The following is a 72,089-nucleotide window of genomic DNA, read 5'->3' as shown; positions in this document are numbered from 1 at the left end:
TGTGTGTATATTGTGGCCGAATGACCAAATGTGAAAGGTGTGTATTATTAGATATTTGATGAGGCAAATGAATTACAAATATAATAGTCGATGTGAATGTTGTAATATGTGATTAAATGTGCATGAAACTTGGAAATATATTCCGGGTAAGACCCGATGACTACGTGTGGAGATTATGTCCGGGTAAGACCCGATGACTACGTGTGGAGATTTTGTCCGGGTAAGACCCGATAACTACGCGTGGGGACTATTCGAGCTAAAGGTTTCGCTGAAGATTCGAGTAAAGCATAAGATTATACGACTTCACAGTAACAATTGGTAATAAATACGTTCAATGTGTTAAGCTGGTCAGGTATGTATTTTGAGATTATATTTAAGCTTGATTTGGACTAAATCACAAGGTCGTTATGTGATGCATATGTGAGTAAAGCAATAAGACTGTTCTATGAGTATTGTGTGTTTTGGTCAATGTGGAAAGTTAGGTGAAAATATGTAATTTACCCATGTTTATAAGAGATCGCTATCAAGTGAGAATTTATTTGCCTATTATATATGATGAGATGGGCATATTTGGTAAAGGGATGGTATACCCGAAGGAAGAGTGAAATAAAAAAATACGAACAAGTATGTTATAATTTGATTGTTATCTGTTGACACTGCTTAAAACTTACTAAGCATTGTAATGCTTATCTGCTTACTTTGCTTCCTTTGTTTTATAGATCTCATTTGGAAGCTACAGGGCTCGGGATCGTCAAAGAACTAGTCACACTATCACTATCCACCGCTTGTTCTTGTTATGTTTTGAATTATTTTATGGCATGTAAAGAATAGACCAATGGCCGAAGAATATTTTGGTTAATGTATATAAGCCATGCGAACATGGCATCTTTTGAAACTGTACTTATAGCAGTTAAATTGTATCCCTGACTGTCTTTAGTATTTAACTAAAGGAACGTTCTTTATAAAAAAATATATATATATATTCAAATTTTTACTGTTCGGATATGAGCTTCAAGTCCGGTAATGCCCCTTTACCTATTTCGGCGACGGATACGGGATAGGGGTGTTACAGACTGCTAGTGAGATCCCTTTCGATGTCCTACAATTGATTAGCACTGTTCTTATTTTCAAACCGTAATCACTAAACCCAAAACTTGCTCAACCAAAGTCGACCCATGTTCCTAAAAAGCCTTTGAACCCTTACCTTTTTGCCAAAATCGATAGCTAGCTCGGAATCTGATTGCTCCAATGATTCACGCTTTTGATCCAACGCTTAACAAAACTCTAATCACCGAAAGAAACATCAGTTACAACTCTTCAAGCCTTATGCTCAAATCGATAGCCTCCCTAATTTTTAGGGACTTCAGCTTTTCCTAACATCGTAAAATAAGAACAGATCTGAGATGATAAGTACTTACCCCTTACTCCTACTTGATTTCCACGCAATCCAGTGCAGTTTTATCCTTAGAACAATGGTAAAACCCGAATCCAGGGGTTGAAGAAGTTTCGGCTATAAACCCCTAAACCAATGGTACTTTTGACTTTTGGGTGGTGAAGGAGATGACGATATGAGGCTATGACCTTGAAGTATAATTGCCGTCAGGTATCTAGGATTAAGAAAAGATAATCGTAGATTAATAAAAACAAAAGAACATAGAAGGACCTGGCTTTGAAGAAAACGGCACAAGCAGTGATCACAGGATTTCGGCTTTTGCGACTTCGGTAAAGGTGCTGATGAATAGCAGGTTTGATGGACGGCTTTGAAGAAGAAAGTAGAGAAAGAAGAACAGGATAGGTGAAAGTTTCGGCTAGAGAGGAAAAGAGAGAAAAAGAAAAACCTTGTGATGTCAGAGCAGAAAAGAACAACACCACTCAATACCCTAGGTGCCGAAATACTAACCTCATAACCCTCTACCGATTTTTTCCCTTCAATTCCCAAAATTCGGCCAACTCCTAACCTCTCTCCTAATCTCTTAAATCTCTCCCCTTATCACTCCTTAATCCAAGCGTTCGGACTGATCCAAACTCTCTTTTAGCAGAATCCACCTGGACTCCAACACTTACCCCTCCTGCACTTAAAAATAAATGCATCTATTTGCCAACACAGGGAATCGATCCCATGCCTTCCCCAATGCTCCACACGCCACTTTTCTAGGAACCTAGTGGCGACACCCTTGCCACTTCAGCAGAGGCTCTTTTTGTGATGCAATTTACCCATCACCCCACTTAAGGGCCACTTAGCCAGAACCTCTAACCTTTTAAGTCCAAAAACTCAAAATTCAACCGGGTTTTGGCCAACACATGGGCCTTCTATAAGCCCATTTACCTACTCAAAATATTAATTTCACATCCAAATACGAAATTTTAAAAACTTTACAAAATATTGAAAACCGCGAATAAATCCGAAAATCAGGACGTTACAACTCTACCTTCCTTAAAGAAATTTCGACCTCGAAATTTTACCTTATTAGAACAGCTTGAGGGTATTGTTGACGATAGCCTCCTCGCCTCCCAAGTAGCTTCTTCTTTGCCATGGTTCCTCCAAAGTACTTTCACTAGTGGAACTGATTTCCTTCTCAACACCTTGACGTCACGATCAAGTATTTGCAGAGGTTCTTCTTCGAAAGTTAAATCTGACTGCACCTCGATCTCTGTAACTGGTATGATATGAGTTGGGTCAGATCGATACCGCCTCAGCATGGATACATGAAATATGTCGTGGATACGATGCAGTTCTGGTGGTAGCTCTAGCTGATAAGCCACTGGTCCAACCCACTTAACAATTCGGTAAGGCCCAATAAACCGTGGGCTCAACTAACCCTTCTTACCAAATCTCAAAATTTTCCTCCAAGGGGAAACCTTCAAGAAAACCATATCCCCAACAGCAAACTCAATCTCTTTGCGCTTCAGATCCGCATACGACTTTTGTCTATTAGATGCCTCCTTTAATCGATCCCTTATAATGTAACACCCCGAACCCGAGACCATCGCCGGTGTCGGACACGAGGGGTTAACAAGCCAAGATCACATGTTTTGCCCACCAATTTGACATTTCCAGTCAGGCTGGAAGACTGCGTCACCTTCGCCTTAAAAATCATATCTCGAGTTTCAAAACTCGGAAACTGGTTTTGTAAATTTTCCCTGAATTTAGACTCAAATATCCATCCATGGATTTATTTCTATAATTTTTTGTCGGGCCAATTGGTACAGTTTATTAGTTAAAGTCACCCATGTTACAGGGATCGACTGCTCTGACCTTCCCGCGGTTAACTTGAATATCTCTCTGTACAGGGCTTTAATGCTGGTGCCGTTTGCTTCTAATGAAACTAGACTCAAAATTGAATCTGTACATATAAGGTATGTCTCCTAATTCTTTCTGGATAAATTATAGTAAATTTTTAAAGTTGCGACAGGGGACCCAGAAACCGTTCTGGCCCTGTTTCACAATAGCTTCAATATCTCTTAACATGTAACTCCTATGACCATTTCGTTTCTTCCATATGAAAATAGACTCATCAAGGTTCATTTACATAGCTTATTCACTATTTAATACCATTCCTACGAATTTTGGTGATTTTTCACATTCACGTCACTGCAGCTGGCAGCATCTGTTTTAAGGTAGGTCTTACCTATTTGGTAGTCTCCATGAACCAACTAGTCTTGCCATACATAGGTTCATATATGATCATTTTAACCATGCCAATGGCTGATCATGTGACCAACATTCCCATTTCCAAACCATAGCCACATCATGACACCAAATATATACATACAAACCACAAATAGTCTCAATTCATGCTTCCTTTTTACGAGCCATTTTCGCATGGCCGTATACATATACATCACCACATTTCTAAACTAACAGGGGTAGTCCTATACATGCCATTTCAAAGTTCAAACAAAATTTATACCAAAATAGAGGCGTTGATAGTGTGGATGACTTCGACTTTATTGATCCCGAATCCGATTGCTATCGAGCGAAATCTATAAAACAGAGCCAAAGTAACGGGTAAGCATTTTTATGCTTAGTAAGTCTCAAGGAATATAATCAACTCTAATTACAGCAATACATTCACATAGCCAAATGCATCATTTCATTAATACACATTCTTACTTCACACTTCATCATTATATACTTTCACAAAGTATCAATCAAGTCAATAACTGAAATTCATTAGTCGATTGAGCGAATGTTGCTCAAACGTGTCGACTTTCCAATGCACATATAAACGTATTCTTATTCTTTGGGCTTTCCGGTGTACTAATTGAATTTATTACAGCAACCAACACTCACCTCCAGCCCAAGATTCTTCGAATATAACCGGGTATAACCATGTGCACAGATGCCTTGGTCTTAGCCCGGATAGAATGACTCATACGAATGCCTTCGGTCTTAGCCCGGATATAGCCACTTGCACAATTGCCTTGGTCTTAACCCGGATATAATTTCCAGCATAATTGTCTTGGCTTAGCCCGATATCATTCAATTTCTCATGTACACATACATCAATAATCATTGGACATACATATTTCATTTTCGTTACTAAGGCTCAAACGCAAATATAATCACAAGCATATTCGCCTTGGGACTTAGCCCGGTAGAATTCAAATGCTCATACACACATAATCAATAATCAATACACATCCATACTTTATTTCACATAATTCAAGTAGGGTCACTTCTTGAGGACTTACCTCGGATGTTGTCGAACGGCTTTTTCGCTATTCGATCACTTTCTCCTTCCCTTGTCCAATTGTGGCCCTCTAAGCTCTTGAGCTAATTCAAACAAATTCAATTTATTAAAACCTCATTGTGCTAGCTTATGGCGAATATGACAAGGAGTTTAAATGGTCATATGGCCACCCTTTAGCTTGAATACACAATGGTCATGCACATTTTATACTACATCAAGCAATTCAATACAATTTATTCGAGCATCAAGGAAATGCTAAGGCCTTCAATAGGCTACCCAAGGCGAATATTCATGTACATGTTGAGGCCAATTATGCACTTAATACCTCACAAAAACAGCATGCATTTTACTAGTTAATGCTTTGCATATTGTGGCTCAAAATTTATAATATAGCATCAAGCACTTATATGTGTGCTAGGCCGAATTGTGATTGCAATTTCACAATTATTCTTCAACATCTTCTTCTTTAAACAAACTTATTCATAACTTCCTTCATAACCAAAACATCATGTGCAAACATATATATACATATATGAGCATGGCGAATTTCAAGGTGTCCATAGCCATCCAAAACACAAATTTTAACTAACATGCAAGAAGCATGAACCATGCTCATGAATGCATCATGGCGAATATGACAATCATGCTCCTTTTCAACTTCAATCATGATAAAACAAAAGAAAGCTCAAAATCTTACTCAAGAGTAGACAATCCATCATTGCATGCATCATCATCAAGCTTCACACTTAGCATGCAATGGCTTTATCACCATAACAACTTTGGCCAAATACCATTTCCATGGCTTAACAAAGATTTGAGCCATGGCTAACATGCACATCAAGTTAGCAACCAAAACATGCATGAAACTCCTAACACAACCTCATACATACCTTAATCTTGATGCAAACTTAGCCAAATCTCCTTCTAGATCTCTTCCAACCCAAGCATGAAGCAAAAATCCTCCCCCTTTTTCCTTAGTATATTCGGCCAAGAAGTGAAAATAGATGAACAAATTTTTTTCTTTTCTTTCTTTTGGATATTCGCCAAGGCTATGGAGAAAGATGAACACTTTTTTTTTTGTTTCTCATCCTACTAACATTAATTTTTTTTCCATACTCTTATTTTATTGTTTCTAACATCATCCATTAGTAAAACATGTTGGGAACATGTTTCCCTTGCCCATAATTTGTCATGGCCGCCATCCACCTTAGGTAATGGGATAATTGACATGCAACTCCATTTATTTCACTTCATGCATTATTAGGCCAACTAAAATACACCTATCACATTTTCAAGTCCTAGCACATGGGTCCTTTCTTATAAATTTGCACCTAATTAATAAAAATCGAGACACGAAATATTTACGCATACAAATTCCACATACAATAAGCACGGAATATAGCACCTAATTATTCTTGTGACTTCGGTTTCGTGGTCCCGAAACCACTCTCCGACTAGGGTCACATTAGGGTGTCACAACTCTCCCCACTTAAGAGATTTTCGTCCCGAAAATCTTACCGTAAATAGGTTTGGATATCGCTCTCTCATAGAGTTCTCGGTCTCCCAAGTAGCTTCTTCAATCCCGTGCTTGAGCCATAACACTTTCACTCACGGAACCCGCTTGTTTCGCAACTCTTTCACTTCTCGTGATAGGATACGAATCGGTTCTTCCTCATAACTCATATTAGCTTGAATTTCAATTTCGATGGACTAATCACGTGTGATGGATCGGATCTATAGCGTCAAAGCATCGAAACGTGAAAGACATCGTGAACCTTTTGAGTTCAGGGCAAAATCAAACGATATGCCACCGGACCGACTCGCTCGGATATCTCATATGGCCCAATGAACCTCGGGCTCAACTTGCCCTTACGGTAGAATCGAGTATCTTTTTCCAAGGCGATACCTTGAGAAACACTTTATCACCCACCGATACTCGATATCCTTACGCTTGAGATCCGCGTGCGATTTACGACGATCGGAGGCTATCTTCGACTTTCATGGATTACTTTCACTTCTCAAAGCATCTCTAATCAAATCCACCCAAAATCTTGCTTTCACCAAGCTCACCAAAACAATGGTGTACGGCATTTACGAATCGTACAAAGCCTCGTAGGTGCCATCTTAATACTTGATTGAAAGTCGTTGTTATAAGCGAATTCAATCAACGGCAAATACCGTTCCCATGAACCACCAAACTCGAGGACGCAACATCTTAACATATCCTCAAGTATCTGAATTATCCGCTCGGATTGACCATCGGTTTGGGGGTGAAAGGCGGTCTGAAATGCAACTTGGTACCCAAAGCTTCTTGCAACTTTTTCCAAAATCGCGAGGTAAATCTCGGATCTCTATCCCACACGATGGAAATAGGCACCCGTGTAATCTCACAACTCGAGAAACGTACAATTCGGCTAGTTTGTCCATTGAAAAATCCGTGCGTCGACGGAATAAAGTGGGCCGACTTAGTCAATCTATCTACCACGACCCAAACCGCATCCTCTTACTTGCGACAATGGCGGTCCGGATACAAAGTCTATTGTGACTCGATCCCATTTCCACTCGGGTATCGTGATTGGTGAAGTAATCCTCAAGGCACTGATGTTCCGCTTTCACTTGTTGACATATTAAACATCTCAAACAAAGTCGGAGACGCCTCGCTTCATACCATGCCACCAAAACCGACGTTTCAAATCATTGTACATCTTCGTACTCCCGGGTGGATTGCCATTCGGCTACAATGGGCTTCATTCAGAATTATCGAAATGAGTTCAATTCTTTGGAACACACAGACGACTTTTGAACCTCAAACAATCGTCATCATCGATTTGAAATTCGAGTCCTTGTTCGCACACACTCAAATCGTTTTGCGCCAACTCGTCGTCGACTTTTCGAGCTTCTCGAATTTGATGTATCAACAGTGGTTTGGCTTTCAATTCAGCTACTAACACACTATCGGATTGGACGACAAGTGCACGTTCATCGCCGTAGCGAATAATGATTTACGACTCAAGGCATCCGCAACCACATTCGCCTTTCCCGTGATAGTCAATGATCAGCTCATAATCCTTTAACACTCGAGCCAACGTCTTTGTCGCAGATTTAAGTCTCTTTGGGTCATCAAATATTTGAGACTTTTGTGATCCGAGTACACATGGCACCTTTCACCAATTAAGTAATGTCGCCATATCTTTAAGGCGAACACGATGGCGGCCAATTCGAGATCATGAGTCGGATAATTTTTCTCATGTGGCTTTAATTGCCTCGACGCATAGGCCACAACTCGACCCTCTTGCATCAATACACAACCTAACCCAAGGAGGGAGGCGTCGCTATAGATGACAAATTCTTTGCCGGACTCGGGTTGCACTAGAATTGGGGCTTCATCGATAAGTTTTCATTGATCGAAACTTTTTGACATTTCTCCGTCCATTCGAACTTAACATCCTTTTGGAGTAGCCGTCATCGGCGTGGCTATCGTTGAGAATCCTTTACAAATCGTCGGTAATAACCGGCAAGCCCCAAAAAGCTCGAACCTCGAAATATTTCTGGAGGCTTCCAATTAAGTATGGCTGAAATTTTATTCGGTCGACTCGAATACCGATCAGATACCACATGACCCAAGAAGCTAACCTCTCTTAACGAACTCACACTTGCTGAACTTAGCATATAATTGCTTATCCCGTAAAATTTGTAGCACTAACCGCAGGTGTTCAGCATGTTCGGTCTCATTTCTTGAATAGACCAAGATGTCATCAATGAACACGACTATGAATTGATCCAAATATGGTCTGAAGATCTGATTCATTAAATCCATAAATACTGCAGGGGCATTAGTGAGCCCAAACGGCATCACTAGGAACTCATAGTGACCATATCATGTTCTGAAGGCAGTCTTGGGTACGTCCGAATCTCGGATTCGCAATTGATAATAGCCCGATCTCAAATCTATTTTCGAGAACACTGAGGCTCCCTTCAGTTGGTCGAACAGGTCATCGATACGTGGTAACGGATATTTGTTCTTTATCGTTGCTTTATTAAGCTGACGATAGTCGATGCACAGCCACATGGTTCCATCCTTCTTTTTCACGAACAACACCGGCGCACCCCAAGGCGAAAACTCAAGCGAGCAAAACCTCTATCCACCAATTCTTGCAATCGAGCTTTCAACTCCTTTAATTCCGTTGGTGCCATACGATCACGGAGCTATCGAAATTGGAGTGGTACCAGTACCAATTCGATGCCAAATTCTACTTCCGAACAGTGGTAAACCCGGCAATTCTTGGAAAACATCCGGTATTCACAAACCACGCACAGATTCGGGTTTCTTTTACGATTCCTTGTCATCGAAAGCGTGACGCAAGGTACGCTTCGCACCCTTTTCTTACATATTTACGGGCCAACATCGCGATATTACATGGCAACCCTTTAAGTCCGTAGACTCAACCCGAATTATTTCATTATTCGCGCACCTCAAATCGATAGTCTTGTTCTTGCAATTTACAACCGCATCGTGCATGGTCAACCAATCCAAACCAAGAATAACGTTGAACTCATCGAACGGCAAAAGCATCAAGTCCGCCGAAAACAAGAACCTCGGAACACTAGGGGACTTTTCTTGCACACTTTGTTGACAAGCACGTAATGACCCAAGGGTTTGACACCGAATTACAAACTCGAGACTCAACAGCAAAGTCTTCTTTGGATGCTAAGGTTTCACATATATATGAATGAGTAGAACCAGGTCAATCAAAGCAATCACATTTGTATTGAAAAGAGTGAAAGTACCGTAATGACATCCGGAGGCAAGATCCTCACGTGCGCCGATGGCATAAGTCCTTGCAGAGCACGAGCCTCGATCGATGGTAGCATCTATAGATCCTCTCGACCGCCAATCGACATTGCCCATATTTCTAGGTGTCCTACCTCGGCGGTGGTAGCATCCGGTTTCCACTCGACTCACATTCCGCTCAAGCATCCTCGGGCAATCCTTCATAAAGTGGTCGGCCGATCCACACTTATAGCAGAGCGATCACGAAACCAACAGCTCCCGAATGCCATTTGCCACAATGTGGACACTCGCCCTCTCTCGGTGATCATTTCCACCATCGGCGATCGAAGTGACTCGTGTGGTCACGGGGTCGATCGCGTCCTCGTCTAGAAAAGCCCAAACGCCTCTAGACCGGCTCGCATCATCTCGAAATCTCTTCGATGCTTGTTGAAGAGACTTTCCGAGGACCTCCTTCGAATTCTCCGGTTCCCACATCAGCTTTTGTTTCTCCTTTCTAAGCTCTTGACTTTACAAGCTCGCTCAACAAGTACTACGAACTCTCGATCTCGAGAATGCCAACAAACATCCTTATATCATCATTCAGCCCATCCTCGGCGTTTACACATAATAGCTTCGGACGAAATGCATTCTCGCGCAGACGCTAAGCCTCACAAACTTTCGTTCGTAGTCGATAACGGACATAGAACCTTGCTTAAGATCAAGAAATTCCCTCCGCTTTTGGTCGATGAATCTCGATGATATACTTTTTGAACTCGGTTTGAAAGAATTCCCAAGTCACTTGCTCTCTAGGCACCACAAGTCGAGTACTCCACCAATAGTAGGCGGACTCACGTAGCAAGGAGATGGTACACTTTAAGCACTCATCGGTGTACAGGATAGCTCATCGAGCACCGGATAGTGTTATCCAACCAAAATTCAGCTCGCTTCGGCATCATCATCATCCGTAGCCTTAAATTCAGTGGCCCCATGTTTTCGAATCCTATCGACTAGGGGCTTACTTGACCTTATTTGGTCAGATCACCGGAGGTATTGTAGGTCTTGGGGTTGCATTTGTCGGGAATGGAGGTTGTGGAACAGCCGTGTTAGTTCGAATGTATTGATTAAACCATTCGTTCATCACACTATAAAAGGCTTGCCTAGCCTCGTCATTCGGATTGCTGGCCATAGGTTGAGAGTCCGGCCGCTGTCCCTTGCGCGGAGCAGCGCCACACTCTCCACATCATCAGCTATCGCTTCGGTTGGGATCGGGATCCATTGCTATAAACAAACACAAAGTCAAATTGTCGAAATCACCACACTATCGATTCATCATTTAATGGCATGTATAGCTAGACCCCAAACACATCACGGTAGTCCTAGAATCGACTAAACCTGGCTCGATACCAATAAAATTGTAACACCCCGAACCCGAGACCATCGCGATTGTCGGACACGAGGGTTAACAAGCCAAGATCACATGTTTTGCCCACCAATTTGACATTTCCAGTCAGGCTGGAAGACTGCGTCACCTTCGCCTTAAAAATCATATCTCGAGTTTCAAAACTCAGAAACTGGTTTTGTAAATTTTCCCTGAATTTAGACTCATATATCCATCCATGGATTTATTTCTATAATTTTTGGTCGGGCCAATTGGTACAGTTTATTAGTTAAAGTCACCCATGTTACAGGGATCGACTGCTCTGACCTTCGCGCGGTATAACTTGAATATCTCTCTGTACAGGGCTTTAATGCTGGTGCCGTTTGCTTCTAATGAAACTAGACTCAAAATTGAATCTGTACATATAAGGTATGTCTCCTAATTCTTTCTGGATAATTTATAGTAAATTTTTAAAATTACGACAGGGGACCCAGAAACCATTCTGGCCCTGTTTCACAATAGCTTCAATATCTCTTAACATGTAACTCCTATGACCATTTCGTTTCTTCCATATGAAAATAGACTCATCAAGGTTCATTTACATAGCTTATTCACTATTTAATACCATTCCTACGAATTTTGGTGATTTTTCACATTCACGTCACTGCAGCTGGCAGCATCTGTTTTAAGGTAGGTCTTACCTATTTGGTAGTCTCCATGAACCAACTAGTCTTGCCATACATAGGTTCATATATGATCATTTTAACCATGCCAATGGCTGATCATGTGACCAACATTCCCATTTCCAAACCATAGCCACATCATGACACCAAATATATACATACAAACCACAAATAGTCTCAATTCATGCTTCCTTTTTACGAGCCATTTTCGCATGGCCGTATACATATACATCACCACATTTCTAAACTAACAGGGTAGTCCTATACATGCCATTTCAAAGTTCAAACAAAATTTATACCAAAATAGAGGCGTTGATAGTGTGGATGACTTCAACTTTATTGATCCCGAATCCGATTGCTATCGAGCGAAATCTATAAAACAGAGAGCCAAAGTAACGGGGTAAGCATTTTTATGCTTAGTAAGTCTCAAGGAATATAATCAACTCTAATTACAGCAATACATTCACATAGCCAAATGCATCATTTCATTAATACACATTCTTACTTCACACTTCATCATTATATACTTTCACAAAGTATCAATCAAGTCAATAACTGAAATTCATTAGTCGATTGAGCGAATGTTGCTCAAACGTGTCGACTTTCAATGCACATATAAACGTACCTTATTCTTTGGGCTTTTCGGTGTACTAATTGAATTTATTACAGCAACCAACACTCACCTCCAGCCCAAGATTCTTGAATATAACCGGGTATAACCATGTGCACAGATGCCTTGGTCTTAGCCCGGATAGAATGACTTCATACGAATGCCTTGGTCTTAGCCGGATATAGCCACTTGCACAATTGCCTTGGTCTTAACCGGATATAATTTCAGCATAATTGTCTTGGCTTAGCCCGGATATCATTCAATTTCTCATGTACACATACATCAATAATCATTGGACATACATATTTCATTTTCGTTACTAAGGCTCAAACGCAAATATAATCACAAGCATATTCGCCTTCGGACTTAGCCCGGTAGAATTCAAATGCTCATACACACATAATCAATAATCAATACACATCCATACTTTATTTCACATAATTCAAGTAGGGTCACTTCTTGAGGACTTACCTCGGATGTTGTCGAACGGCTTTTTCGGCTATTCGATCACTTTCTCCTTCCCTTGTCCAATTGTGGCCCTCTAAGCTCTTGAGCTAATTCAAACAAATTCAATTTATTAAAACCTCATTGTGCTAGCTTATGGCGAATATGACAAGGAGTTTAAATGGTCATATGGCCACCCTTTAGCTTGAATACACAATGGTCATGCACATTTTATACTACATCAAGCAATTCAATACAATTTATTCGAGCATCAAGGAAATGCTAAGGCCTTCAATAGGCTACCCAAGGCGAATATTCATGTACATGTTGAGGCCAATTATGCATAATACCTCACAAAAACAGCATGCATTTTACTAGTTAATGCTTTGCATATTGTGGCTCAAAATTTATAATATAGCATCAAGCACTTATATGTGTGCTAGGCGAATTGTGCTTGCAATTTCACAATTATTCTTCAACATCTTCTTCTTTAAACAAACTTATTCATAACTTCCTTCATAACCAAAACATCATGTGCAAACATATATATACATATATGAGCATGGCGAATTTCAAGGTGTCCATAGCCATCCAAAACACAAATTTTAACTACCATGCAAGAAGCATGAACCATGCTCATGAATGCATCATGGCGAATATGACAATCATGCTCCTTTTCAACTTCAATCATGATAAAACAAAAGAAAGCTCAAAATCTTACTCAAGAGTAGACAATCCATCATTGCATGCATCATCATCAAGCTTCACACTTAGCATGCAATGGCTTTATCACCATAACAACTTTGGCCAAATACCATTTCCATGGCTTAACAAAGATTTGAGCCATGGCTAACATGCACATCAAGTTAGCAACCAAAACATGCATGAAACTCCTAACACAACCTCATACATACCTTAATCTTGATGCAAACTTAGCCAAATCTCCTTCTAGATCTCTTCCAACCCAAGCATGAAGCAAAAATCCTCCCCCTTTTTCCTTAGTATATTCGGCCAAGAAGTGAAAATAGATGAACAAATTTTTTTCTTTTATTTCTTTTGGATATTCGGCCAAGGCTATGGAGAAAGATGAACACTTTTTTTTTTTTGTTTCTCATCCTACTAACATTAATTTTTTTTTCCATACTCTTATTTTATTGTTTCTAACATCATCCATTAGTAAAACATGTTGGGAACATGTTTCCCCTTGCCCATAATTTGTCATGGCCGGCCATCCACCTTAGGTAATGGGATAATTGACATGCAACTCCATTTATTTCACTTCATGCATTATTAGGCCACTTAAAATACACCTATCACATTTTCAAGTCCTAGCACATGGGTCCTTTCTTATAAATTTGCACCTAATTAATAAAAATCGAGACACGAAATATTTACGCATACAAATTCCACATACAATAAGCACGGAATATAGCACCTAATTATTCTTGTGACTCGGTTTCGTGGTCCCGAAACCACTCTCCGACTAGGGTCACATTTGGGGTGTCACATATAAGCCTAACCTTGCTTTCAGTGTCTGCCACCAATTCCGGTCCAAGCACTCGTCGTTCACCCAACTCTGTCCAACACGTCGGCGTACGACATCTACGCCCATAAAGCGCTTCATATGGTGCCATCTGAATACTTGCTTGGTAGCTGTTATTGTAAGCAAACTCCGCCAATGGCAAGTTGTGACAGCCTTAAAACGACCCTAGTCGGAATTTGGTTTCGGGACCACAAAACCAAGGCATAAAAATAATTTAATATTTATTTTATTGCCTATAATATGTGTTAACTCATGTGTGACATTTTTGATGCTTTAATTTAGAGTTATAAATGTGAATTTCACTAGAAAGGACCTAGTAGAAAACTTTGAAAGTATGATGGGGAATGTGTGATGACTAATTAAAGCATGCATGCAAAACAATGGCCTTGCATGTCAAATACCCTCTTTTACAAGTGATGGCCGGCCATGACAAGGAGTATGGGCTAAACATGTCATGAAACATGTTTTGTTGGTGCATTAGGAGAAACAATAAACAAATAAGTATGGGTAATAAAGAAAGAAAAAAAATGTGTGTGTGTGAGTGAAACCCCCTATTGCCGTGCATTGTGGAAGAAAAAGAAAAAAATTGTTCATCCATCTTTTCATTCTCTCTTGACTGAAAATACTAGAGGAAGGAAGGAATTTTGCTTCATGTTTGTTTTGGAAGAGGATTAGGAAGAGGTTGGCTATACTTGCATCAAGATTAAGGTATGTTTGAGGTCGTGCCATGAGATTCATGCATGTTTTTAGTTGCTAGCTTGATGTTCTTGGTAGCCCATGGTTCAAATCTTTGCTATGTCATGGGAATGAAATTTGGCCAAAGTAAATGTGGTGTTAATGCCATTGCATGCTAAATATCAAGCTTGATAATGATACATGTGATGGGGGATTGAGGACTCTTAGATTTTCTTTTAGCACCTTTGAATGAGATACTAAGTTCTTTGTTTAACCATGACCAAATTGAAACGGTATGGTGTTGTGGTGTATTCGGCCATGGTATATCCATAAGTATGATTCATGCATGTTGCATGGTAAGTAAGATGTAAGCTTTGGATATGTGTATATATTTGGATATAAGCCTCTTGAGAATCGGCCCTTGCACCTACATGAATATATGTTTGCACATGATGTATTGGTATGACATATATACTATTTCAAGTGTATATTTGCTTGTGATGATGTTTCGGTTATGAAGTAAATGAGAGATGTGTATTGAGCTACGATATGTAATGCGTTAGTTAGTAAAATGTATGCTGTTTTTGTGTGGTATTAAGTGTATAATTGGCCTCAACATGGACATGCATATTCGGCCACATGAAGGGAAATTGGTGTGCATGCATTCGGTTAGAGGCAAGCATATTGATGCCTATTCTTGGCTTAGAAAATTCAGCTAAGAGGAATATTAACTAATGTGTTGAGTTCGATTCATGATTTCGTACATATGCGACTTTAATGCCTAATGAGTATATATATTGACTAAGTACCTTGATTTCCTCTTTCGATGCTCAAATGATTAAATCGATTTATTTGTTAAATTAAGCTCAAGAGCAAAGGGGAACTAAATCCGACAAAGGGAAGGAAAAAGTGGTCGAATAGCCATTGAAATCGTTCGACGACATCCTAGGTAAGTTCTTGAGTAATAGAGCTTAAATTCGAATTGATTAGATCATGTTTAAAGCAAATTAAAATCATGCTCTTTGTGTGTGGCTATTGAGCCGAAATTCCAAGTGTAAAAGTGCCTTGTGTTTGAGTTTTGCTATTGAAAATGAAATATGAATGTGTCATAATTTATTGATAATTGTGCTCGGTTATTGAATGATGTCGGGCTAAGTCCCAAGGCTTTGTGCTAAGTGACTATATCCGGACTAGGATCCGAAGGCATTCGTATGCGAGTTAATAAATCCGGGCTAAGCCGAAGGCATTGTGCAAGTTACTAAACCGGGTTAAGTCCGAAGGCATTCGTCTGAAGTCGTTATAACGGGCTTCATTCCAAGGCATTTGAGCGAGTCGTTATATCCGGTTAAATTCAAAGGTGCGTGATTCTAGAATAAGCGATCTTGCTGTAAAATTTCAGTTAATGCGCTTGAAAAAATTCCAGCAATGAGGTATGTTCATATGAGCTTGAGTTAGTTGATTCCTTGAATAATATTCGTTCAATCGAGTAATGAGTTTCGGTATTTGACTAAGGTGATCCCTTATGTATGAACATAGGGGTTGGAATGTGAAATAAGTATGATATTGAGAATTTGTGCATATGAAACTATCTCGTTAGCTTTATGAATGCTATGCTTTTGTTGTGTTGAATTTCTTGCTCAAACTTACTAAGCATAAATTGCTTACTCCGTTTTCTCTGTTTCTCTGCTTTTATAGATTTTGCTCGTTAGCTATCGGATTCGGGATCATTGAAGTCGAAGTCATCCACACTATCAAAGCCTCCATTTTGGTATAATTTTGGTTGAACTTTGAAATGGCATGTATAGGACTACCCTTTTGTTGAAGGTCATGTACCTTTCGGTTTTGTGTAAACTTGGATAGCCATGCGAAAATTGCTTATATACGTTTTTGAGTATAGTACTATAATCGTTTGTATGTCGATCATTATGAGGTATGGAATTGTTTTGAAATGATTAGCCATTGGAATGGTTAATCATGATCACACTTTGTGCTATGTATGCAAAAAGGGGCAATTGAATCATGGAAATCATGAAATAGGTAAAGCCTACCTTAAAGACAGATGCTGACTACAGCAGTGATGTGGATGTGAAAAATCACTAAAAATAGTAGGAATGGTATTAAATAGTGAATAAATTATGTAAATGAACCTTGATGAGTCTATCTTCATATGGAAGAAACGAAACGGTCATAGGAGTTACATGTTAAGAGATATTAAATTTCTTGTGAAACAGGGCCAGAACCTTTTCTGGATCCCCTGTTCCGACCTTAGAAATTTATTGTAAATTAACCAGAGATAATTAGAAGTCATGCCATATATGTATATATTCCTCTCTGAGTCTAGTTTCTATAAAACAAACGGCATCAGTATTGAAGCCCTGTACAGGGAGATATCCATTTTGTAACGCACGAAGGTCAGTGTAGTCGATCCCTGCAACAGGGGAGACTTTAACTAATAAACTGTACCAATTGGCTGGACTAAAAATTCTAGAAAGAAATCTGTAGATGGATATATGAGTCTAGTTTCAGGGAAAAATTACAAAACAAATTTTCGAGCTCTGAAACTCAAGATATGATTTTTAAGGCGACAGTGATGCAGTAACCAGCTTGTCTAGAAATTTCTAAATGGACTGTGAAAATAGTTAAGTCTGTGTGCACCTTGTGTTCGATTCCGGTAACGGACTCGGGTACGAGGTGTTACAATTTTATTGGTATCAGAACTACGGTTTAGTCGATTCTAGGACTACCGTAATGCGTTTGGGTCTAGCTATACATGCCATTTTATGTGATTATTTGATAGTGTGGTGATTTCTGACGTTTGAATATGTGTTTATTTATAGTAATGGATCCCGATCCCGACCGAGTGGTAGCTGATGATCTTGAGAGTGTAGCGCCTGCTCCCGCACAAGGGACAGCTCCGGCGGACTCTCAACCTATTGCTAGCAATCCGAATGATGAGGCTAGGCAAGCCTTTTATAGCGTGATGAATGATCGGTTCAACCAATACATTCGAACTAACACGGCTATTCCACAACCTCCATTCCCGACTAATACGACCCCCGAACCTACAATGCCTCCGGTAACTGACCAAATAAGGTCGAATAAGCCCCCAGTGGACAGAATCCGAAAACATGGGGCTACTGAATTTAAAGCTACGGATAGCGACGATGCCGAGCAAGCTGAATTTTGGTTGGACAACACGATCCGGGTACTCGATGAGCTATCTTGTACACCCGATGAATGCCTAAAGTGTACTATCTCCTTGCTACGTGATTACGCCTACTATTGGTGGAGTACTCGACTTCACAGTGCCCGAGAGCAAGTAACTTGGGAGTTTTTCCAAACCGAGTTTGGAAAAGTATATCGATCGAGATTTATGGATCAAAACGGAAGGAATTTCTCGAACTTAAACAAGGTTCCATGTCGGTTACCGACTATGAACGAAAATTTGTGAGGCTTAGCCAGACGCGCTAAGAATGCATTTCTTGAAGTCGTGATGTGTAAACGCTCAAGATGGGTGAATGATGAGATAAAGTCGTATGTTGGCATTTTGGAAATCCGAGAGTTTGTGGCTCTTGTCGAGCGAAAGTGCAAAGCCGAGGAGCTCGATATGGAGAAAAGAAAAGTGAAGTGGGAGCAAGGGAGTTTCAGAAGAAATTTAGAGATGGCTTAGGCGGTCTAGAGACACTTCGGCTTTTCTAGACGAGATCGCGATCGACCCCTGTGACCACACGAGTCACTTGATCGCCGATGGTGGGAATGATCGACGAGAGAGAACGGAGTGCGATGTTGTGGCAAATGGCATTCGAAGTTGTAGATTCCGCGACCGCTCTCATTACAAGTGCGGATCGGTTGACCACTTCATTAAAGATTGCCCGAGGTTGTCGAGCAGAATGTAGATCGAGTGGGAAACCGGGTGCTACCACTGCTCGAGGTAGACCATCTGGAAATACGGGCAATGCTAGTGGTGGTCAGAGAGGATCTAGAGATGTTACGACCAGATCCGAGGCTCGCGCTCCTGCTAGGGCTTATGCTATACGCGCACGTGAGGATGTTTCCTCGCCAGATGTTATTACCGGTACTTTCACTCTCTTTGATACTAATGTGATTGCTTTGATTGACCCTGGTTCTACTCATTCTTATATATGTGAAACCTTAGCATCCAGTAAGACTTTACCTATTGAGTCTACTGAGTTCGTAATTCGGGTGTCAAATCCCTTGGGTCGTTACGTGTTGGTCGACAAAGTGTGTAAGAAATGTCCCCTAGTAATTCGAGGTTCCTGTTTTCCGGCGGACTTGATGCTTTTGCCATTTGATGAATTTGATGTTATTCTTGGGTTGGATTGGTTGACCGTGCATGATGCGGTTGTGAATTGCAAAAGCAAGACTATTGATTTGAGGTGCACAAATAACGAGATGATCCGAGTTGAGTCTACGGACTTAAAGGGGTTGCCAGCTGTAATATCATCAATGTTGGCCCAAAAATATGTAAGAAAGGGGTGCGAAGCATACCTTGCGTATGTACTTGATGATAAGGAGTTAGAAATAAAACCCGAATCTGTACCGGTGGTTTGTGAATACCCAGATGTTTTTCTCGAAGAATTACCGGGTTTGCCACCTGTTCGGGAGATAGAGTTTAGCATTGAGCTTGTACCTGGGACCACACCGATTTCAATAGCTCCGTATCGTATGGCACCAACGGAATTAAAGGAGTTGAAAGCTCAGTTGCAAGAGTTGGTGGATAGAGGTTTTGCTCGCCCGAGTTTTTCACCTTGGGGTGCACCGGTGTTGTTTGTGAAAAGAAAGATGGAACCATGAGGTTGTGCATCGACTATCGTCGACAATAATAGTGACAATAAAGAACAAATATCTGTTACTACGTATCGACGATTTGTTCGATCAAGCTGAAGGAGCCTCGGTGTTCTCAAAAATAGATTTGAGATCGCTATTATCGATTCTTGAATCCGAGATTCGGACATACCCAAACCGCCTTGAGCGAGATATGGTCACTCGAGTTCTTAGTAATGCCGTTTGGGCACACTAATGCCCTGCGGTATTTATGGATTTGATGAATAGGATCTTGATTGTATTTGGATCGGTTCGTAGTTGTATTCATTGGCGACATCTTGGTCTATTCAAGAGATGAGACCGAACATGCGAGCACCGAGATTAGTGTTGCAAATTTTATGGGATAAGTAGTTATATGCTAAGTTCAAGAATTGTGAGTTACGGTTAGCGAGGTTAGCTTCTTGGGCCATGTGGTATCTCATCGGGTATTCGAGTCAACCCGAGTAAAATTTCAGCCATACTTAACTGGAAGCCTCAGAAATATTCTTGAGGTTCGAGACTTTTGGGACTTGCTTAGGTTACTACCGACGGTTTGTAAAAGGATTCTCGATGATAGCCACACCCATGACGAAACCGCTTGAAAAGATGTCAAGTTTGAATGGACGGAAAAGTGTCGAAAAGTTTCGACCAATTGAAAACTCATTTGACGGAAGCTCGGTACTAATCTGACCGAATCGGCAAAGAGTTTGTCATCTATAGTGACGCTTCCCTACTTGGGTTAGGTTGTGTATTGATGCAAGAGGGTCGAGTTGTGGCCTATCGTCCGAGACAATTAAGGCCACATGAGAAAATTATCCGACCCATGATCTCGAATTGGTCGCCATCGTATTCGCTTTAAAGATATGGCGACATTACTTATTTGGTGAGAAGTGCCATGTGTATTCGGATCACAAAAGTCTCAAATATTTGATGACTCAAAGAGACTTAAATCTGCGACAAAGACGTTGGCTCGAGCTGTTAAAAGATTATGGGCTTGTCATTGATTATCACCCGGGAAAGGCTAATGTGGTTGCGGACGCCTTAAGCCGAAAATCACTGTTTGCTTTACGAGCTATGAATGTACACTTGTCTATTCTACCCGACAATGTGTTAATAGCCGAATTAAAGGCCAAACCATTGTTGACTCATCAAATTCGTGAAGCTCAGAAGGTTGACGATGAGTTGGTTGCAAAACGAGCTGAGTGTGTTTCGAACAAGGAATCGGAGTTTCAAATTGATGATGACGATTGTTTGAGGTTCAGAAGTCGTCTGTGTGTTCCAAAGAATTCGGAACTTATTTCGATAATTCTGAACGAAGCCCATTGTAGTCGGATGGCAATCCACCCGGGGAGTACGAAGATGTACAACGATTTGAAACGTCGGTTTTGGTGGCATGGTATGAAACGAGACATCTATGACTTTGTTTTGAGATGTTTAATATGTCAACAAGTGAAAGCGGAACATCAAGTGCCTTCAGGATTACTTCAGCCGATTACGATACTCGAGTGGAAATGGGATCGAGTCACAATGGACTTTGTGTCCGGACTGCCATTGTCGGCAAGTAAGAAGGACGCGATTTGGGTTGTTGTTGATAGACTGACTAAGTCGGCTCACTTTATCCCTGTGCGTACGGATTCTTCATTGGATAAACTAGCTGAATTATATGTTTCTCGATTGTGAGATTACACGGGTACCGATTTACATTGTGTCGGATAGAGATTCGAGATTCACTTGCGATTTTGGAAGAAATTGCAAGAAGCTTTGGGTACCAAGTTGCATTTCAAGACCGCTTTTCACCCCCAAACCGATGGTCAATCCGGCGGATAATTTAGATACTTGAGGATATGTTGAGATGTTGCATCCTCGAGTTTAGTGGTTCATGGGAGCAGTACTTACCTTTGATTGAATTAAACACAACAATAGTTTTCAATCAAGTATTAAGATGGCGCCTTTACGAGGCCTTATGCGGGTGTAAATGCCGTACACCATTGTTTTGGACCGAGCTCGGTGAGAACAAAATTTTGGAGTGGATTTGATTAAAGATCTTTGAGCAGTAAAAGTAATCCGTGAAAATCAAGATAGCCTCCGATCGTCGAGGAAGTCGTGCGCGGATCTGAAGCGAAAAGACATTGAGTATCAAGTGGGAGATAAAGTGTTTCTTAAAGTTTCGCCTTGGAAAAGATACCGATTTGGTAGTAAAAGGCAAATTGAGCCCGAGGTTCATCGGGCCATATGAGATATCTGAGCGAGTCGGTCCGATTCGTGTCGTTTGATTTTACCCCGAACTTGAAAAGATACACGACGTCTTTCATGTTTCGATGCTTCGGCGCTATAGATCTGATCCGTCGCACGTAATTAGTCCATCAGAGGTTGAAATTCAAGCCGATATAAGTTATGAAGTAGAACCGATTCGCATCCTAGCTCGTGAAGTGAAAGAGTTGCGAAACAAAAGGGTTCCGTTAGTAAAAGTGTTATGGCTCAAACACGGGATGGAAGAAGCTACTTGGGAACCCGAGAACTCTATGAAAGAGCGATACCCAAATCTATTTATCGGTAAGATTTTCGGGACAAAAATTTCTTAAGTGGGAGAGAGTTGTGAAACCTTAAAAGCGAACCTAGTGAATGTGGTTTGGGACCACAAAACCGAGGCATAAAAATAATTTAATATTTATTTTATTGCCTATAATATGTGTTAACTCATGTGTGACATTTTTGATGCTTTAATTTAGAGTTATAAATGTGAATTTCACTAGAAAGGACCTAGTAGAAAACTTTGAAAGTATGATGGGGGAATGTGTGATGACTAATTAAAGCATGCATGCAAAATAATGGCCTTGCATGTCAAATACCCCTCTTTTTACAAGTGATGGCCGGCCATGACAAGGGAGTATGGGCTAAACATGTCATGAAACATGTTTTGTTGGTGCATTAGGGAGAAACAATAAACAAATAAGTATGGGTAATAAAGAAAAAAAAATGTGTGTGTGTGAGTGAAACCCCCCCCATTGCCGTGCATTGTGGAAGAGAAAAGAAAAAAAAATTGTTCATCCATCTTTTCATTCTCTCTTGACCGAAAATACTAGAGGAAGGAAGGAATTTTGCTTCATGTTTGTTTTGGAAGAGGATTAGGAAGAGGTTGGCTATACTTGCATCAAGATTAAGGTATGTTTGAGGTTGTGCCATGAGATTCATGCATGTTTTAGTTGCTAGCTTGATGTTCTTGGTAGCCCATGGTTCAAATCTTTGCTATGTCATGGGAATGAAATTCGCCAAAGTAAATGTGGTGTTAATGCCATTGCATGCTAAATATCAAGCTTGATAATGATACATGTGATGGGGATTGAGGACTCTTAGATTTTCTTTTAGCACCTTTGAATGAGATACTAAGTTCTTTGTTTAACCATGACCAAATTGAAGCGGTATGGTGTTGTGGTGTATTCGGCCATGGTATATCCATAAGTATGATTCATGCATGTTGCATGGTAAGTAAGATTTAAGCTTTGGATATGTGTATATATTTGGATATAAGCCACTTGAGAATCGGCCCTTGCACCTACATGAATATATGTTTGCACATGATGTATTGGTATGACATATATACTATTTCAAGTGTATATTTGCTTGTGATGATGTTTGGTTATGAAGTAAATGAGAGATGTGTATTGAGCTACGATATGTAATGCATTAGTTAGTAAAATGTATGCTGTTTTGTGTGGTATTAAGTGTATAATTGGCCTCAACATGGACATGCATATTCGACCACATGAAGGGAAATTGGTGTGCATGCATTCGGTTAGAGGCAAGCATATTGATGCCTATTCTTGGCTTAGAAAATTCGGCTAAGAGGAATATTAACTAATGTGTTGAGTTCGATTCATGATTTCGTACATATGCGACTTTAATGCCTAATGAGTATATATATTGACTAAGTACCTTGAATTCCTCTTTCGATGCTCAAATGATTAAATCGATTTATTTGTTAAATTAAGCTCAAGAGCAAAGGGGAACTAGATCCGACAAAGGGAAGGAAAAAGTGGTCGAATAGCCATTGAAATCGTTCGACGACATCCTAGGTAAGTTCTTGAGTAATAGAGCTTAAATTCGAATTGATTAGATCATGTTTAAAGCAAATTAAAATCATGCTCTTTGTGTGTGGCTATTGAGCGAAATTGCAAGTGTAAAAAGTGCCTTGTGTTTGAGTTTTGCTATTGAAAATGAAATATGAATGTGTCATAATTTATTGATAATTGTGCTCGGTTATTGAATGATGTCCGCTAAGTCCCAAGGCTTTGTGCTAAGTGACTATATCCGGACTAGGATCCAAGGCATTCGTCATGAGTTAATAAATCGGGCTAAGCCGAAGGCATTGTGCAAGTTACTAAACCGGGTTAAGTCCGAAGGCATTCGTGCGAAGTCGCTATAACCAAGCTTCGTCCGAAGGCATTTGAGCGAGTCGTTATATCCGTTAAATTTGAAGGTACGTGCTTCTAGAATAAGCGATCTTGCTGTAAAATTTCAGTTAATGCGCTTGAAAAAATTCCAGCAATCGGTATGTTCATATGAGCTTGAATTAGTTGATTCCTTGAATAATATTCGCTCGATCGAGTAATGAGTTTCGGTATTTGACTAAGGTGATCCCTTATGTATGAACATAGGGGTTGGAATGTGAAATGAGTATGATATTGAGAATTTGTGCATATGAAACTATCTGTTAGCTTTATGAATGCTATGCTTTTGTTGTGCTGGAATTTCTTGCTCAAACTTACTAAGCATAAATTGCTTACTCCATTTTCTCTGTTTCTCTGTTTTATAGATTTTGCTCGTTAGCTATCGGATTCGGGATCATTGAAGTCAAGTCATCCACACTATCAAAGCCTCCATTTTGGTATAATTTTGGTTGAACTTTGAAATGGCATGTATAGGACTACCCTTTTGTTGAAGGTCATGTACCTTTCGGTTTTGTGTAAACTTGGATAGCCATGCGAAAATGGCTTATATCGTTTTTAGTATAGTACTATAATCGTTTGTATGTCGATCATTATGAGGTATGGAATTGTTTTGAAACGATTAGCCATTGGAATGGTTAATCATGATCACACTTTGTGCTATGTATGCAAAAAGGGGCAATTGAATCATGGAAATCATGAAATAGGTAAAGCCTACCTTAAAGACAGATGCTGACTGCAGCAGTGATGTGGATATGAAAAATCACTAAAAATATTAGGAATGGTATTAAATAGTGAATAAATTATTTAAATGAACCTTGATGAGTCTACCTTCATATGGAAGAAACGAAACGGTCATAGGAGTTACATGTTAAGAGATATTAAATTTCTTGTGAAACAGGGCCAGAACCGTTTCTGGATCCCCTGTTCTGACCTTAGAAATTTATTGTAAATTAACCAGAGATAATTAGGAGTCATACCATATATGTATAGATTCCTCTCTGAGTCTAGTTTCTACAGAAACAAACGGCATCAGTATTGAAGCCCTGTACAGGGAGATATGCATTTCGTAACGCACGAAGGTCAGTGTAGTCGATCCCTGCAACAGGGGAGATTATAACTAATAAACTGTACGAATTGGCTTGACCAAAAATTCTAGAAAAAAATCTGTAGATGGACATATGAGTCTAGTTTCAGGGAAAAATTACAAAACAAATTTTCGAGCTCTGAAACTCAAGATATGATTTTTAAGGCAAAAGTGATGCTGTAACCAGCTTGTCTGGAAATTTCTAAATGGACTGTGAAAATAGTTATGTCTGTGTGCACCTTGTGTTCGATTCCGGTAACGGACTCGGGTACGGGGTGTTACACAAGTAGTCCTCCCAACTTCCACGAAAATCCATGATACAACCTCTCAACATATCCTCCAGAACCTGAATAACCCTTTACATTGTCCATCATGCGTGGGTGAAAAGCGGTGCTAAAATCCAATCGTGTACCCAACGCTTCCTGCAACTTCTGCCAAAACCGAGATGTAAACCTAGGGTCTCGATCAGAAATTATCGACACTGGCACCCCATGCAGTCGCACTACCTCTGCAACATATAACTTGGGCAACTTTTGCAGTGAGTAGTCGGTACGAACAGGTATGAAATGATCAGATTTTGTTCACCTATCCACAACCACCCACACCGAATCATTCTTGGTGGGTGTCAAAGGTAACCCACTCACAAAGTCCATTGTCACTCTTTCCCACTTCCATAGTGGAATTTTCATAGGTTGCAATAATCTCGAAGGCAATTGGTGCTCAGCCTTAACCTGCTGGCACGTCAAACATTTCCCAACAAATTCAGTCACCTCTCGTTTTAATGCGGGCCACCAGTACACTTCTCGCAAGTCTCGATATCACTTATTCCCTCCAGGATGCATGGCACAGAGTCCACCATGAGCCTCTTTCAGAATCAACTGCCTCAATTCAGGGTCCTTTGAAATACAAACCCTTCCACGAAAGCACAGAACTCCCTCAGTGTTCAACCCAAAGTCCTCGTTCTCACCATTCTTAACTTGCTGGAACCGAAGAGCTAATGAATCGTCCTTCAACTGTTTTTCCCTAACCTGCTCAGTCTAAGTAGGCCTTACTTGCAGTTCTACCAACAAGCTTCCATCGTCGTACAGACTTAAACGTGAGAACAAGGCTCTCAAGTCAGTAACAACCCTTCGACTCAATGCATCCGCCACCACATTAGCCTTTCCTGGGTGGTACTCTATCGAACAGTCGTAGTCTTTAAGCAACTCCACCCATCTTCGTTGCCTAAGGTTCAACTCCTTCTGAGTCAACAGATACTTTAAGCTTTTATGATCTGTGTATATGATGCACTTTTCCCCATATAAGTAGTGTCTCCAAATTTTTAACACAAAAATCACCGCTGCTAGCTCCAAATCATGCGTAGGGTAATTCACCTCATGAGCCTTAAGGCATCGCGATGCATAGCGACCACCTTGCCCTCTTGCATCGATGCGTAACGTAACCCTACATGCGACGCATCGTGTATCTGATAAAGTCCTTCCTGACACCGGTTGAATCAACACTGGCGCTTGGTCAATACCTTTTCAACCGATCAAAAGCTTTTTGCTGTTTCTCGGTCCAGACAAATGGCACTCCTTTCCTTATGAGTTTTGTCAAGGGTGCCACCATTACCGAGAAACCCTCCACAAACCTTCTGTAGTAACCTGCTAACCCTAGAAAACTCTGAATTTCCGATACTGACCTAGGTGGCTTCCATTCCAGAATCGCTTCAATTTTACAAGGATCCACCTTAATCCCCTCGGCAGAGGCCACATGCCCTAGGAAGGTTACCTCCCTCAACCAAAATTCACACTTCTTTGAATTTCGTGAGAGCTCCTTTTCCCTTAACACTTGCAAGACAATACGGAGATGCTCATCATGCTTCGCCTCATTTGAGTATACCAGATATCATCGATCAAGGCGACTACGAACCGATCCAACTAAGGTTGGAATACTCGATTCATCGGATCCATAAAAGTCAGAGGTGCGTTAAATCATTAAGCGGCATGACCACAAACTCATAATGTTCATATCGAGTTGAATCTTTGTCTTATGAATATCCTTCTTTACCCTTAGGCGATGGTATCCGAGCGAAGATCGATTTTGGAGAATCTGAAGCTCCCTAAGTTGATCGAGCAGATCGTCAATCCTTGGTAGTAGATACTTATTCTTAATCGTTAGTTTGTTCAACTGGCGATAATCGATGCACATGCGCATCGTTCCGTCCTTTTTCTTCACAAACAGGACCGGTGCTCCCCAAGGAGACACAATAGGCCTAATGAAGCCTCTATCTAACAACTCTTGAATTTGAGCCTTCAGTTCCACTAACTCCTTCGGTGCCATCCTATAGGGTGCAATAGATACTGGAGCTATTCCAGGAAACAAATCGATTCCAAACTCAACTTCCCGATTCGGAGGTAATCCAGGAAGCTCTTCCGGAAAAACATCCCGGAATTCCCTAACAGTTCTGATGGTCTCCACCGTCAGATCCTCAGTTTCAGCTTGGCTTACCGAAGCCAGATATGCCTCGCATCCCTTGCGCATTAGTTTCTCAGCCCTCAACACCGATAATACATTGGATAAGTAATCCCTTCGTTCTCCAATAATCATTACCTCTTCATCATTGTGATCCTTAACACCATTCTCTTAGTTTGCACAATCCAAAGTTGCCTTATGCTTGGTCAACCAATCCATCCCTAGTATCAAATCGAATTCTTCAAGCGGTAACTCCATCAAATCCCCACGAAAACCCGCCTTGAATCTCCGAGAGGCACCTCCTTGAAGAGTTTCTCTATCTTAACCGAATGACCTAAAGGACTTATCACGGACACCCCACACGGTCTCCTCGAAGTGCACACCCAAAGCCCAGAAATGTTATATGCCACATATGAATGGGTTGATCCCACATCAATCAGAGCAGTATAAGGTACACCATAGATAAAAAATGTACCAATTATGACATCAGGTGCATCACCCTCCTCGCGGCGACGAACAGCATACACCAAAGCTGGCTGACGAGCATCCGCGTTACCAATACCCCTGCCAGGTGCCCCACGTCCACGGCCATTACCATCGCGACCTTGTCCACGACCTCTTGGCAGTGGCGGTCCATCCCTCACAGGTTGAACCGGTCGCCTGACCCCTTGTTCGGCCCCCGAGCTGAGTGGCCCTCCTAAGACAATCCTTAATCCTATGCTCCTTAGACCCTAGCGAAGACAAGCCCTGAATGCTTCCAAACTCTCCTTGATGCATTCTCGCAAATCCCCACAAGCTTGCGGTCTACACGTGTTCACCGGGCTGCTCGAACCGCTTCCTCCATCCTAGCTCTCTTAACATTTCGATTTGCGGCACCATTGTTCCAAAGATCCCTCTTAAACCGATTCCGATCCCTATCACGATTCTTCCATTCAGTTTGTTTCACCTCCTCGGCTATCTTAGCCTTCTCTACCAGTGCAGCAAAATCTCACTCTCTCTGCGGAGCTATGAGCACCCTTAACTCATCTCTGAGGCCATCCTCAAAACGAACGCTGCGCTCGTATTTGGTGGAAACGATGCCATTAGCATACCGACTCAATCGTAGAAACTCCGCCTCATATTCAGCAATGGTCTTATGTGACAGCCCTAAAATGACCCTAGTCAGAAAGCGGTTTCGGGACCGCTAAACCGAGTCACCAAATTATTTGAATATGATATCTATTGTCTAAAATATGTGAATATGAATGTGTGAAAGTTTTAAGCTTCGATTTAGTCGATTGCATGTGAATTTAGTAATAGGACTTATGTGTGACACTTTTGGAATGCGATAGGTTAATCTATAAGGACCTATTAATGCATGTTGTATAAAAGAAGGGTTTGCATGTCAAATTAGCCAAAAATCTAGATGGTGGCCGGCCATGCTATGGGGTAAGACATATTATAGACATTTTGTGCTAAAATGTGTGGGAAGAATAATAAAAAAAGAGGGGAGTGGGAGGAGAAACCAAAGTTGTCTCCCCCTCCATTGCTTAGTGAATGGAAGAAAGAAAGACTTCAACTTTTATTTTTCTATCTTGCTTCCTTGTCTCTTGCAAATGAAGCTAGAGAGGAGAGGCCGGCTACTTGTAGTGGAAAACCATGAAATTTGTTTGCTTATAAGTTGAAATTTTCAAGTAGAAGGCTAAAAAGGTGGGAGAAGGCTGTAGTGGAAAAGGGGAGGAGCAAATTGAATAGGTAGAATCGGTGTTGGGAACCTTGGTGAGTTTTCCTTGAACTTTTATTTTCTTGTGTTTGATAATTGTTGAAACCGTTAAATTGTTGTCCAAATTTTACCTTGTTGGTATTGTTAATTCTTTGCCTGTTCATCTTTGTCTAAATATTGTACTATTAATCTTTGTCCTAATCAGCCTCCGAATGTGATATATTACAGCAATTAAGCCAAGTGTTGCGGGTCCTCTTAGGCTGCCCACAACGCAACCTTTCAATACTAATGTTACCATGAATTAACCTTCAATTGATGGTGTGGTGTATGATTTATGTTAGGGCAACCCTTTTTTTTTTGGTTGCATTTTTGAGTAATTACATAATAGTTTGTGAGTGTGATTGAATGAAGGATGTATCTTCTTGTGATGGTAAACCCTGAGACTTTAAAATTCGAAAGGGAATGTAAAGTCCTTGTTGTTAAGTCCTCCTTGGTGCTAGTTGAGAAGAATCGGTCACTATATTGGAGGCCATTGCCGAGTATGAATTTAGTATAGAGATGTGACTGAATTGTTGTTATGTGAATAAATATTTGTTTGATGATATATATATACATGTATTCGGCAATGGGATAAAATGTGTATTAAGGTAAGTTTCATGGTGATTATGCTTGTGATGTTTGGTTGATATTCGGCATTGAGTAATGTGGGGTAAGGTGATTAATCGGCTATGAAATTAGCTAAATTGAATAGGTATGTTTAATGATATGCTTAGTATAATGTATGATCTTATAACTCGGTTTGGTATTGAGATAAAGATTAAATGAAATGTGATTGTTAAGTGAATAATATTAGTTAAGTACTTAAGCAAATCTATTGTTTTACTTAAGCTTAAGAGCAAAGAGGATCAAAGTCGGATAGGGGAAAAGAGAAAGTAAACGAATAGCCGTGGACATCTAATTGTCGACCACTTCCGAGGTAAGTTTTAAGTGATTAATTGTTGAGTAAATTCAATCATAATAGGACATAATGAGTTGATTTAATAAGATATGATGTGGTCATGATATGTCTTAAACTCAAATGGTAAGTTCATATGTGTTTGGACTTGGAAATTTAAGAGCAAATTGTAATAATTTGCTTGGACAGCAGCAGTAATGTGATTTTAGAAAATCACTATAAATTGTTGGTGTGGAATTATAGGCTGAATAAAATATGTAATCAAATCTTAGTTGGTCTAGTTTCCTATAAAAGAGACCGTGGAAGCAAAGAAATTTCCTATAAAGAGATATTTAAAGTTGTGTGGGACAGGTCAGAATGACTCAAAATCCCTGTTCTGTCTTAAGAAAATCACTATAATTTGTACAAAAATGGTTACAAGATAAAATTTATATGCTTAGACTCCTTAATGAGTCTAGTTTCAAATGAAATCAAATAGAAGATACTTTGAATTCTGTACAATGAGAATTTTGATTCGTAGTGAAGACTGGTCAGGTTAGTCAAACAGTGAAATAGGGGAAATTTTAAGAAAAATCTGGTATTGATTGGCCAAACCTAAAATTCTGAAAAATTTATGGATGGAAGATATACGAGTTTATATTCAGGGAAAATTAACGGTAAGTGATTCGGAGCCTTGTAGCTCCGGTTATAAGTAATTTAGTGACCATTGCTCAGGAAAAACAGCTCGTAGTGAATATGTGATTTTGTTGTAAACATGGATAAAACTTGTTTTAGTTGCACATAAGCTATTGATTAAACCCATACTTGAATTCTAATTCGTGATATTGTAAAATGATATATGAGTGTTAGATGGATCTTTGATATTAAAAGAATGTGAAAGTGTATATATGTGATAAGGCCTAATGGCCGATGTGATGAATGTGAAGGTGTATATAAATGTGATAAGGCCTAATGGCCGATGTGATGAATGTGAAAGTGTATATATGTGATAAGGCCTAATAGCCGATGTGATGAATGTGAAGGTGTATATATATGTGATAAGGCCTAATGGCCGATGTGATGAATGTGAAAGTGTATATATGTGATAAGGCCTAATGGCCGATGTGATGAATGTGAAGGTGTATATATATGTGATAAGGCCTAATGGCCAATGGATGAATGTGAAAGTGTATATATGTGATAGGGCAGAGTGGCCAGCGTGATGGATGTGGAAGTGTATAAATGTGATAAGTCCCGAAGAACATTTGTGTCGATACTATATCCGGTTAAAACCCCGCAGCTTTATGCGAGAATATTATCAGCGATTAATGACCGTAGAAGCCGTGCTCGTACTATGTCCGAGCTCTAATGACCGATGACTACGTGTGGAGATTTTGTCCGGTAAGCCCGAACTAAAGGTTTTGCTGAAGATTCAAGTAAAGCGTAAGATTATGCGACTTCACGGTGACAATTAGTAATAAATCGTTCAATGCGTTAAGTTGGTCGGTATGTATTTTAGATTATATTTAAGTTTGATTTAGACTAAATCACAAGGTCGTTATGTGATGCACATGTGAGTAATGCAATAAGACTGTTCTATGATTATTGTGCATTTGGTCGATGTGGAAAGTCGGTAAAAATATGTAATGTACCTATGATCATAAGAGGTCACCATCAAGTGAGAATTTATCGCCTATTACATATGATGAGGCGTGCATATTCGGAAAAGGGATGGTATGCCCGAAGGAAGAGTGAAATAAAAATCGAACAACTATGTTATAATTTGATTGTTATCTGTTGACCTTTGCTTAAAACTTACTAAGCATTGTAATGCTTACTCCGTGTACTTTGTTTCCTCTGTTTTATAGATCTCATTTGGAAGCTACTGAGGCTCGGGGATCGTCGACAACTAGTCACATTATCACCATCCTTTGTTTGGTACTGCTTCGTTTTGGAATATCTTATGGCATGTATAGAATAGACTAGTAGTGAGAGGATATTTTGGTTAATGTATAGGACTACCCTTTTGTTGTAGGTCATGTACCTTTCGGTTTTGTGTAAATTTGGATAGCCATGCGAAAATGGCTTAAGTATACTTTGATCATAGCATTATAATCGTTTTGTATGTCGTCCGTCGAGAGGTATGGAAATGTTGGTAACGGTTAGACATGGGAATGGTTATTCATGATCACTTTTGGTATATGTATGACAAACTCTAGTTGATCCATGGAGGATCATGAAATAGGTAAAGTTTACCTTAAAAATAGATGCTGGCAGCAACAGTGATGTGGATGTGAAAAATCTCTTAAAATAGTAGGAATGGAATTAAATAGCGAATAAATTATGTAATCGAACCCTGATGAATCTATTTTCATAGAAATGTAACGAAATGTTCATATGAATAGTATATTATGAGATGTTAAAGTTTTTGTGAGACAGGGCCAGAACAGTTTCTGGATCCCCTGATCTAACTTTGGAAATTCATTATAAATTAACTAGAGACATTTAGAAGTCATGCCATATATTTATAGATTCCTCTTTTAGTCTAGTTTCTATAGAAACAAACGGCATCAGTATTGAATCCCTGTACAGGGAGATATCTAAATTGTAATGCATGAAGGTCAGTGTAGTCGCACCCTGTAACAGGGGAGGCTTTAACTAATAAACTGTACTAATTTGCCAAACCAAAAATTCTAGAAAAAAATAAGTAGATGGATATATGAGTCTAGTTTCAGGAAAAAATTTCGAAACTGATTTTCGAGTTGTGGAACTCAAGTTATGGTTTTTAAGGTGACAGTGACGCAGTCAGCCAGTCGTCTGGAAAATTTTTAAATGGACTGTGAGAGTAATTGAATTAAGTCGGTTATCACCTCGTGTTCGACTCCGGCAACGGTCCCGGGTACGGGGTGTTACATCTTATTTCCCTAAGTCAGATTCAGAAACTCCTTTCTGCGTGCATCCACATAGCTAGCTCCAACATATTTTGCCTTAAAGGTCTGTTTGAACAGCTCCCATGTTACCCTCTCAGTTGGGGTACCCTCTCTCACAGTAATCCACCACTGATACGCTTCATCCCGCAGCAACGACACCGCCCCTTTCAACTTCTGTTCTACTGAACAGTCCAAGTCATCCATGATCCGCTCTGTGGCTTCCAACTAGTACTCAGCCACATTTGGGGCCACTCCAGATACGCCCCTAAAAATCTCACCTCCGTTGGCCCGAAGGCGTTCAGAAATGGACCCCTATTCATGGGCCGATGTTAGCTCGGCCACCCTTTCCAAAACCCTCAACATGGCATGAGACAGAGCGTCATCCCCTGCGGCCCGGTCATACGGCCCATTTTCATTAACCGGTGTTGGACGTACCACGCCAGCTGGCATGTGTTCCGATGACGCAGATCCAGCTTGAGTGCTACCTCGGCCTCGACCACGGCCTCTTCCTCGAGTAGCCCTTGTACTCATAACGATTTATCTGATTACGAATTTTATGACATTAGTTTACTGGTTCCACTATTTATTACAGAATGTCTTATGAACAGATAGAGTTTCAAAGTTATTTTCGCGCAATCACAATTTAGCTACGGTCCCAATTTTGTAGCCCTAATACTACCTTATCAATAGCACTATCTCTAAGGCTCAGTACTATCTATAGTATTATTTCCAGTCCAGTTCCATATAAATATTTAAAGCAGAAAAAGAACACTTACAGACTTGGTGCCAGGGATTCAGTGTGCCACTTCTTTATCAGTCCATAAAAAACCCATGTTTTTGTTTACCAAAAATAAAAAGATTTCATTTGAAAGCACTTTTATTTTGAAACTATTGATTTAACCTCGTTCAATAGAAAAACTTCGAACATCTTTGAAAAACTTATAGAAGAAACTTTTTTTTCTAAAGATTTTCGGACCCGATCCACAGCCGAGTTGTTGCAACCTGGCTCTGATACCACTAAATGTAACACCCCAAACCCAGCCTAGACTTTATGACCTGATCTGATGCGCCACATCGAAGCGTTCAAAACATTCCGTGTTACTTAGTTGGAAAACTTAGTTGGTGTTGTAAAAGACACTTTTAAAAGTAGGTTAAAGTGAATGGAAGCTGTGCACCAGGTAGGAAACCAGGAAGAAGAGGAGGTGAGTCCGTCGGACTGCTTAAGTACCAAGCTCCCTTCGGATCCAATCCTAGACATGCACACCGCCATTGCCACACTCTAACATCTCGTATAATTTTGAGAAAACCGTTTGGTTAGGTCCATCTTAAGAAAATGATTAAGGTTGAAAACGTTTGCTTAGCGGAAGTCTTACTCGTATTTGTGTTATTTTGAAATCACTTAATGTTTTTGAAAACGCGTCCTAGAGCTAATCTATTTCGTTAGTTATCATAGCTCAGTTTTATCATAATAGAATTAAATAATAAAGAAACAACCCAAACCATAAAAATAATTAGCGGCCTTATTACAAAAAAAACCCAAAACCATAAACAAAAATATGGAAAATCTAGTTCACGGAAGAAAATGAATTTGCGAGAAAGCGTGTGGCCACTCAAGAATCCCTTGACTCCAAGTCCACCAACTAGGGCTCACTGCAAGGATGGAAGAAAAAGGGGTGAGTTTGGGAAAACTTCGGTGTATCTGAAAACCATCAAAGCCCAAATCAGCTCGAGCCCATTGGGCCTAAGCCCCATTCAGATAACGATACACAGTGGACCAAGCCCTTTTAGAATCTGATAGCAAGGCCTTAGCCCTTTTTACATAATAGTGTGGCCCATAGGCCTAGTTCAATAACATAGGTAACAATAGTAGTAATGCATGCAAACCCATCAGGGAGACTACTCAACCCACCAACCGCTACACCGCCTGCCCGTACCAGCCCTACACTCCATGTGGGAATATCTCAACCCACCCACCCTACACTCCCACAGGTTGCGACAGCGGCTCAAATATCGATAAGTTGAGGCAAAGCCTCCGATCGTGGATGAACCACTTTCAATACTTCCTCCATCAATACCCCAATCCCATGCAGCGAGATATTAATAACGCATATCATGTACAATCTGATATTAATCAATCATGCGGTTTAGCTAATTTAAACCCTAGAGGTATTTGGTAATTATGCTCTTTAGGGGTAATTTCGTATACGCAACTACACAAGTTATTTCAGTAATTTTAGCCGTTTTATGCAATTTGGTTCCACCATCTAACTAACGAGCTAATTTGCCCATATCTTACCCATATTGGTCTGTAAGCCCATTGGGCCCTGTTTTAGCCCATCTGGCCCCTTTTTCCGAAGTACGCTAAAATGTCACACGAACTTAGTTACCACTTTGCGGTGCTAGATCTAACAATTACTCTATGTCTTGAGAGCATTCGCATACTCACAAGCCTATGAAATGCCGAATTTGGCATTTCGACTTTTGTCAATTGAACTAAGAAGGGTGTTGGTACACACGATTCATGACGGCCTCTGAGATCCCTTCGATGTCCTACAATTGATTAGCACAGTTCTTATTTACAAATCGTAATCACTAAACCCAAAACTTGCTCAACCAAAGTCGACCCATGTTCCTAAAAAGCCTTTGAACCCTTACCTTTTTGCCAAAATCGATAGCTAGCTCGGAATCCGATTGCTCCAATGATTCAAGCTTTTGATCCAACGCTTAACAAAACTCTAATCACTGAAAGAAACATCAGTTACAACTCTTAAAGCCTTATGCTCAAATCGATAGCCTCCCTAATTTTTAGGGACTTGACTTTTCTAACATCGTAAAATAAGAACGGATCTGAGATGATAAGTACTTACCCCTTACTCCTACTTGATTTCCACGTAATCTGGTGCAGTTTTATCCTTAGAACAATGGTAAAACTCAAATCCAGGGGTTGAAGAAGTTTCGGCTATAAGCCCCTAAACCAATGGTACTTTCGGCTTTTGGGTGGTGAAGGAGATGACGATATGAGGCTATGACCTTGAAGTAGAATTGCCGTCAGGTATTTAGGATTAAAAAAAGATAATCGTAGATTAATATAAACAAAAGAACATAGAAGGACCTGGCTTTGAAGAAAACGGCACAAGCAGTGATCACAGGATTTCGGCTTTTGCGACTTCGGCAAAGGTGTTGATGAATAGTAGGTTTGATGGACGGCTTTGGAGAAGAAAGTAGAAAGAAGAACGAGGATAGGTGAAAGTTTAAGCTAGAGAGGAAAAGAGAGAAAAAGAAAAACCTTGTGATGTCGGAAGCGAAGAGAACGGCACCACTCAATACCTTAGGTGCGAAATACTAACCTCATAACCCTCTGCCGATTTTTCCTTTCAATTCCCAAAATTCGCCAACTCCTAACCTCTCTCCTAATCCTTAAATCTCTCCCCTTATCACTCCTTAATCCAAGCGTTTGGGTGATCCAAACTCTCCTTTAGCGAATCCACAGACTCCAACACTTACCCTCCCGCACTTAAAATAAATGCATCTATTTGCCAACACAGGAATCGATCCCATGCCTTCCCCAATGCTCCACACGCTACTTTTCTAGGAACCTAGTGGCGTCACCCTTGCTACTTCACGGAGGCTCTTTTGTGATGCAATTTACCCATCACCCCACTTAAGGGCCACTTAGCGAACCCCTAACCTTTTAAGTCCAAAACTCAAAATTCAACGGGTTTTGGCCAACACATGGGCCTTCTATAAGCCCATTTACCTACACAAAATATTAATTTCACATCCAAATCTGAAATTTTAAAAACTTTACAAAATATTGAAAACCGCGAATAAATCCGAAAATCGGGACGTTACAACTCTACCCTCCTTAAAGAAATTTCGACCTCGAAATTTTACCTTATTAAACAGTTGAGGTCTTGTTGACGCATAGCCTCCTCGATCTCCCAAGTAGCTTCTTCTTTGCCATGGTTCCTCCAAAGTACTTTCACTAGTGGGCCGATTTCCTTCTCAACACCTTGGCGTCACGATCAAGTATTTGCAGAGGTTCTTCTTCGAAAGTTAAATCTGACTGCACCTCGATCTCTGTAACTGGTATGATATGAGTTGGGTCGGATCGATACCGCTCTCGGCATGGATACATGAAATCGTCGTGGATACGATGCGATTACAGTGGTAGCTCTAGGCGATAAGCCTTGGTCCAACCCGCTTAACAATTCGGTAAGGCCCAATAAACCGTGGGCTCAACATACCCTTCTTACCAAATCTCAAAATTTTCTTCCAAGGGAAACCTTCAAGAAAACCACATCCCCAACAATGAACTCAATCTCTTTGCGCTTGGATCCGCATCGACTTACGTCTGTCGGATGCCTCCTTTAACCGATCCCTTATCAACCTAACCTTGCTTTCAGTGTCTGCCACCAATTCCGATCCAAGCACTCGTCGTTCACCCAACTCTGTCCAACACGTCGGCGTACGACATCTTCGCCCATAAAGCGCTTCATACGGTGCCATCTGAATACTTGCTCGGTAGCTGTTATTGTAAGCAAACTCCGCCAATGGCAAGTAGTCTTCCCAGCTTCCACGAAAATCCATGATACAACCTCTCAACATATCCTCCAGAACCTGAATAACACTTTCTGACTGTCCATCTGTCTCTGGGTGAAAAGCGGTGCTAAAATCCAATCGTGTACCCAACGCTTCCTGCAACTTCTGCCAAAACCGAGATGTAAACCTAGGGTCTCGATCAAAATTATGAACACTTTGGCACCCCATGCGATCACTTTACCTCCGCCACATATAACTTGGCCAACTTTTGCGGTGAGTAGTCGGTGCGAGCAGTATGAAATGAGCGATTTTGTTAACCTATCCACAACCACCCACACCGAATCTTTCTTGGTGGGTGTCAAAGGAAACCCACTCACAAAGTCCATTGTCACTCTTTCCCACTTCCATAGCGGAATTTTCACAGGTTGCAATAATCCCGAAGGCAATTTGTGCTCAGCCTTAACCTGCGGGCACGTCAAACATTTCCCAACAAATTCAGTCACCTCTCGTTTTAATCCGGGCCACGAGTACACTTCTCGCAGGTCTCGATATAACTTATTCCCTCCAGGATGCATGGCACAGAGTCCACCATGAGCCTCTTTCAGAATCAACTGCCTCAATTCAGGGTCCTTTGGAATACAAACCCTTCCACGAAAGCACAGAACTCCCTCAGTGTTCAACCCAAAGTCCTCGTTCTCACCATTCTTAACTTGCTGGAATCGAAGAGCTAATGAATCGTCCTTCAACTGTTTTTCCCTAACCTGCTCAGTCCAAGTAGGCCTTACTTGCAGTTCTGCCAACAAGCTTCCATCGTCGTACAGACTTAAATGTGCGAACAAGGCTCTCAAGTCAGTAGCAACCCTTCGACTCAACGCATCCGCCACCACATTAGCCTTTCCTGGGTGGTACTCTATCGAACAATCGTAGTCTTTAAGAACTCCACCCATCTTCGTTGCCTAAGGTTCAACTCCTTCTGAGTCAACAGATACTTTAAGCTTTTATGATCTGTGTATATGATGCACTTTTCCCCATATAAGTAGTGTCTCCAAATTTTTAACACAAAATCACATTGCTAGCTCCAAATCATGCGTGGGGTAATTCACCTCATGAGCCTTAAGGCGTCGCGATGCATAGCGACCACCTTGCCCTCTTGCATCGATCGCGCAACCTAACCCTACATGCGACGCATCGTCAGTATCTGATAAAGTCCTTCCCGAGACACGGTTGAATCAACACCGGCGCTTGGTCAATACCTTTTTCAATCGATGAAAAGCTTTTTGTTTTCTCGATCCGACAAATGGTACTCCTTTCCTTATGAGTTTTGTCAAGGGTGCCGCCATTACAGAAACCCTCTACAAACCTTCAGTAGTAACACCTTTAACCCTAGAAAACTCCAAATTTAAATCTTGACCTAGGTGGCTTCCATTCCAGAATCGCTTCAATTTTACGAGGATCCACCTTAATCCCCTCAGTAGAGACCACATGCCCTAGGAAGGTTACCTCCCTCGAGCAAAATTCACACTTGCTGAATTTCACGTAGAGCTCATTTTCCCTTAACACTTGCAGCACAATACGGAGATGCTCATCATGCTTCGCCTCCGTTTCAGAGTATACCAGGATATCGTCGATAAAGACGACTACGAACCGATCCAAGTAAGGTTGGAATACTCGATTCATCAAATCCATAAAAGCTGGAGGTGCATTCGTTAGCCCAAATGGCATGACCACAAACTCATAATGTCCATAACGAGTTCGAAATGCTGTCTTATGAATATCCCCTTCTTTTACCCTTAGCTGATGGTATCCAGAACGAAGATCGATTTTGGAGAATACCGAAGCTCCCCTAAGTTGATCGAACAGATCGTCAATCCTTGGTAGTGGATACTTATTATTAATAGACAGTTTGTTCAACTGGCGATAATCGATGCACATGCGCATCGTTCTATCCTTTTTCTTCACAAACAGGACCGGTTGGATACGATGCAGTTCTGGTGGTGGCTCTAGCTGATAAGCCACTGGTCCAACCCGCTTATCAATTCGGTAAGGCCCAATAAACCGTGGGCTCAACTTACCCTTCTTACCAAATCTCAAAATTTTCTTCCAAGAAACCTTCAAGAAAACCATATCCCCAACAATGAACTCAATCTCTTTGCGCTTCAGATCCGCATACGACTTCTGTCTATCAGATGCCTCCTTTAACCGATCCTTTGTCAGCCTAACCTTGCTTTCAGTGTCTGCCACCAATTCCGGTCCAAGCACTCATCGTTTACCGAACTATGTCCAACACGTCGGCGTACGACATCTTCGCCCATAAAGTGCTTCATATGGTGCCATCTGAATACTTGCTTGGTAGTTGTTATTGTAAGTAAACTCCGCCAATGGCAAGTAGTCCTCCCAACTTCCACGAAAATCCATGATACAACCTCTCAACATATCCTCCAGAACCTGAATAACCCTTTTTGACTGTCCATCTGTCTGTGGGTGAAAAGCGGTGCTATAATCCAATTGTGTACCCAACGCTTCCTACAACTTCTGCCAAAACCAAGATGTAAACCTAGGGTCTCGATCAGAAATTATCGACACTGGCATCCCATGCAGTCGCACTACCTCCGCCACATATAACTTGGCCAACTTTTGCAGTGAGTAGTAGGTACGAACAGGTATGAAATGAGCAGATTTTGTTAACCTATCCACAACCACCCACACCGAATCTTTCTTGGTGGGTGTCAAAGGAAACCCACTCACAAAGTCCATTGTCACTCTTTCCCACTTCCATAGCAGAATTTTCATAGGTTGCAATAATCCTGAAGGCAATTGGTGCTCAGCCTTAACCTGTTGGCACGTCAAACATTTCCCAACAAATTCAGTCACCTCTCGTTTTAATCTGGGCCACCAGTACACTTCTCGCAAGTCTCGATATAACTTATTCCCTCCAGGATGCATGGCACAGAGTCCACCATGAGCCTCTTTCAGAATCAACTGCCTCAATTCAGGGTCCTTTGGAATACAAACCCTTCCACAAAAGCACAGAACTCCCTCAGTGTTCAACCCAAAGTCCTCGTTCTCACCATTCTTAACTTGTTAGAACCGAAGAGCTAATGAATCATCCTTCAACTATTTTTCCCTAACCTGCTCAGTCCAAGTAGGCCTTACTTGCAGTTCTGCCAACAAGCTTCCATCATCGTACGGACTTAAACGTGCGAACAAGGCTCTCAAGTCAGTAACAACCCTTTGACTCAACGCATCCGCCACCACATTAGCCTTTCCTGGGTGGTACTCTATCGAACAGTCGTAGTCTTGAAGCAACTCCACCCATCTTCGTTGCCTAAGGTTCAACTCCTTCTGAGTCAACAGATACTTTAAGCTTTTATGATCTGTGTATATGATGCACTTTTCCCCATATAAGTAGTGTCTCCAAATTTTTAACGCAAAAATCACTGTTGCTAGCTCCAAATCATGCGTAGGGTAATTCACCTCATGAGCCTTAAGCTGTCGTGAAGCATAAGCAACCACCTTGCCCTCTTGCATCAGTACGCAACCTAACCCCACAGTAAAGTCCTTCCCAGACACCCGTTGAATCAATACTGGCGCTTCGGTCAATACCTTTTTCAACCGATCAAAAGCTTTTTGCGATTTCTCGGTCCAGACAAATGGTACTCCTTTCCTTATGAGTTTTGTCAAGGGTACCGCCATTACCAAGAAACCCTCCACAAACCTTCTGTAGTAACCTACTAACCCTAGAAAACTCTGAATTTCCGATACTGACCTAGGTGGCTTCCATTCCAGAATCGCTTCAATTTTACGAGGATCCACCTTAATCCCTCGGCGAGACCACATGCCCTAGGAAGGTTACCTCCTCAACGAAATTCACACTTGCTGAATTTCTCGTGAAGCTCCTTTTCCTTAACACTTGTAGCACAATACGGAGATGCTCATCATGCTTCGCCTCCGTTTCAGAGTATACCAGGATATCGTCGATAAAGATGACTACGAACCGATCCAAGTAAGGTTGGAATACTCGATTCATCAGATCCATAAAAGGCTGCGGTGCGTTAAATCGGCCTAAGCGGCATGACCACAAAGTCATAATGTCCATATCGAGTTGAATCTTGTCTTATGAATATCCCTTCTTTTACCCTTAGCTGATGGTATCCAGAACGAAGATCGATTTTGGAGAACACCGAAGCTCCCCTAAGTTGATCGAATAGATCGTCAATCCTTGGTAGTGGATACTTATTCTTAATCGTTAGTTTGTTCAACTGGCGATAATCGATGCACATGCGCATCGTTCGTCCTTTTCTTCACAAAGAGGGTAGTGCGTGAAGGAGACACACTAGGCCTAATGAAGCCTCTATCTAACAACTCTTGAATTTGAGCCTTCAGTTCCACTAACTCCTTCGGTGCCATCCTATAGGGTGCAATAGATACTGGAGCTGTTCCAAGCAACAAATCGATTCCAAACTCAACTTCCCGATTCGGAGGTAATCCAGGAAGCTCTTCTGGAAAAACATCTCGGAATTCCCTAACAGTTCTGATGGTCTCCACCGTCAGATCCTCAGTTTCAGCTTGGCTTACCAAAGCTAGATATGCCTCGCTTCCCTTGCGCATTAGTTTCTCAGCCCTCAACGCCGATACTACATTGGATAAGTAATCCCTTCGTTCTCCAATAATCATTACCTCTTCATCACTGACAGTCCTTAACACCATCCTCTTAGCTGCACAATCCAAAGTTGCCTTATGCTTGGTCAACCAATCCATCCCTAGTATCAAATCGAATTCTTCAAACGGTAACTCTATCAAATCCCCACAGAAAACCCCGCCTTGAATCTCCAGAAGCACCTCCTTGAAGAGTTTCTCTATCTTAACCAAATGACCTAAAGGACTTACCCCACACACAGTCTCCTCGAAGTGCACACCCAGTGCCCCAGAAATGTTATATGCCACATATGAATGGGTTGTTCCCACATCAATCAGAGCAGTATAAGGTACACCATAGATAAAAAACATACCAGTTATGACATCAGGTGCATCACCCTTCTCGCGGCGACGAGCAGCATACACCAAAGCTGGCTGACGAGCATCTGCATTACTAATACCCATGCCAGGTGCCCCACGTCCACGGCCATTACCACCGCGACCTTGTCCACGACCTCTTGGCAGCGGCGGTCCATCCCTCATAGGTTGAGCCGGTCGCTTGACCCCTGTTCGGCCCCCGAGCTGAGTGGCCCTCCTAGGACAATCCTTAATCCTATGCTCCTTAGACCCTAGCGAAGACAAGCCCGAGCGCTTCCGGCACTCTCCTTGATGCATTCGCGCAATCCCCACAAGCTTACGGTCTACATGTGTTCACCGGAACTGCAAGAACCGGTTCCTCCATCCTAGCTCTCTTAACATTTCGATTTGCAGCACCGGCTGTTCCAGCATCCCTCCTGAACCGATTTCGATCCCTATCACGATTCTTTCGTTCAGTTTGTTTCACCTCCTCGGCTATCTTAGCCTTCTCTACCAGTGCAGCGAAATCTCGCTCTCTCTGCGGAGCTGTGAGCACTCTTAACTCATCTCTGAGGCCATCCTCAAAACGAATGCTGCGCTCATATTCAGTGGAAACGATGCCATTAGCATACTCAATCATAGAAACTCCGCCTCATATTCAGCAATGGTCTTATTTCCCTGAGTCTGATTCAGGAACTCCTTTCTACGTGCATCCACATAGCTAGCTCCAACATATTTTTCCTTAAAGGTCTGTTTGAATAGCTCCCATGTTACCCTCTCAGCTGGGGTACCCTCTCTCACAGTAATCCACCAGCGTCGCTTCATCCATGCAAAGAACGACACCACCCCTTTCAACTTCTATTCTACTGAGCAGTCTCTGTTATCCATGATCCGCTCTGTGGCTTCCAACCAGTACTCAGCCACATTTGGGGCCACTTCAGATATGCCCTTAAAAATCTCAGCTCCGTTGGCCCAAAGGCGTTCAGAAATGGACCCCCTATTCATGGGCCCGATGTTAGCTCCGGCCACCCTTTCCAAAACCCTCAACATGGCCTGAGACAGAGCATCATCCCCTGCGGCCCGGTCATACGGCCCATTTTCATTAACCGGTGGTGGACGTACCTCGCCAGCTGGCATATGTTCAGATGACGCAGATCCAGCTCGACCACGGCCTCTTCCTCGACCACGGCCTCTTCCTCGAGTAGCCCTTGTACTCATAACGATTTATCTGATTACGAATTTTATGACATTAGTTTCTTGGTTCCTTTGTTTATTCTGAAATGTCTTATGAGCAGATAGAGTTTCAAAGTTATTTTCGCGCAATCACAATTTAGCTACGGTCCCAATTTTGTAGCCCTAATACTACCTTATCAATAGCACTATCTCTAAGGCTCAGTACTATCTATAGTATTATTTCCAGTCCAGTTCCATATAAATATTTAAAGCAGAAAACGAACACTTACAGACTTGGTGCCGGGGATTCAGTGTGCCACTTCCTTATCAGTCCATTAAAAACCCATGTTTTTGTTTACTGAAAATAAAAAGATTTCATTTGAAAACACTTTTATTTTGAAACTATTGATTTAACCTCGTTCAATAGAAAAACTTCGAACATCTTTGAAAAACTTATAGAAAAAACTTTTTTTTTAAAGATTTTCGGACCCGATCCACAGCCAAGTTGTTGTAACCTGGCTCTGATACCACTAAATGTAACACCCCAAACCCGGCCTGAGCGTTATGGCCGGATCGATCGCCACATCGAGCGTTCAAAACATTCCGTGTTACTTAGTTGGAAAACTTAGTTGGTTTTGTAAAAGACACTTTTAAAAGTAGGTTAAAGTGAATGGAAGCTGTGCACCAGGTAGGAAACCAGGAAGAAGAGGAGGTGAGTCCGTCGGGCTGCTTAAGTACCAAGCTCCCTTCGGATCCAATCCTAGACATGCACACTGACATTGCCACACTCTAACATCTCGTATAATTTTGAGAAAACCGTTTGGTTAGGTCTATCTTAAGAAAATGATTAAGGTTGAAAACGTTTGCTTAGCGGAAGTTTTACTCGTATTCGTGTTATTTTGAAATCACTTAATGTTTTTGAAAACGCGTCCTAGAGCTAATCTATTTCGTTAGTTATCATAGCTCAGTTTTATCATAATAGAATTAAATAATAAAGAAACAACCCAAACCATAAAAATAATTAGCGGCCTTATTACAAAAAAACCCAAAACCATAAGCGAAAATATGGAAAATCTAGTTCACGAAGAAAAGCGAATTTGCGAGAAAACTTGTGGCCACTCGAATCCCTTGACTCAAGTCCACCAACTAGGGCTCACTGCAAGAATGGAAGAAAAAGGGGTGAGTTTGGGAAAACTCGGTGTATCTGAAATCCATCCAAAGTCCAAATCAGCTCGAGCCCATTGGGCTAAGCCCCATTCGGATAACGATTACACATGGACGAAGCCCTTTTAGAATAGAGTAGCAAGGCCTTAGCCCTTTTTACATAACGATGTGGCCCATAGGCCCGATTCGATAACATAGGTAACAATAGTAGTAATGCATGCAAACCCATCTCGGGAGACTACTCAACCCACCAATGGCTACACTTGCCCGTACCGACCCTACACTCCATGTGGGAATATCTCAACCCACCTAGCCCTACACTCCGGAGTTGCGACAACGCACTCAAATATCGATAAGTTGAGGTAAAGCCTCCGATGCGTGGATGAACCACTTTCAATACTTCCTCCATCAATACCCCAATCCCATGCAGCAGATATTAATAGCATATCATGTACAATACGATATTAATCAATCATGCGGTTTAGCTAATTTAAACCCTAGGGGTATTTGGTAATTATGCTCTTTAGGGGTAATTTAGTATACGCAACTACACAAGTTATTTCAGTAATTTTTAGCCGTTTTATGCAATTTGGTTCCACCATCTAACTAACGAGCTAATTTGCCCATATCTTACCCATATTGATGCAGTAAGCCCATTGGGCCCGATTTTAGCCCATCGGCCCCTTTTCCAAATGCGCTAAAATGTCACACGAACTTAGTTACCACTTTGCGGTGCTAGATCTAACAATTACTCTATGTCTTGAGAGCATTCGCATACTCACAAGCCTATGAAATGCCGAAATTTCGACATTTCAGCTTTTACCGAATTGAACTAAGGAAGGGTGTTCGGTACACACTTGATTCGCGACGACTGCTACTGAGATCCCTTTCGATGTCCTACAATTGATTAGCACAGTTCTTATTTACAAACCGTAATCACTAAACCCAAAACTTGCTCAACCAAAGTCGACCCATGTTCCTAAAAAGCCTTTGAACCCTTACCTTTTTGCCAAAATCGATAACTAGCTCCGAATCCGATTGCTCCAATGATTCACGCTTTTGATCCAACACTTAACAAAACTCTAATCACATATATTCAACCAAAAAACCATAGCTAAAACCTATATACATTACATATATTCAACCATGCCAACAATTCCACATTCATGAAAGACTAACTTGCATTCACATAATAACTTTGAATATTTGACATTTTCCATGGCCATTTACAAAATGAATTAAAAGCTAAAGTAAGCCAACACATTTGGCCAAAGCCAACACATTTGGCCAATTAACAATGACACAAACTGAAAAGTCAGGGTCCTATACATGCCATATTCAAAATAATAAAACCAACTATACCAAGTGCTTTCGGTATAGTGTGATCGATGCCTCTGACGTCCGATGATCCCCGAGCTAATTAGGGGGAACTATAAGAAAATGGAAAGGAGAGGGAGTAAGCATAAAGCTTAGTAAGTTGCATGAAAATAAATATAATAACAACTTTACCATTCATCATCATGCTCATAATACAAAAGTAGGCATAAGCACAACTTACTCATCACTATCCAATGCAATTCACATAGCATATATTGAGCTCACATCTCATACATTTCAAATAGGTACCTGTACCACTCACAACATGGTTATACTTTTCTCGTTTAACTTAAACTGTAACTCTCACCGTTGAACCATTTGAAATACAATCAGATATTCACTAAGCCTCAAACATAGGGTATAATGCCGATGCCATGTCCCAGACATGGTCTTACACTGGCTCATCCATCAAGTCAATGCCATGACCCAGACATGGTCTTACACTGGCTCATCCATCAAGTCGATGCCATGTCCTAGACATGGTCTTACATTGACTATCGAAATCGAGGCCAAAGCCATGTCCCAAACATGGTCTTACACTAGCTCTCACATATCTGTGCCGATGCCATGTCCCAGACATGGTCTCACATTAACACATCTCGTAGCCGATGCATGTCCCAGACATGTCTTACACTGGCTTACATCTCGAGGCCGATGCATGTCCCAAACAGGTCTTACACTAGCTCTCAGCTCATTACCGATGCCATGTCCCAAACATGGTCTTACACTGGTTCTCATAATGTGGCCGATGCATGTCCCAGAAATGTCTTACATTAGCACACAAATAACCCAAACGGCATGAATATCTGATTTATTCCTTAAGGTTCAATCAAGAGCTCTATTATCTCAAGATTCATCATATATAACCATTTCCACAAACAAGCAATTTATGCTATATCAATTCAACCACATATAATAACAATGCAGTTGTATTATTTACATACAACTTACCTTTGATTATAAAATGTAGACGACTAGTTCAGCTTAGTCCACTTGTTTTGTTTTTCCCCGGTCTAGGCCCAGATTTTGTGTTTCTTGATCTGTAATGATAAAAACTCACAAATTTAATCATTTTATCTATTTAGGTACTCAACAATTCATAATTGGGCAAAATGACCATTTTGCCCTTAGATTTTCACAAAATGACCATTTTACCCCTAGCCCCAAAAATCGATTTTTATCATATTTCCTCTTTAATCAAGCCTAGCCGAATACTTTTTATACTAGGAGAAACCCACAATTCTCATTATTTCACACATTTATCATCTAATTTTTAACTTATACAAAATGGTCCCTAGTTAGGGTTTCCATGAAAACTACATCATAAAAGTTGTTTATTACACACCCATAACTCGTATTCTTCCATAAAATTTTAGAAAACACCATGAGCACTCTCATGGTAAAACCCTAGACTTTCAACCATTTTTCAAAATAGTCCCCTTATTAGAAAGCTCATGTTACAAGTGGTCCAAAAATACAAAAATTATCAAGAAAAGTCATCAAAACCACTTACTTATAGGGAGATTAAGAGGCTAAATTTTTTCAAGCTTCCAAAACCCTTCTATGGCTGATATTTTCGGTCAAGAAGAAAGGATGAATGAAAAAGATGTGGGCTAGGCTTTAGGGTATTGTTTTATCACACATTAGGTCGTCAAATACCTAACACTTTGACTATTTTATTTTCTTTGTCTTATGGCCAGCCAAGCCTCTCTAAAGGGTCCAATTGCCCTTTAAATACCCCAAATTTAAGTTTTATGGAAATTTAACACCCTTAGCTATCAAATCAATACTTTGTACTATATGTGATTTAGTCCTTTTTCGTAATTAAGCATGAAATCGCTAAAATTACTTCACCAAATTTTTCATGCACTAATATAAACAAGCTATAGCTCTAAAATAATAATAAAATAATTTCTTCAACTTTGGACTAGTGTTTTTGAAACCACCATTCCGATTGAGCCCAAATTCGAGTTGTTACATTAAATATGAAACGGGTTTTTCCATCGATATCACATTTTACCAAAAACACTTCAATGTGACATCGCCAGATTCGGCCATAACGTCTAGGCCGGGTTTGGGGTGTTACATTTAGTGGTACCAGAGCCAGGTTGCAAAACTCAACCGTGGATTTGGGTTTCTTTTAAAAAACTTGGAACTTCTAAAAGAACTGTTTTAAATGATTTGAAGTATTTTGAAAGGTTTTACTGAATGTGTGGTACACCGAGTCTCTGGCGCCGATTCTGTAAGTGTAACACCCCTTACCCGTACCCGAGGTCGGGATAAGGTACGAGGCATTACCGGACAAACATACAAACATTAAACTAAAATACGGGCCATAAAATTTCATTCATAGTTCAAAACGTTCATTCACTTACACATAGTCCCTTATTTGAGTCTATGAAGCCCAAAACATACTTTAAAAAGGGTTCGGGACTAAACCGAGAACTTACGAAAATCTTGGAAATTTCATGCTTTAAGGCTCCACATGCCCGTGTCCCAAAGTCGCGTTCCATACACGGCTGAGACACATGGTCATGTCTCTGCCTGTGTGGAATATACCTAGGCTATTTTCCAAGCTTTGGTCAACCTTAATCTCTTGCACACTTATACAAAATCAAAAGCATATAACATGGTATTCATTTAATGATTAAATATTCTCAATTAAACCACAAACATAGCATTTGTATGTCATCATACATGTGTCTCTCATACTCATTTTACCTTGTTTATTATAGTACCACTTATACATTTATACCAAGATTATCATCTTACAAAATATCTTCAACTTAATCATCAAGCATTCATATTTAAAACTAGATCATATCTTTATAAAATACCATAATTCAGATCATAAAATAACATGTTTGCACGAAATATTTCAATTCAACTCCATACCTAACAAGCATTACATTGAGACTAGTCATATATATATATATATACATGTCATGATACATATCATTCTCTTTCTGTTTTCTTGTAAACATATATCATTTATTTCATTATATAAATATTTCATATACCATAGTTTCCATGTATTCCACATATATTTATTTTCCTCCTCGTCCTCTCCATTCCACATCCTAAATGTATATAGCATTCTTGTAAGTGCGATTTCACAATTTACTAATAAATGCTCACATCAAACTGTCCACACGAGTCATAGTCACTTACTTATTTATAATTCGAGCTAAAGAGCTCCAAATTAAGATCCGTAAATTTCCCTTAAAACTAGACTCACATATATTTCCACCATAAAATTTTCATAATTTTTGGTTTATCCAATTACTACAGTTTATTCATTAAAATTTCCCCTGTTTCACTTTCTGACAGTTCTGACCTCTCTTCACTAAAATTTAATTATCTCTTAGTACAGAACTCGGATAATGTTCTTGTTGATTTATCTTGAAAACAGACTCATTAGGGATTTTAAAAATATAATTTTAAATCTCTAATTATTTTTATCCAAAATTTTTTGATTTTCCAAAGTCAGAATAGGGGATCACGTAATCATTCTGAACCAGTCTCATAAAAACATAAATATCTCAAAATATAGAACTCCTTTTCTTACTCTGTTTCTTTTATATGAAAATAGACTCATTTATCTTTAATTTAGATCTCATTAAGTCTTTGATTCAATTTCTACTTTTTTTGGTGATTTTTCAAAATCACGTCACTGCTACTGTCCAAAACAGTTTTATTGCTAATTCACTCTTTCACACTTTCTTTGATTTAACCTCATTTTAACATACATATCACAAGTCATTTTCACCACATTTCATACATCACAAGTATAGGCCCATGATCACAAGGTCACCATAAAATCATCCTCATGTATAACTTACTTGTCTATAACCTCACCACATCCTGGTCACTTAATGAACACATCATTCACATAATCAAGTTCCTGCACTTATTCATCACAAAACTCACAAAGCAATACATAGAGAGTCTCCCGTTGAACACTTCAGATCAATTCTTGATACTTGGTTGTTTCAGCACATAGCTCCACCCATCATATAGTTCGGCTCTCTTGTACACATGGTGAACAACTCAGTACCACCCATGTGACCTAGCCAATTTATCTCGTAGCTCTCTTGTCTACATGGTGTACTTCACCTGGAACCACGCATGCGACCTAGCTACATATATCCCGTAGCTCTCTTGTCTACATGGTGTACACATAGTATCACCCATGCGACCTAGCTATATCATAATGTCTTGTAGCTCTCTTGTACACATGATGTGCACTCAGCACCATACATGTGACCTAGCTACATACTATCTGTATCATCCAATCTTTCCGAAGGTTCAACCGGGATTTCTCTCTCTTTTCCAACAATTTCACCAATCAAGTAATTATCCACAAACATATTTCCAATAGTATTATAAAATATCATAATACAAGTAATATTGATGTATTACTTACATATAAACTTACATCTCATTTAATATCAAGGCAATAACATTAAATTACACATTGCCTTATTAAAATCATATGAACTTACAATTTTCCATAATATCCATAATCATAGAAACCACATTTATGTATGATAATTCAATGCACTTCATGTACCATAGACATATTTTTAAATCAATTCATAAACTTGGCACCATAATCATTTAATTTAATATAATTCAATTAATTCACTAAATTTAACTTTCAAATATAAATTACTGACATAATTGTTGTATTATTATCATACCAACTTACATACTTTCAACACCTCGGAAATCATAATGAATATATCAATTTTACATTGAAACATGCATAAATTAATGCTTATTATACATATGAACTTACCTCGATACTAAAACGGCCATTTTACCAACTTTCCCAATTTTTGATTTTTCTCTCATTCTAGGTTAAAATATTGTTTTCCGGGATCTAAAACATCATATTTTACTTATTTAATTAATGTACTATTCAAAACAGTCCTTAACTCAAACTTTGGAAAAATTACAATTTTACCCCTAAACTTTTGCATATTTACACTTTTGCCCCTAAATTAAACAGTAATACCTATTGTCCTAGTTCAAATTATCTTCACATGATTTTGTTATCATGCCATCGCTTGTTCTTTTCTTTATATAGTTTAGCATTTTCATATGCTTGTGCCCAAAACTCTTGCATTTCATTCAACTTTAACATCCTTTTATTGCCAACAGTAGCCCAATCCAAGTTCAGCTGGTTGATAGCCCAAAATGCTTTGTGCTCAAGCTCAATAAGTAAGTGACATGGCTTTCCTGAAAATAAGTTTAAAAGGCGACATCCCTAATGGTGTTTTAAACGCAATCCGATAGGCCCACAAAGCTTCATTTAGTCTGGTGGACTAGACCTTACTAGATGGATTCTCCACTTTTTCCAAAATTTGTTTATTTTCTCTATTAGAAATATCAGCTTGTCCATTTTTCTAGGGATTATATGCCATAGCAATCTTATTATTCACCCCATACCTACTCAAGGCATTGGCCACTAGTTTACAATCAAAATGAGATCCTTCATCGATGATAATGGCTCTAAGTGTTTCAAATCTTGTAAAGATGTCCTTATTTAGGAATTTTAGTTCTAACTTAGCATCATTAGCACCTGAGGCTACCACTTCTAGCCATTTAGAAATATAATATACAGCAAAAAGTATGTATAACTTTCCTACTGACGGTGGAAATGGACACATAAAGTTTATTCCACATACATCAAATAACATAACCTCTGGTATACTTTGTGGCGGGATTTCATGTCTCCTAGATAGATTCCCCGTTCTATAACAACGGTCACATGATTGATAGAATTCATGAGCATCTTTGAATAGATTTGCCCAATAGAATCCTGACTGAAGTACTTTAGTAGAAGTTCTCATGCCTCCAAAATGTACTTCATAAGGACCTGAATGACAATGCTGCAAAATATTATGTATTTCATCATTAGGGACATTGTAACAGCCCATTTTCAGTGAAATTAGAATAGTAGTTTCGGGACCACCAATCCGATGAGTAAATTTTTATTTTATTATTATTTTAATGTCTATGGGATATTAGTGTAATCATTTAAAAATTTTGTTAAGAAATTTTGATGTTTGCATGATTAAGTAAGTGAAAAGGACTAATTCGTAAAAAGTACAAAAGTAGAGTTCTATTAGTTAAAGGTGTCAAATAGCTTTAAAATTTTAATTTTAAGGACTAGGAAGGTAAACAAACCAATTTATTTTATAGTGGATATTTATGGACTTGGTTTTTTTGAAATTATGAATGTTTTTAAAGGATAAAATGGTTAATAAGTAATTAAAGTTAAAATAACTTAAAGAAAATGCATCCATCTTTTTCATTTTACACCTCAAATGAATTCACCATCGAAGACATAGCTAGGATTTGGCCAAGCTTAATACACTTGCATGGTATGTAATTTTGTCCAATTTTTAACGATTTTTATGTTTTCAGGATCATTGTAGCTTACTCCAGCTAGCCCGGGGATCAATTTGTAAAATTGTTAAAGATTTAGGTTTATTCCATGAATACTATTGTTTTATTCTTGAATTTTAATAAAATATTATGAGTCCTTGTTGATAAATAAACATGTGTTGTAAAGTGATTTTTGATGAAAATGGCATTTAGGGACTTGTTTGTAAATTAGTAAAAGTTCAAGTTAAAATTAGAAATGATGGTTTGTATGAGTTGATGTAGGTCCCTAATAAAATAGCTTGAATAGGGGATGAAAATTCTTAGATTTTAATTTATGATCTTAAGGACTAAATTGTGAAAAGTTAAAATGTTAGGGGTAAAATAGTAATTTTATAAAAAAATTGAACTAAATTGAATGCTAGGGATATTAAATGGATTAAATTTGTCTATTTAGATCAAGATAGACCATGTACAAATCTAGATCGGGAAAAGGCTAAAGCCTCGGATTAGTCGATCTCATTTCTATGCCCTAGCCATCGAGGTAAGTTTGTATGTACGGATTACTATATTTATATTATGCAATTGTATGTTATTATGTGTTTATAAAGTTATTAAATGAAGAATATTCAAACTAATTCCATGATAGTTATTGATTCCCCATTGAACCTTTGAAATTCATAGGATACAAATAACATGTCATTAGGGATTTCATGTTTCGGGTGCTGGTCTTAAATGTCCTACCAATGGCTAAGGTCTTGTATTTGTTATGGATACTCCAAAGCTTCTATGAGCAGCATCGTGTAGCTTAAATTTTGACCCACAACTCATGTGAGTAGGCCCATTTCACAACTCGTGTGAGCAATGGTGTAAAGGAAATGTTACACTTATATGTTTAAGCACACTTCGTGTGAGCTTTCTTATAAATGGTTCCACAGGAAAGAAAAGGAATTGAGAAGGAAAGATATCAAATGAAATATTGCATGTGCTCATGAAAAGGTGAATGAATCAAATCATATACACTCATGTGAAAATGGTTTACCTTATGTTTAATCCAAGTAAGTTATGTATTAATGCACTAACTTGTGTATTGTTGATGATGATGCTTAGGCTTGTGCCAAGCTTGTGGTTGGATTACATTATGCTTATACTTAATGTTATTTAGATGAAATAGTAAGTTATGTTTCATGTACTACGAATTTAGTGAGCACTATGTGCTTACGTAGTTTTTCTTTTCTATGTCTTATAGATTATCGGAAGCTTGTCGGAGATCTATCACACTATCCATCATAAAGTTCTGTAGTTTCTGATGGTTTGGCCAAGTTTATAATGGCATGTATAGGTGGACTTATAATTATGTTTAGTTGAATGCTTAAATGTTGATTTGGTATGTATAAGTTGTTGGTTTGGTACATTTGATGCATTACTAGTTTATGTCAATGTGATTATGTTGTTTCGTGTTTGAATGGCTCAAATGGCATGATTTGGTAGGTTTTGAAGCTAATAGTTGATGAATGAAAAATGGTAAAGATTGCATGTTTAGGTAAGTTTTGATGTTTGCAATTGAGGTGCCTTGTATGGCATATTGGTTGATTGATTTTGGACTATTGAATTGGTCATTACAAGTAAGTTTTAATAATGTTTTGATGTCTTAATTATATGTACAAAACGCCTTTAGGTGTGTGCATAGTTTGTAGCCGGAAATGGTTTGATTTTGGGCAAATTTATGTCCACACGGCTTGAGACACGGGTGTTTGTGACAGCCCTAATTTGACCTTAGTCAGAAAGTGGTTTCGGGACCACAAAACCGAGTCGTAAAAATAATTAACCGTCATATTCGATGCTTATTATATGTGAACGTGCATGTGTGAAAGTTTCATACTATAATTTTGTCAATTGTATGTGAAATTATTAAATAGGACTTATGTGAGAAAATTTTGAAATGTGATAGGTAAATTTATAAGTGGTTTATTAATGCATGTTTTAAAGAGTTTGGACTTGCATGTCAAATGTCTCTTTTTGTTTATAGTGGCCGGCCATGTTGATGTTTATGACAATATATATGTATTATTTATTAGTTTTAAGGCAACTAAATGGCTTTATAATTTTTATAATATTGATGAATAATAAAAGAATAAAAAATAAAAAAGAAAGGTGAAGAAAACAAAGTTTCATCTTTGTTCTTCTTGGCCGATTGAAAAGAGAGAAAAGGGGAAAGACCTTCGGTCATCTTAAGCTTGAAACCAGGTTAGTAAATTATGATAAATTTTGAAATGGTAGCGTATTTTAAGTTAATTACTAAGTTCCTTACTTAGCCCATGTTAAAATTTTGGAATTTAGTAATGATATGAGTATACGGCTACAAGTGAATTTTGTAGAGAATGAATGTTGTTTTCTAGTTTTAATGAAAAATTTGCAAATGGGTGATGTTTGATATAGTTTAATGTTCATATTAGTAGTTGAGATGATAAAAAAAAAAATTCGGCTTGTGTAATTGTGAAACTTACCGAATGTAAACTAGTGTAATCTTTGAGTAATGTTTGTGTGTTAAAATAGTTGATGGCTTAGGTAGTATCTATAAGTGATTCGGTCATGGTTTTTGCATGAGTATAAAATATATATGTTTTGGAAAGGGGAATTTGGATTGATTTTATTACATGTATTATAAATTATGTTCGGCTATGATGGTATATTAAAGTATAATTAATCTGTTTCGATAGTATTATACAAGTGATAAATAGAAATAAGTAGAAGTGTATTGGTTAAATAAATATGATTATTAATTGACAAATGTCGTATGTGGTTTGTGATTAGTTTAATGACTAAGCAATGTGTTTTGTTTCGTTAAGGTTAAGTATGTGTTTGGTATATTAGTAAGTGTATATCATGTATGCATACGATTTGATTTGGCTGAATTTAAGTGGTAAACTTTATATTAAACTTATGTTAAGGATACGGTCATAATATACACATTTAACATGAATACATGTAAATTCGGTCATGAAATGGAATTGAATATGAAGGTTAAGTTTGCATAGTTAGGGCTGATTAGGTTATATATTAATCATAAATGGATCATATGCATATCAGTATGTATGTATTTTTGTGTGGCATTGTTGATAAATGGCAATAAGTAATGTGGTAAATGATTAATTTGTGATAGTCATATATAGGTATGAATATAAGTATATGTGTTTTGTGCATGTACCATGTACTTATAGGGACAATCGGATGTATGGTTGAATTCATGCATATGAAAACATGATAAGTTACATGAATCCTTATTTGTGGATGTGAATTAGATATTGATTAAATAAGCATGAAACCTATTCATGACATATTTTATAAAATATGTTATGTATTAGAGTTTTATATGATTGTCAAATGTGACTACTAAGAAGTAAAATTGAGTAAGTAATTTAAATAAATTTATTTTGTTTTAATTAAGGTCAAGAGCAAAGGGGGTCTATATCATATAAGGGAAAGGAGAAAGCAGTTGAGTAGATTATCCGCAACTGTTCAAAATATCCGAGGTAAGTTTTAAGTAGTTTCCTTTAGTATATAATTGGCGATGCCATTATAAGAGTATAGTAGGTAAATTGTGATCTTTGGCTTGCACTTGAATTAAGATGTATAATAGATAATGCATGTATATGACTTATAGTTTGATGGCCACTTTGAATTTAAGATTAAATGGTGAAGAGAATGAGTGATATGAGATATAACCATTGAGCTGAAATGTGAATGATAGTGTGCGTATCGAGTTTATATTCGAATGTAATATACGACTATTAAGTGATAAGATGACTGAAATGTGTTAAAATATGATCAAATATGTAAAGATTGAAAATATATCCGGACATGAGGTCTGCAGGCTACATGCTGAAAAAATATCCGGACATGAGATCCGCAGGCTATATGCTAGAAATATATCCGGACTTGAGGTCCGCAGGCTACTTGCTGGAAAAATATCCGGGTTAAAGACCCGCAGGCTTATGCTAGTAATGTATTCTGAGCTCTAAGATTTGACAGAACCGATGCCAGTAAGTTAAATAAGATTTCAACTTCGAATGTCAGTGGTAAACATCGTCGCGTAAGTATTATATATTTTACAGGTTAAGGTTCGTGTTATGTGCTCATAATTGAATTAATTCTAAGTGATTTGAGGATAAGACAACAATATAATTGGTTAATTTAAGTCACCATATGAAAGAATGTGATTAAAGGTATTAGTATAATCTATGTAAATAGTGAAACATGTGCAAGAAGTCTTGTGTATACATACATACATATTCGGCCAAGGGGTTTTGTAACTAATGTACTGGTGTATATTTGGTCAAGTGAATTACAATTAGAATACAAGTTTTGTGATACTCAATGTTCAATTTTAATGACAAGCCTTAATAGTATGAATTGCTTAAAACTTATTAAGCCTCGAAAGCTTACTCTATTTCTTATCTCTCTGTTTTATAGATTGTTGACTTTGGCCACCGACTCGAGGATTGTCGTGATTCATCGTACTATCGAACTTGTTGGTACAGTTATTTTGGTCTCGATATGGCATGTATAGGTTGGACTGTTGAATAAAAAATATGTTTTGTAATTGTAAATATCTTGGCCGTATGAAAATGGCATTTATGACTTATAAATCTGTATGTATTCAGTTCGATTTATGCTTGTGTTGGTAGATTATGTGATTGAAATTAAATGTTTAGCTTGGTAATACCGCATAGCCTAAATCGTCGATCGGACACGGGCTAGCGGTGTTACATTTTATTGGTACCAGTGCTACGGTTTAATCGATTCTAGGACTATTATAGCGTGTTTGAATCTAGCTATACATGCCATATAGTATTAATATGATAGTATGATGAATTCCGACAGTTAAAAATGTGATTTCGTATAGTAATGGATCCCGATCCCAATCGAGCGCCAACTAATGATGTTGAGAGTGTAGTGCTTGCTCCCGCGCATAGGACAGTGCCAATAGACCCTCAACCTATTGCAAGCAATCAGAACGACAAGGCTAGAAAGGCTTTTTATAGTGTGATGAATGATTGGTTCAACCAATACATTCGAACTAATACGGCTATTCCACAACCCCCACTCCCGAATAATACGCCACCTGCACCTATAATACCTCTGGTAATTGATCAAACAAGGTTAAATAAGCCTCCGGTTGACAGAATCAGAAAGTACGGGGCTACTGAATTGAAAGCTACAGATAGTGATGATGCCGAGCAAGCTAAATTTTGGTTGGACAACACTATTCGAGTACTTGATGAACTATCTTGCACACCCAATGAATGCCTGAAATGTGCTATATCCTTGCTACGTGATTCTTCTTACTATTGGTGGAACACATTGGTTTCTGTTGTACCCAGAGAACGGGTGATGTGGGAGTTCTTCAAAACTGAATTCCGAAAAAAATATATCAGTCAGAGGTTCATTAATCAGAAACGAAAAGAATTTCTTGAGCCTAAACAGGGTTCCATGTCAGTTACTGATTATGAACGGAAGTTTGTCAGACTCAGTAGATATGCTCAGGAATGTGTATCGTCTGAGGCTATTATGTGTAAACGTTTTGACGATAGGCTGAATGAAGATATAAAGATGTTTGTTGCCATTCTTGAAATATGAGAGTTCGTAGTACATGTCGAGCGATCTTGCAAAGCCGAAGAACTTAGTAAAGAAAAAAGGAAAGCTGATGTCGAAGCTAGAGAATTTCGTAAAAGATCTTCAGGAAAGTCTTTTCAGCAATCATCGAAGAAATTTTGAGATGATTCAGGCCAATCAAAGAATACTTCGGGTTTTTCCAAACGAGACCATGATCGACCCCCTGTGAGTACACGAGCCACTTCAGTTGCCAGTGTTGGAAATGATCGTCGGGACAGGATAGAGTGCAAGTATTGTGGTAAATGGCCTTCGGGGAGTTGTAGATTTCATGACCGCTCCTATTATAAATGCGGATCAGCCGACCACTTTATTAAGGACTGCCCGAGATTGTCTGAATAGAATAATCAGAGTGGGAAACCGAGTACTACAGCACGAGGTAGACCACCTAGAAATACGGGGAATGCTAGTGGCGGTCAGAGAGTGTCTAGAGATGCTACAACCAGATCCGAGGCTCGGGCTCCTGTGAGAGCTTATGCTATACACTCACGCGAGGATGCTTCTTCGCCTGATGTTATTACCGATACTTTCACTCTCTTTGATACTGATGTGATTGCTTTGATTGACCCTGGTTCTACTCATTCATATGTATGTGAGACTTTAGCATCCAGTAAGACTCTATCTGTTGAGTCTACTGAGTTCGTAATCCGAGTGTCAAATCCCTTGGGTCGATATGTGTTAGTCGGCAAAGTGTGTAGGAAATGTCCCCTGATAATCCGAGATTCCTATTTTTCGGCTGATTTGATGCTTTTACCATTTAATGAATTTGATGTTATTCTCGGTATGGATTGGTTGAACGTTCATGATGCAGTTGTGAATTTCAAAAGAAAGACTATTGATTTGAGATGTGCAAATGATGAGATAATTCGAGTTGAGTCTACAGATATGAACGGGTTACCAGCAATTATATCCTCGATGTTGGCTCAGAAATATGTCAAAAAGGGGTGTGAGGCGTATCTTGCGTACGTATTTGATAGTAAAGAATCAAAAAAGAAGCTTGAATCAGTATCAGTGGTTTGTGAGTATCCAGATGTTTTTCCCGAGGAATTGCCAGGGTTACCACCTGTTCGGGAGGTAGAGTTTGGTATTGAACTTGTACCTGGGACTACACCAATTTTGATAGCGCCGTACCGTTTGGCACCAATGGAATTGAAGGAATTGAAAACTCAATTGCAAGAGTTGACGGATAGAGGTTTCGATCAATCGAGTTTCTCACCTTGGGGTGCACCATTATTGTTCGTGAAAAAGAAGGACGGAACCATGAGATTGTGCATCGACTATCGTCAGTTGAATAAAGTGACGATAAAGAATAAATATCCGTTACCTCGTATTGATGATTTGTTTGATCAGCTAAAGGGAGAATCAACATTTTCAAAGATAGATTTGAGATCGGGTTATTATCAGTTGCGAGTTCGAGACTCAGATATACCTAAAACTGCTTTCAGAATGTGATACGGTCACTACGAGTTCTTAGTGATGCCATTTGGGCTCACTAATGCCCCTGCAGTATTTATGGATTTGATGAACTAAATTTTTAGGCAGTATTTGGACCGGTTTGTAGTTGTGTTTATAGATGACATCTTGATTTATTCACGCGATGAAACTAAACACACTGAGCACCTGAGATTAGTGTTACAGATTTTACGGGATAAGCAATTATACGCTAAGTTCAGTAAATGTGAGCTCTGGTTGAGAGAAGTTAGTTTTTTGGGACATGTAGTATCTGCATCAGGTATTCGAGTTGATCCGAGCAAAATTTCAGCCATAGTTGATTGGAAGCCCCCGAGAAATATTACTGAAGTTTGGAGCTTTTTGGGACTTGCTGGTTACTACAGACCGTTTGTAAAAGGTTTCTTGATGATAGCCACACCAATGAGGAAGCTACTTCAGAAAGATATTAAGTTCGAATGGTCAGAAAAGTGCTAGAAAAGTTTCGACCAACTGAAAACACTTTTGACGGAAGCCCCAGTGTTAGTGCAGCCCGAATCCGGTAAAGAGTTTGTTATTTATAGTGATGCGTCCTTACATGGGCTGGGTTGTGTATTGATGCAAGAGGGTCGAGTTGTAGCTTACGCATTGAGGCAATTGAAGTCACATGAGAAAAACTATCCGACTCATGATCTCGAATTAGCTGCCATAGTATTTGCTTTGAAAATATGGCGACATTACTTGTCCGGAGAGAGATGTCATGTATATTCGGATCATAAAAGCCTCAAATATTTAATGACTCAAAAAGATTTGAATCTGCGACAAAGACGTTGGCTTGAATTGTTGAAAGATTATGATCTTATTATTGACTATCACCCTGGAAAGGCTAACGTGGTTGCCGATGCTTTGAGTCGCAAGTCACTGTTTGCTTTGCGAGCGATGAATGTTCATTTGTCGGTTTCATCCAATAACATGTTAATAGTAGAATTAAAAGCCAAACCGTTATTGATTCATCAAATATGTGAAACTCAGAAAGTTGATGATGAATTGGTGGCTAAACGAGCTAAATGTGTTTCGAATGTGGATTCAGAGTTTCAAATTGACGACAACGATTGTTTGAGGTTCAAAAGTCGATTGTGTGTTCCAAGAAATTTAGAACTTATTTCGATGATTTTGAATGAAGCTCATAATAGCCGAATGTCGATCCATCCTAGTAGCACGAAAATGTACAACGATCTAAAACGTCAGTTTTGGTGGCCTGGTATGAAATGAGACATTTTTGACTTTGTTTCGAAGTGTTTGGTATGTCAACAAGTGAAAGCGGAACATCAAGTGCCTTCAGGATTACTTCAGTCGATTATGGTACCTGAATGGAAATGGGATCGAGTCACGATGGATTTTGTATCCGGATTGCCATTGTCGTCAAGCAAGAAATATGCGATCTGGGTTGTTATTGATAGATTGACAAAGTCGGCTCATTTTATTCCTGTATGTACGGATTATTCACTTGACAAGCTAGCCAAGTTGTATGTTTCTCAGACTGTAAGGTTACACGGGGTACCTATTTCTATTGTGTCGGATAGAGATCCGAGATTCACATCGCGATTCTGGAAGAAATTGCAAGAAGCATTGGGTACCAAGTTGCATTTTAGCACCGCTTTTCATCCCCAGACTGATGGCCAATCTGAGCGGATCATTCAGATACTCGAGGATATGTTGAGATGTTGCATCCTTGAGTTTAGTGGTTCATGGGAACGGTATTTACCTTTAATTGAATTTGCTTACAACAATAGTTTCAATCAAGCACTAAGATGGCACCTTACGAGGCTTTGTATGGTCGTAAATGTCGTACACCGTTGTTTTGGACCGAGCTTAGTGAAAGTAAAATCCTCGGGGTTGATTTGATTAAAGATGCTGAGCAGAAAGTAAAAGTAATCCGTGAAAGTCTGAAAGCAGCTTCAGATCGTTAGAAGTCGTATGCGGATTTAAAACGAAAAGACATTGAATATCAGGTCGGAGACAAAGTGTTTCTTAAAGTTTCACCTTGAAAAATGTGCTCAGATTTGGTCGTAAAGGCAAATTGAGTCCGAGGTTCATTGGGCCGTATGGAATATCCGAACGAATTGGGCCAGTTGCATACAGATTAATTTTGCCCCCTGAACTTGAAAAGATTCACAACGTTTTTCATGTCTCGATGCTTCGACGTTATAGATCCGATCCATCGCAGAAAATTAATCCATCAGAGGTTGAAATACAATCTGATTTGAGTTATGAAGAAGAACCGATTCGTATCCTAGCTCACGAGGTGAAAGAGTTGCGAAACAAAAAGGTTCCATTAGTAAAGGTGTTATGGCTCAAGCACGGGATCGAAGAAGCTACTTGGGAACCTGAGAAGTTTATGAAAGAACGATACCCAAATCTATTTACTGGTAAGATTTTCGGGGACGAAAATTCCTTAAGTGGGGGAGAGTTGTGACAGCCCTAATTTGACCTTAGTCAGAAAGTAGTTTCGGGACCACAAAACCGAGTCGTAAAAATAATTAGTACTCATATTCGATGCTTATTATATGTGAACGTGCATGTGTGAAAGTTTCATACTATAATTTTGTCAATTGTATGTGAAATTATTAAATAGGACTTATGTGAGAAAATTTTGAAATGTGATAGGTAAATTTATAAGTGGTTTATTAATGCATGTTTTAAAGAGTTTGGACTTGCATGTCAAATGTCCCTTTTTGTTTATAGTGGCCGGCCATGTTGATGTTTATGACAATATATATGTATTATTTATTAGTTTTAAGGCAACTAAATGGCTTTATAATTTTTATAATATTGATGAATAATAAAAGAATAAAAAATAAAAAAGAAAGGTGAAGAAAACAAAGTTTCATCTTTGTTCTTCTTGGCCGATTGAAAAGAGAGAAAAGGGGCAAGACCTTCGGTCATCTTAAGCTTGAAACAAGGTTAGTAAATTATGGTAAATTTTGAAATGGTAGCTTATTTTAAGTTAATTACTAAGTTCCTTACTTAGCCCATGTTAAAATTTTGGAATTTAGTAATGATATGAGTATACGGCTACAAGTGAATTTTGTAGAGAATGAATGTTGTTTTCAAGTTTTAATGAAAAATTTGCAAATGGGTGATGTTTGATATAGTTTAATGTTCATATTAGTAGTTGAGATGATAAAAAAAAAATTCGGCTTGTGTAGTTGTGAAACTTGCCGAATGTAAACTAGTGTAATCTTTGAGTAATGTTTGTGTGTTAAAGTAGTTGATGGCTTAGGTAGTATCTATAAGTGATTCGGTCATGGTTTTTGCCTGAGTATAAAATATATATGTTTTGGAAAGGGGAATTTGGATTGATTTTGTTACATGTATTATAAATTATGTTCGGCTATGATGGTATATTAAAATATAATTAATCCGTTTGATAGTATTATACAAGTAATAAATAGAAATAAGTAGAAGTGTATTGGTTAAATAAATATGATTATTAATTGACAAATGTCATATGTGGTTTGTGATTAGTTTAATGACTAAGCAATGTGTTTTGTTTTGTTAAGGTTAAGTATGTGTTTGGTATATTAGTAAGTGTATATCATTTATGCATATGATTTGATTTGGCTAAATTTAAGTGGTAAACTTTATATTAAACTTATTTTAAGGATACGGTCATAATATACACATTTAACATGAATACATGTAAATTTGGTCATGAAATGGAATTGAATATGAAGGTTAAGTTTGCATAGTTAGGGCTGACTAGGTTATATATTAATCATAAATGGATCATATGCATATGAGTATGTATGTATTTGTGTGCGGCATTGTTGATAAATGGCAATAAGTAATGTGGTAAATGATTAATTTGTGATAGTCATATATAGGTATGAATATATGTATATGTGTTTTATGCATGTACCATGTACTTATAGGGACAATCGGATGTATGGTTGAATTCATGCATATGAAAACATGATAATTTACATGAATCCTTGTTTGTGGATGGGAATTAGATATTGATTAAATAAGTATGAAACTGATTCATGACACATTTTATAAAATATCCGGGTTAAAAACCCGTAGGCTTACGCTAGTAATGTATTCTAAGCTCTAAGATTTGACAGAACCGATGCCAGTAAGTTAAATAAGATTTCAACTTCGAATGTCAGTGGTAAAATCGTTGCATAAGTATTATATATTTTACATGTTAAGGTTCGTGTTATGTGCTCATATTTGAATTGATTATAAGTGATTTACTAGTATCAAAGAACGATATATATATATGTGTGTGTGAATGAATTCGATATTTGAGGATAAGACAACAATATAATTGGTTAATGTAAGTCACCATATGAAAGAATGTGATTAAAGGTATTAGTATAATCTATGTAAATAGTGAAATATGTGCAAGAAGTCTTGTGTATACATACATACATATTCGGCCAAGGGGTTTTGTAACTAATGTACTGGTGTATATTTGGTCAAGTGAATTACAATTAGAATACAAGTTTTGTGATACTCAATGTTCAATTTTAATGACAAGCCTTAATAGTATGAATTGCTTAAAACTTATTAAGCCTCGAAAGCTTACTCTGTTTCTTATCTCTCTGTTTTATAGATTGTTGACTTTGGCCACCGACTCAGGGATCGTCAGCAGTTCATCGAACTATCGAACTTGTTGGTACAGTTATTTTGGTCTCGATATGGCATGTATAGGTTGGACTGTTGAATAAAAAATATGTTTTGTAATTGTAAATATCTTGGTCGTATGAAAATGGCATTTATGACTTATAAATCTGTATGTATTCAGTTCGATTTATGCTTGTGTTGGTAGATTATGTGATTGAAATTAAATGTTTAGCTTGGTAATACCTCATAGCCTAAATTGGCGATCGGACACGGGCTAGGGGTGTTACAGCGTGTGACTCAACCATGTGTGACACACGGCCTGGCGACACAGTCATGTGTCCTCTATAGGTTCTATTGCATGCAAATCAGATAGTTATATGCCCTAGCACACAGCCCGACATACGAGCATGTAGGGCTATTTCGAGAGTTGCACTACCTGCACACGGGCGTGTGACATGGCTATGTGACCCTATTCAGAGAGTTACACGAGTGAGGACACGGACTGGGACACGGCCGTGTGTCATTAGTTCAAAGGTTACACAGCTTGAGACATGGGTGTATGTCTCAGCCATGTGAGGCACACGGCCGTGTGTCCCTAGTTCGAAGGTTACACAGCCTGAGACACGGGTGTGTGTCTAAGCCATGTGAGGCATACAGCCGTGTGACCTCTATAGTCAAATTTTTCTAAATTTTTCCTAAACTTTCTAAATGTTTCCAATTGGGTCCTAAATTGTTTCTAAGGTGTTTCAAGAGCCTCGAGGCTCGATTAAGGGACGATATGTATGTGAATGAATGTATTATAATATCTTTTCAATGATTTATGAAATGCATGTTTTGATGTTCCATTTGTACAGTAATTCTCTGAAACCCTAATTTGGCGATGGATAAGGGTTAGGGGTGTTACAGACACATTCTAGAATGATTCGATCAACATAATGTTTAAATAAGAAGGGTTCATCTCAATAATAGTGCTTAGAATCATGAAGAAATTTCTGCCTTTTATGGGTGTTTAAGTCAGGCGGCATCACACCATTTACCAAGAAATTCACTATATCGGTATACCAAGGTAATGCCTTGGAAACTAACAATTGTTCATCTGGAAAATCTTCTTTAATAATGTTATTACTGCCATCTTCATTACCCGATTCTAACTGTAACACTCTCAACCCGTATCCGCAGCTGGAACAGGGTTACAGAGTATTACTAAAGTTTACAGTACAAACAAACAGAATTTTAAACATTTCATAACATACCAATATTCATATAAAAAATCAATAAAATAATTCATAGTGTCTTAGGCCGTGTGGGTATTCGAAACATTGAAAAATCAATAAAATAATCAATAAAAACATTGAAAATTTTCAACGTTGCAGGGGTCACACGACCAAGAGACACGCTCGTGTCTTAGGCCGTGTGGGTATTCAAAATAGGGACACACGGTCATGTCCCAGCTTGTGTTGGTGCTCGTGTAACTCATTGACTTGGGCCATATGGCCAAGCCACATGCCTATGTGCTAGGCTATGTACCCTTCGAAGTAACCTCAAACGCCCGTGTGCCAGGTCGTATGTTTGGCTATGTACCAGCCTGACTTGCAACCCTTTGAAAGCTACAAGGGACACATGGCCGTGTCACCTGGCCGTGTGTCACACACGGCTAAGACACATGCCCGTGTCTCTGCCAGCATGTATGAAAATTGGTCATTTTACAGGCCATATTTCTCACCCAATATGGTATAAACTTACACCTGAAAATGCACATATTCACACGCTATAATAAGGAATCCAAAACAAGCATAATCAAGCCTTGTACAAATGGTATGATCACATACAACCAATATGCCTTTAGGCACCTCAAGTGACAAATATAAACATGTTTAACCATGTATTCAATTTAACCAAGTGTTCAACTAACTTATATGCATAATTGCATCATTACATATCATGTAGATCACTTTACCAAAACATACCAATTGATGTTAAACATGCCCTTCAAATTCTAGCATAATTAGACATATATGTCTTACACAACAAGGTACCAATTCATCAACTCACAAAACACTTATACAAAATGCACGTATAACTATCATTCTACCTTTCATCATTCAACCACCATTCAAGCCACACATCAACCATATTAAGGGCACATATATACATACCAAAATATACCAAAACACAAGCCACTCAAATGGCTATAATCACAACAAAACATATAGGCCAACATTATCCAAAATAACCTATATATGCCATTATAAACAAATTTAAACCAACTGAAAGTACCAAAAGAGCAGATGGATAGTGTGATATAGCTCTGACACAGTTCCAACCTGAACGAGCTTCCAATTCACTGTGAAACACGAAAAATACACCGAGTAAGCATTTAAGCTTAGTAAGTTCGTATAACATAGAATTTAACTTACCATTTATTCATATATATGGTAAGTAAACAATACATATCCCAACACAACTTGGCCAAGTGCCTAAACGCATATTCACCAACATGTTAGCCATGTAAAATCACATATATAACAATTCATGGATGAGCTTAATAAATAATCAAATTTCTGTATTCATGTATCATCCATTTCATTGATCTATGTATCATGTAATAACCCTTCCATGTATTTGATGTATATACCTGTAATAGTTCGTATCGAACTTATATCTTCTCATAACAGAACAGTACCCATTGAACCATTTAAAATATCATTGGATACTCGAGATAGCTCACACATAGTGTGCTAAACTGTAATTCGTCAATTCCTATACATGTATGCTCATACGAGCTATGAATCGATATGCTCTCATGAGCAAAAAATTGGTAAGCTCATACGAGCTAAGAACCGGTAAGCTCTCATGAGCTAAAATCGGTAAACTCATATGAGCTGTGGTGTGTCCGCAACACATGCAGACATGTCATTTGTATCCTACGAATTCCTAATGTTCAAACGGGGCTCGGTAATCGTCGTATGTCATCGGAAATGCAATCAGTATTTATACATGGAAATTATAATAACCACACATATAATTCAATTAAAACATATAAATACTCAATTCAACTACACAAACTTACCTCGACAAGTATACTTATATACAAAGGTGATTAATTCGATACTTTCTCTTTGCCCCGATCTGACTACTTACGAGGTCTAACTAGATCTATACAGATAAATTTAACTCAGTTTAATATATTTCTCATTCATAATCCAACACATATTTTTACAAAATTACCATTTTACCCCTATACTTTTAATTTCTTTGCAATTTAATCCCTAGACTCGGGAAATGAAATTCATGCAATTTAACCCTTACCCAAGCCTAACCAATTTTTACGCATATTAATAGCAGCCCATATATTTCATAAATTAACAATTTCACCACACAACATTTTCTATTATTTAATATAGTCCCTATTTGATAATTTTACTAAAAATTCCATTACAAAACTTTTTTATCTAACAACAACCATTCATTTTCTATCATAAAACTTCAAAACTCAAGCATGCTCATCAATGGTAAAACCCTAACATTTTCACAAATTAATCCCTGGGCTAACTAGATTAAGCTACAAGATCCCGAAAATGTATAAATCATTAAAAACAGAACAAAAATCATACCTAATTGGACAATGTAAACATGGTCGAACCCTAGCATCCAAAAATGGTTTTCTTCTTTGTGAAAATCGGTTGGAAAAGATGATAATGGAAGATGATGTCAAATTGTTTTATTTATTTTATCATTAATTACTATTTTACTTAATTAACCTTTATAAACTTTAATAATTACAAAATTGTCAAGCCAACAACTTCCACTATCTCATTTAAGGACTACTTACCATATAAGGAACTCCACTATAAATTTATATAGCTATTTAATACCTTTAACTATTAGAACTCAACTTTTGCACTTTACGTGATTTAGTCCTTTTTATCAAATTAAGCATGTAAACGGTAAAATTTCTTAACAAAATTCTTATACGGTATTTCTATCATGCTGTAGACCGTAAAATAATAATAAAATAAATTTTTTTTACTTCAGATTTGTGGTCCCAAAACCACTGTTTCTATTTCACTGAAAACGGGTTGTTACACTAACCTTAACAAATGATTAGCCACTTGGTTTTCAGTCTCCTTTCAATCCCGAATTTCCAAGTCAAATTGTTGTAGTAACAATATCCACCTAATCAATCTCGACTTGGTATCTTTCTTACGCACCAAGTACTTAATAGCCTTGTGATTTGTGTAAACTGTGACCGTGGTACCCACTAGATAAGGACAACATTTATCGAACACGAACACCACAGCTAACAGCTCTTGTCCTGTTGTGGTATAATTAAGTTGTGCATCTATCAAAGTTCTGCTAGCATAATATATTGCACACAGTATTTTGTCTCTCCTCTGCCCCAACACTTCTCCCATGGCATGGTAGCTGGCATCACACATGAGTTCGAACGGCAAGGTCCATTCTGGAGCTACTATAATTGGTGTTGTTACAAGTCTTTTATTTAATTCCTCAAAACCAACTAGGCAATGTTCATCAAAATCGAAGGATCTATTTTGCTCTAGCAGTGTGCACAAGGGTTTAGATATCTTCAAAAAATCCTTAATTAATCTTCTATAAAATCCTGCATGACGTAGAAAACTTCTAACACCCTTGACAATGGTGGAAGGTGGCAATTTTTCTGTTACTTTAATTTTTGCTCTGTCTACTTCAATTCCTCGCTGTGATATCCTATGCCCGAAGAGAATTCCTTCACAAACCATGAAGTGGCATTTTTCTCAGTTCAAGACAAGATTTGTCTTTTCACAGCGGCATAGAACTGTAACACCCATATCCTGGCCCCATTACCGGATTAAGGATCAGAGTGTTATAGAAACAAATAGAACAATTTATTTTAATTTAGAAAAAATATTCAATAAAAAATAAAACATATAATAATTCATAGAATAGTTATTCACATGGGCCTTATTTCAGGTTTACAGGGCCCTAAAAAATTAGTTTGAGAGTAATTAGGGATCGAATTGAATCAAAACATAAAAGTTAAGTAAAACTTAAAAATTTGGAAAACAGGGGTCACACGGTCATGTGCAATAGCTCAGACCATCTCAGAATTCGAATTAGGGGCACACATCCATGTCTTAGCATGTGTCATAGACTGTGTAACTCATTGACTTGGCTCACACGGCGTGTCACAGGCTATGTGCTAACCCTTGTAACTCACTGACTTGAGGCACACGATCGTGTCTCAACCTATGTAAAACCCGCACTAAAACTAAAACAATACACACAACCATGTGGGGTGACTGTGTGTGGCACACGACCACACACGGTCGTGTGATAGTTTGTGTCTCAAGCTACATGCTTCCAACAAGACTCCTTAAATAAGCTAAAATCAAGGAAAAACTTTCCCAACAAGGTACACATAAAACACAAACCATTCAATGACCAAAACATACAAAATCCTACACTTAAAACATATCAAAATTAGTAACCTAGACTTCTAACCATAGTACCTTTCATAGGTACCTCAATTATAACCCAAGAATATACCAAAACTTTATTCAATAACATACATCAATCAGCATTCATAACCAACCATACTATTAAATTCTATTTATACTAATAAAGTTTACCATTCAACATTACATAACATAATCAAAAATACTAAATAACTTCTCATATCTTCCAACCTTCAAATGTTGACTTTCTTACAACAAAACCTATATACATACCACAACCCAGAAAAAGATAAAAAAGCTACCAAGAGGAAATGGATAGTGTGAGCTTTGATGTCGATCCTTAGAGCCGTCTGCAACCGTTAACTATAAAATAACATGAGAAAAATCATTAAGCTTAAATGGTTAGTAAGATCATAGTGTAAATTCTACTTCACTTACTTTTAGTAAAGTAATCACTTAAATATTATAACATAATAACTAAAATTCTCAATTGCTTTGGCTATAAGTTTCGAAGAATTCATCAAAACTTAAATATGTCTACTCCATGTAATTTCTTCATATCATAAATTCAAGTTTAGCATTATCCGATTCATATACTTAAACTTCATTCATTTTTAGGGGCATCATAGATGCAAAAATAGGGGCAACAAATACAATCAGGAGCACAAGTGTGCAATTAGGGGTATTGGAGTGCAGTCAGAGCGCAACTGTGCAAACAGGGGCACCAGGGTGCAGTCAGGAGAACAAATGTACTACCAGGGGCACCAAAGTACAGTCAAGGATACTGAAGTACAAACAGGGGCACGTATGTTTATTCAAGGGTACTGAAGTACAAATAAAATTCCACTGTTACATATTTTTCCTCAATTTCTCATTCAACTATTTAACGATGTAAACTTTCATTATAGCAAATATATAATCAAACTAAAAATGAATAGCAGCCTAATTTTACAGTTTAATTTTAATAGGAAGAAAGTCACTACGAACTTACTTGGGCTAAATTGCAATGGTTGTAGAAGTTCAGGGGCTACTCCGCTACTTTTCCTTTTCCCCGTATATCAATCTAATTTTGATTTAAAATGTAATTTATTTCATTTATTAGCTTAAATTTCATATATTTATAAATTCTAAAATTCGTACCCTTTTATTTACAAAATTACACAATTGCACTTAACTTTTACAGTTCATGTGATTTAGTCCTTTAACCCGAAAACGTCAAATTAGCCACTTTTGAAAATCACAATATCCAGCCGAATATTTAAAGCTTCAAAATAGTCCCTAAAATATCACAATTTCACCATTATACCATAGGGTTTTTAACATTTAAACAATTTAATCCTTTTACTAAAATTAACAATAAAATCACTTACAAAATAAATCCAAAATCACAGCCAAGACTCGAAACTCATCATTAACATAAAAACAATCAATGTTCAACAATGAAAACATTCAAAATTTTTTAACAGTTTCCAAAACAAAAAAATAAAAATTATAAGAAATGGAATTGAAACAAGCCTACATTCAAGGAGCTTTAATGGCTGAACTTCAAGGTCCAAAAATGGTGACTTTTCCATTTTGATTTTCAGTGGAAGAAGAAAAAGATAATAGCCAAATTTTATGTTTTATTATTCTTTAGTTAATTTGTTAAATTACTACTTTACCCTTTGCTATAACCATAAAATTTAATAATTTTAAAGGCCTAAAACCGTCCATCAATAAACCTTATGAGCTAATTGCTTCCTAAGTTCCCTTTCATTTAATAATTAAACTATCAAGTTAATAGAATTCACTAATTACTAAGTTTTGCATCTTTTACAATTTAGTCCATTTTATACAATTGACTAAGTAAAGATTAAAATTTCTTTACCAAAATTTAAATACAATCTTAATTACCTCATAATATTATATAAATAATATTTACAAACCAACAGGCCAGAATTTGAGGTCCCAAAACCACTATTCTAACACCAATAAAAAATGAGATATTACACAGAACTAATTCCAGATTTATCAAACAATCTTCAAAATTGTTACCAAATACAGAGAAATAATCCATGAAAACTTCAAGTAAATTCTCCACCATAT

This window comes from Gossypium arboreum, chromosome 1 (genome assembly GCF_025698485.1).
Source record: "Gossypium arboreum isolate Shixiya-1 chromosome 1, ASM2569848v2, whole genome shotgun sequence".
NCBI lineage: Eukaryota > Viridiplantae > Streptophyta > Magnoliopsida > Malvales > Malvaceae > Gossypium > Gossypium arboreum.
Note: the sequence above shows the minus strand (reverse complement) of the source record.